The sequence below is a fragment of the Nestor notabilis genome, unplaced genomic scaffold (genome assembly GCF_000696875.1).
Source record: "Nestor notabilis isolate BGI_N333 unplaced genomic scaffold, ASM69687v1 scaffold8381, whole genome shotgun sequence".
In the NCBI taxonomy this organism is placed as follows: domain Eukaryota; kingdom Metazoa; phylum Chordata; class Aves; order Psittaciformes; family Psittacidae; genus Nestor; species Nestor notabilis.
In genome coordinates, this window is record NW_009914174.1 from 1 (window position 1) to 65,249 (window position 65,249).

Here is a 65,249-nt window from a genome sequence, read left to right on the forward strand (position 1 = left end):
AGTTCCCTGGGTCTTCCATTTTCCACTTTTTGAACATGGTGGTTATATTTCCCTTCTTCCAGTCGTTGGGAACTTCCCCTGACTGCCATGATTTTTCAAATACGATGGACAGTGGCTTAGCAACTTCATTTGCCATCTCCTTCAGGTCCTGTGGATGGATTTCATCAGTCCCATGGACTTGTGCATGTTCACGTTCTTAAGATGGTCTCAAACCTGATCCTCTCCTACAGTGGGCCTAAAAGCCCAAGTCAGCAACAGGATACAGGCAACTTCCAATACATTTGATCTCTGGGCATTACATTTAGGTAGTATTCACATTCCTTAGTTTCATGGGAAGTATTTTACAGTGTTTTCCATGCAATTAACATCCAGTGCCTGACCACAAAGAGAGTATGTTACATGGCATTGAGTTGCCCATGCAATGGACAAAAATCTAAAAAATCTAAATCTGGTTCTGTATTTGTGTTGTGCACGTATGAGAACAAAAACTAAATGGATGCACTAAATTTTGGAGTACAAGGTTCTCTCTTTCATGATGTACCTCAGAAAAGCACTGAATAACATCAAAACAATCTAGGCAGATTCAGTTTGTTACTGAGCAAACTGTATAGGTCATGGCAAGATCCAAATCATGCAAATGTGTTTCAGCTTATTCAAAAGGATTTCAGCAGAGCTAAGCTAGGATAGCAGATCGTACTCAGGAATATTGCAATTTTAAGTGGCAAATATATGGAAGAAAGTAACAGGCTAGGATTCAAAAAACAACCCTTAACTACACCTGCTTACCATAAAGCATGTGAATGAGGAATAGAGAAAACCCTCAAATATGATGGAATTTTAATGAGCTCAGCATCTCACAAAAGTTGGATCTTGTACTAAGAGAACCATCTGCCCTCCTGCAGTAATTTACCCTTCTGACTTCTCTATGGGTTTTTTGTTATAAAACTGCTGCTACTACATGTTCAGACTTGCAACATTCAGATTTTAAGCTGTTTCATACATGCCCTATTTATTTTATGACAGCAGTAATAATTTCAGACGCTAGAATACTGTGAAAAGTCCTTCCTTTGTTACTGGCACATTAGATAGTAATTTCCGTACCCTAATCTAACCAAGCCTAAACTTCAGCTTTCACTTTACCAGGACTGAATGATGTCCACAGTGGTTCTACGATTTAGAACACAAGTTACGGTTCATCAGTTATCAATTCCTTCATACCTGTATCACTGAAATCTATAAATTCTTTTGATAAAAGATTAGTAAGAAGCTCCATAATAAGAAGGAGATCCTGGTACTGGTCCTCTTCTGCTGTAACATCTATCCGTTGTCGACCTAGATTATTCTTGGAATATACCTGGAGCAGAGTTAGGCAGGCCTCATACAAGTTCATGGCTTTGGCCTAAAAAACAATGTTAGATAATAAGAAAACTTCCATCTCATAACACTCGATGATATTCAAGATTTTAGTTTCAGTTATATAACCACTTTTTTAACAAGCGCACACAAAATCATCACAGAAACAGACATCTTAAACAGTAAGAATGCCTACAGCCATATACCGATGAGCTGCTGATTGAAACAGCAGAACATCACTTTTATCAATTCCTTAGTCTTAACAAAAAGACAGGAGTGGCTGGGGACAGGCTGACACACCTCACTAATCTCACAAACTAAATTACTAACAAAATCCCCTGGGGACTCATTTCAGCTGTCGAAGTTTGGAGCCACAGTGCACTGTGCATACCCACTTTAGAACAGGCAGGAGCTCTTCCAGATGCAAAAGTAAGATTAGGCGACAGTGCAAAGATGCATGCATACTGCATTGACTCATTTTACCTATTAACTTCTTGGTATCTATTAATGCCTGGTTTAGGACCAAGGGAGTTTCTCTATGGTATGCATTTGTCTCATGAAACAGCACTGCAATTCCTCCAGATCAGCCTTTAGGGAAGGTTGATATGGTTAAAAGATGTACTTAACATGGTCTGCGCTCTTCTGCCACTCATGCATAGAGTTGGCCTAGGGGTGAATCGTGGTTAAGTTTATCACTATAAGAACAGACTAGATGTCCTGCTTTTAGTCTTTGCATGTGTATGACTGCAAAACAAAGGAACGCCTCCAACATGTGATGACACAGCATTTCTTTGTAAAATCTAAAAACCCCTACACTATTTTGTTTAAGGGACAGCAGTGTATACACACATTTGCGCACATGTGCACACACACACACAGACTCTCACTCTTCCTCTCCTGGTTGAATTTACCTCTCCAAGATAGCAAATCTGTTTATGTGCAACTTCAACAAAAACTTCTATTATGAGATTAACAGTCTCTGGTGTGTTTTTGTATACTTCCATTAATCCAATGCAATTATTAAGGAAGTCCATTAGGAAATTGAAGAGAATTGCTACATTATCAATCTGAGTAGCCTCAGCAATGCCACAGAGCGCTTCCAATGTAGCAGTGATTTCCTGTTTCACTTCCTCCTCCTGACAGATCTGCTGGAAGTTTTCTTGGTTTATTACATTCAAGAATCTCTGCTGAAGTGGCTGAAGAACCTGAAATTTTTTAGAAAAGTCATATTAAGATAAGCAAACTATTATGTGAGATGTGAGGTTTAAGTGATTTAGCAAGCTCATGGGTTGCTTTTGGCATGGCAATACAAGAATCAATTACAGTTTTCAAAGGCTCAATTATGTTATTATCTGTCACATTAACGTAAGCTGAAGTGGTAGTGATTAGTAATTCTCATTATCCATCATCACCTGCAGGCTGGTTTCTAACTGAACAACTCCATAAATATTTTATATTATTTTGTAGTGTTTAAACAAACGACAATGTCTTTCTCTGGCTCACAGATTTGATTGTCTTCCAAATTCAGTAATGAGAGAAAAAACCTGCTACAGTTTATAAATTAAAGCATTAAGATTCATGTTCATAATTACCTTTGTCATATTATGATTCTTAAGAGTGCAAATATGCTTTGTGATCAGCTGTGTTTGGATCCAATTTAGAAACTTCTATAAAAATAGTTAAATGTTTTTCCCAATTACTTCCAGTGAATTATATTCTTACTAATTTCATAACTTTGCTAATAAAAGCAAGTGACTCTCATTTCAGTTACCTTCTAACACCAGCCTTTCTAGTGATAAAATATCTTTAATGGAGTGAGGGCACAAAAAGCTGGTCAAGGCTCTTCATTATGTTCTGCATTAACTTCTAACTTACTGTCATTACCTTTAAGTGAATAATTCGTAACACCACCAAATTAAAATATAAGCAAGAAATGACACAGATCCAGTGGAAATTCATAACCTCCTGTAATAGTTTCATTCTAGCATACTGCTATACTGGCTGCTTCATGAACCTCCAGTAATTACTAGCTGTTTCTGTTTAGGTTGTGATGTTTTAGATAAATTTTTTGGCAGCTCATAGGTGCCTTCAGAGAGAATAATTTTAAAAAATTTAATTATGATATGTTCAAAATAAAGAACTTAGAATCATCAAATCATAAACTGGTTTGGATTTGAAAGGACCTTAATAAAATCTAGTTCCAACCCCTGTGCCATGGGCAGGGACATCTCACGCTAAACCATGCCACCCAAGGCTCTGTCCAACCTGGCCTTGAACACTGCCAGGGATGGAGCATTTACCACTTCTCTGGGCAACCTGTTCCAGTGCCTCACCACCCTCACGGTAAAGAACTTCTTCCTTATATCTAACCTGAACTTCCTCTCTTTAAGTTTAAACCCATTACCCCATGTCCTATCCCTACAATCCCTGATGAAGAGCCACTGTCCAGCACCCTTGTAGGACCCCTTCAGATAGTGGAAGGCTGCTATGAGGTCTCCACGCAGCCCTCTCCTATACCTATAGAAGCCTTTCCTGTTATCTCTGACATCCCTGGCCAGACTCAATTCTAACTGGGCCTTAGCTTTCCTGACCTGATCCCTAGCTTCCCAGACAATGTCTCTGTGCTCTTCTCAGGCTGCCTGTCCTTGCTTCCACCTTCTATAAGCTGCTTTTTTCCCCCATAAGTTTTCCCAGCAGCTCCTTATCTATCCACGGAGGCCTCCTGGCCTTCTTGCCCTACTTCCTTCTTGGCAGGACGCAATGCTCCTGAAAAGCTTCTATACAAGTTGATTTTGTATCACCATAAAATTCACAAAACTAACTTGTTTGTAGTACTTGCTAAAACGGAGGTAACAGAAGCACCAAAATAGCTTACCTCTGTCCAGTATTGTTGCTTTGTTTCTGTATCCATATGAGCAAAACCTCCTAAAACTAAAGCTTTCATTAGTGTTCTCTGCACAGAACTGGACAAATAGTGAAGAGGAGGGCTTCGCCTTGCAAATTGTTTAGCTAGATTCCACCAGTTTTCACACTGAATAACTAAGTTTGCCCTAAAAGAGGGAAAAAGAGTTTAATTAAAGAAAAGATTCCACAAAATTATATGAACAGAGCACATCAGGTTGCTTAGCAGTTGTTAGAAGATTTAGGGTTTTTTTAAATTCCTTTATTCTAAGGCTAAATCACTTTTTGATTTTTATCTTATTAATGCCTCACCCTAAGATTTCTGAAGCACATACTCTGAAAATAGCTCAATTCACATGGGAGAAAAGCAGGGAAGTGCTTTAGTTTTATATGCATACACAAAATTAATGCACATATTGCATGGATTAAAAGCTTAGTCTCATTATGTCATGATAAAATAAGGAGTTTATCCCAAAACTAGCCCTGGTAGGTTTTAACTTTTTTTGAAAAACTCCTAAAGCATTTAAATATTCAAACTTCAGATCACTCAGCAGACTGTGAATACATGACTGCATGTACACTTGCATGTCAATTCACAAAAGTAAAACATTCGAGAATTTCTTGCTTCACAGTTTGTTATGCCAAAGAAAACTTCGAAATTTGTCTGAATCCACCAAATCCTGGATTTTTTTTTTTTAAACCTACTAGGTGTACAAAACACATTTTATACTGGCTTAGCCAGTATCTGAATTCTTAACCCAGAAGAACTTGTTCAAAAAAAAACAAACGCAAAAATCCTTGCAAAAAGAGTGGAGACCAGGAGAGTTTTCCTTTCTCATTGTTTAAGAGTGAGGCACAAAGGCAAGGGAAGGAGAGTGCACTTCTAAACAATAATAAAAACTAGGTTATGTTTTGTCAAATATAGGTCTCACTCCTCACTGTGTCAGACAATTTTATTTGTTTTTTCTTTCATTCCTAGTATGTTACTAAAGTAATTTGACTTACAGAGACATGAATATGAAGTGCCCTATACCTGGATTACTTTGGCCAAAAAAATTGAAAGGAAGCAAAAGAAATTTTTTGACTTCCAGAGGTATAGCAACTTACCGCTCTCTCCTTTCCACTAATGTTACTAGTAGTTGTACAGTATCATTTGCAAGGTCCTGCTCTGAACTCCACACTGCCAGGTTACTGATCACTTTTTCTAAAAGGTAACCCACAATCCACTGGGAACCCTCTGTATCAGCACCAAATGCTGTACTAAATGGCAGACTTATCTATAAGAAAAGCATTAAAATGAGTGAGTTTTACAGAAGCCAGAACCCCAAAGTGTATGGTAATCATTGTCAGCAAATTCTTTTCAGGCTGTCACTTCTTCCCTACTTAAAATACACAAATGTTACATAGACAAAGGCAAAGAATACCTATAACAGAAAAATCTTTGCCAAATTTAGCTTGCAATTTTAAGCACAACACCTAAAACAAAGGGAAATTTCATCCTCGTTACAAAATTCAGTTTGAGTATGTCTAGCTTTGAAGGCCAATGAAAATTTAAAAGCTTTAAAAATGAAAAGAAAGATCCTAAAATCACCTCACAAAACTGTTTCCATGAATTTACAACAAAATTCCTCCAGTGATAAAAATTATTAGAAATAAACCTAGCTGTTGATCTAGATCACATCTTGTAAAAGCTTATTTTCACTGCAATTTTTATACATCTGCTTTCTGCAGATTGTTCCTTCAATCTATACAAATTTTGGGAAAGATGTCACATTCTGGTCCTGGCACACTAAAATATGATTCCTTGATGTTGCCTGTTCTCCTGTCTTAAAAAAAAAAATCTCAAGAGTGAAATCCAAGGATTTTGTAACAACTGTGTCGGGTTTCCTGTCAGCACACATTTTAGACTTTAAAACTCATGATATATACATGACTGAGCATAAGGTTTAAATAGAGGTTTCAATCATTTTCACACATCAACATAAACTAAATGTGTGCATTTCCTAGATAGTCTGTTTTGTTTCTTTACATTGTTTGTTATGGATCTCCTTCTCACATGCTTTCAATTCTTCCCCAGCTGGTACTTTCATAAATTCTTGGCTCTGCTGTAAAAACAAGCTGAATAATATAATTCTAAATATTTACAAGCCTATGGTATACATATTTTTGTTAAGGAGGGGCCTCCTGAAGCATTAGTATTCTTAGTTGCTTCAATAGTGGAAATCAAGTGAGGAGGAGGAGGCTCCCTTCTTGAAAGTTAGAGCCAACAGGACCTCCTCAGGATGAGTGGCCTCAATCAGCCAGCTGGATTACAGTTAGTTTAATAAGCAAAATCAGGCTCAAGGTCTAATCATGATTAGTGTTGTCCAAATATGATAAGAAGTTGCTCTTTACAAGAATGCACCATTGAAATAATGATATATACAATGAAAATATATGAGAATGGGGAGAGGAAAGTAATATGACATTAGCTAATGTAATATTACCTTACTACCTTGTGATGATGTTAAGTATCTAATTCAGAATCATGACTAGGTGACTAAATCATCCATCAAGGGCAACCACTGTATTAGCAATGTACTATAATATCTGATGGATAGTGAGAAGTAGCTTACAAAATGGCTGTAGCCAGTGAGTTTTACCCACTATACAGACCAAGAACACACTATGCTATTCTGCTATGGCAATGGCTAGAAAAAAACCAACCAAACAAAAAAACCCCTAACAACAAAAAAATCACATTTGCACCAAAATGTGCAAGAAGGGTCCCCTAACAACTTATATTTCTAATTAAAAAACTGAAGAAAACCTCAAGTTTCAAACAAATTCCAAACTAAACCACAACCCATTTAACATTAAAAATGCTTTACTGGTGCATGTTTAAAATAGCTACGCTAACATCTGCATTCACAGGATGATATTATTGCTAATACTCACCAATTAATTCATAAAATTCATATCCTTACCTGATCATACAGCTTTTCATCTACTAAGAGGTAAGTCTTTGCCCAACGCTTGAGGAACCATACAATATCTTTGCCCATCTGAGGGCTCAGGAGGTGCGTGAGATTTGCCCTTATTGCTCTAGATTCTACTTCTGACACTCTTAAAATAGCAGATAACAACCTGCAGATTTAAAATACAATTGAGGATGCCGAGAGTGTTTTTTGGAGAAGCAAAGCAAACACTTTCATTTTTCATAAAATATCACAGAAGGAACAGGATAACACAAAGTAGTTCAACTCTAATGAAGTAAAAAGCTCCTGAAGTTGTTTGTTTAAATGCAAGGAGAGAAACAGGACAGACTGGCAAACATCATCCAAACAGTCAGAATACACTAAAAGATAAGGTGATTATCTTTGACATCAAAATTACTGCAACAAAGAGTCCTTAGAAGCATTAAGGGAACAAAGACCAGTGGACTACTACTCATTAGTAGATTCAAGCACTCCGAGTGCTTGAAAAGCTCTTTGGAAAAACTGATTCTCCCTCCCTTCCTTGCACCATCAAAGCTTAGTGTCCAAATGGGTCCTCATTGTGCAGCTTTTGCAGTGTGATGCATACTAAAGAACAAATACAGAAATGGCCAGTTGTTTATCTCTCATTACTGCAGAGAAACCGTCAGAAATAGATCACTAAGTCATTGCACAAATACAATCAGCCCATAAAACTACATTAAATACTAACTTTTGTAGTATATAAATTAAATTTGTTAAGAACGCGACAGCGCACAAGGAATTTAGGAGTTGATGGTGGTCTATTTCTTGAAGATGTTTCAGTGCTACTACTGCCAGAGAGCTTGAAATCCCTCCTTATTTAGATCTTATTTTATTCCTATTACCGCTGAGACACTGCATCAAGAAATTCAGTTTGATGGCCACTTCCTGAAGCTTCCAGTAGCATCAGTGAGCTGCATTCAAACTTCTAATCATTAAGCACATAATTGTTAATGAAGATACATTTTTTCCTAGCCTCGACCAGAAGAAGAAATGTTAAATACATAACAGCTGATCTTAGGTTATCTTGCAATCTTCTGAAATGTGAGGATTCAAATTGAGGAATCCTTTGTGGGCATCAGCTTTCTGGCACAAAGAGAATAGAAATACCCTGTCTTGTTCCTTTTATAGGCTAACATGTATGTGACAACAACTCCTCCCTTACTGAGAATCAATTTTGCTGCTACTGCCAAGCTTGGGCAGTAACTCACTGTCAAAGGAGACAAGCTTACTGATGCTCTGGAAAGCATTTGCTTAAGCTGTATACGTATAATTAAGCTGAATGAATTATAGAGTATATTATCTAAAGATTTTGATTTACCAACTTTTCAGTAATTGAAGCAATTTTAAGTATTTTTCTGTAAAAAATAGATCAAAGATGGGGTTTCAGGAGAAATATAAAAATATTTATGTTTATTTCCAAGACTAGCTCATGTTCTCTGTTAAGACTATTAGGTCAATCTAGTAATTTCAGCCTTTACACATCGTGATTCAGTTTCATCTGTTTTGATGCCTTACTCTTATTTTTCTTCTCAATCCTCCCTTGCCTCACCTTGACTTGAATATCAGCTATATTTACCCTTGCCTTTTTTTTACTCCTCCCCCCCAAAACCACACTTCCATCTTTTCTGTCCTTTCTTCATCTCTTTTACAGCATTGCCTTAATAAATGTCTATTATAAAACCATTCTTATGATTTGTCTTTAATACTTGTTAAAAGAGACATTTCTTTTGCAGCGTTCAGTGCTCACATATTGCTTTTTTACTTTTCAAATTCACGAAAGTCCACTTGCAGTCTCATTTTTTTCTCTGAAAAAGCATTTAACATACTTAACAGCATGAGATGTATCCTTACCTAATTACAGAATCAGTTCTGTTGTACCCTGGGATGGAAGAGGCTTTTTCTCCTGGAGATCCCAGAATCTGAAGTGTTGTGTTGATGTCAACCTCAGATGAATGTTTAATGGAATATTCCATTACTTCTGGAGGTATTAGCGGAGTCTCTCCCTGAGTATCATTAGCCAAGAGGTAGCCTTACATTAAAAAAGAAAGAGTGATCGCAACTTTCTACCCTAGGTTAACTGATGGCTTTTTGATTAGAGAATCCATTGGCTTAACTGCAGACATTACACCAGAATCAAATATTTGTACAAACCCTGACTGACACTGTTTAAATATATGTAACTTTAGAATCCTTAAGGCCATTCTGTAGAGAAGACCCTAAAGTGAAAAGAAACCAAGACTGGGAAAGAAACAACTAAACTAAGAAAAAAAAAAAATTAAAAAAGAGAGAAAGGTTTTAGCTCACATAAAAGTACTTCAGCCAATTCAACTATTGAGGGGGGAAAACAAACCAAAACAACCATTTTGTTGTCACTATTTTCTTCTATAATGTGATAAAAAAGCCTTGATTTAGTTAGAGCTTCCCCACTGAGTTCACCTCATTTGGGACTTCCATTCCATTAACATTTCAAATCTGTCGGAGACTCTCAGACAGCAAGTACATGTGCTGTAACAAAGTCTTCTTAGCAAAGCAACTACAGACCAGGTGAATCACGGGATTTTATACAACACTCTGGTGTCCATATCATTAATATTAATTCCAGCTTTAGTCATAGTTTTCAGTGTCTGATCTCATAACCATCTGTGAGCTCCATTCCAGTTATACAAAACTGTAAAACATTCATGTCAACATCTGAGAGCAACTAACACAGATGTTCAAAAAGATCTCATAAAATTTCATGAAGTACACATTTTTACTAACTAAGTACAGCACTATCTTAGTTGTTATTATGTTCTGCAAACAGATGCAAGATAATTCCATCTAAAAGTCAAAACCAAACAGGTTCTAAATTCAAGTTCCGTGAAAGAAAAAAAGTACCAGGACACGGATCATCAGCACTGAGAGATTCTGGAACTTGGTTCTTTGTCACCACTGAGTGGTAACGTTATCTTGATCTCATGTTGATTCCCTTATGAAGTCATGTGCCCCAGACAATACAACTGATATCATGAACTGACTAATTTCTTAAATAGGTTGACACATGTAAAAAAAACAACCAACCAAAAAAAACCAAAAAACAAAACACCAAACAAACCCAAAACAAACAAACAAACAAACAAATCTGTAAGTTAGTTGTGGGAACTTCCAAAGGACATGTCCTCATGTAAAGATTTCATTAATCTTTTAAAGATGATGTTCAGATGACTCAAGGCAGATGAAAGTAAAACAAAGACTTTGTGAGTAGTATATGTAAGATGAAAGCACCCTAAGGGACAAAATCTATAGTCAATTCATAGTTGATACACAGGGATTTTTGTTTTTTCTCCTGAGGTGTTCCAGCTGCAATAAGAATACCAGAATAGGTACTATTTAAAGCTGTTCACTAACCTGTGACTAAAATAAGCCAATGAATATCCTCATACAAGTCATCAAGCACTTTATTGTCAATTGAGCCTGATGCTGGTGAGGCAAGTAACTGCTGCTGATGTCTTTGCAACTGACCATGGAGCCTTGTCACTCGGTCTTCTAATAAACTGTGGATAAATAACAACAACATCACTGGTTTTAAACGGTTTCGGCAAAGTCAGGCTTTTCAGATGTGATGGCTTTATTGGTTTGCATTAATGACTATTTTATTTGTACCTTGTAAGAAGAGGTATACAGTGTTCTGCAGCAATTCTCCCCAGCATGCCTACACTGGCCAACTGATCACAGAACTGGTCTCTGTCATCTTCCTGCAGCTCACTTATTTCTTCTTCTTCCCGAGAGGCCACACCATTGGCAGTCTTTGGTTATTTCAACAAAATTAGAAGCAACCAGTTAGTATCATACTTGTTAAATTTTATCACTGCCACAATATTCTATATTATTTTGGCATTTTCTTTCCATGTTTTCTATCCATGTTTTGCATGGATGAACAGACTCATACTAAATTAGACACAGAATAGTTAAACAGAGGACTAAATGTAGCTTCACACTGTTTTAAAATGAGCTTTTCACAAACTCATTAGCAAAATACCCTACTCAGTTAACTGTATATTTGCTAACATTTCCAATAGGGCTCTCAAGTAAAAAGATTATCTCTGAAAACAGTCAAAGGTAAGAGTAATGAAAATTGATACTTATTAATAGGAAAAGTCCAAGGTGACCAGTAACAAAACCACCTTCTTTACACCACAGTCGTTTATAAATCAGATCTGTGGAGCATCCACTGTTAGAAGTCAAAGATGTTGTCCTCAGTTGTCTGAGATCTTACATAAATAACATAATAGGCAGTATTTTGCATGATGAAATGAAAATAATCGCTTTCATTACAGATTTTCCGTAACCTATTGTTTGAGGGTAGGGGGGAAAGCTTTAAAAAGCAAATGCCATAACTTCAGGGAAACAGAAGACTAACAATAATCATCATCATCTAATTTCTTGCCGATGCAGAAGTTGCACTGTTTGATTTCTCAAAGCTTATCTCATCTACATTATAAAAACCAATTAAATAGTGTTCAGACCTTAATCCTTGAACAGATGAACCATGATATGTAGAAACTAATTATTGATGTTAAAAATGGTTTTAAAAACAGCTCTTAGAGAATCTTAAAGTTTACACAACTAACAAAATAAAATAGATGTGACAGTGAAAGCTATCAGTCTGTTTTGTTTCTATGAAGGCTCTGGAAAACTAAATCCACACACAGCTCTTTTTCCAAAGTGCTTTAAACGCATCTTTTCTTCATGTAACCCAGCAAATCATTCTCTTTTGGCAACTTCAAAGTTGCAGCTGTTTACTGAAGGGTGAGCCTCTGGTCTCAAAGCAGAGACTGAAAGTTCCTGTTACTGCTTTGATATTGAACAAGAAGCATTCTAAAACGCCAGCTGTGGCTTTTAAAAGGTTACCCATGGGATAAATGACTTATCTCACAGAATGACATGAATTAACCTGTGTATACAAGCTATGTCAAGACCGCCTGATATGAGTTCAAAGTTCTCTTGTGAAATATTTCTCCCTGTTTTGGCACTGTTATTACCATCTGTTACATATTGAGAGAGCAGAATTAAGTTTTATATGGTGCTTTCTCTAGAATTTAAGAATTCATTTTATCCAAAAGAACCACATAATATTGCAAGTTTCTTCTAGTCTGAACATGGTCTTTCTACACTTTTTCAGATATTTATGCATGTCAATTATACTTCAAAAGTATATTTTAAAGTATACGTATGCGAGGTAACAACCATATAAAAGGCTTACAATTTCAGATAGGATTTTTTATAGGTCCTTCTCTAGGATCCCAGTCCAGAGAAGGACAGCCAAGAGTTTAGTCATTTTATCTGTGGGTAGAACAGTAAGATGCATGTTCATTTGAGTAACAGGTTTACTTTTTTCTATTTATTTTTTTAAACAATTTCCAACTTCATATTCCTTTATTTCCTCTTCAGAAAGAGAGAGACTAGAAAACAGCCACTAAGGAACCAATTCAGCAAATTTTTCACTTTCAAAGTCACAAATACTAATTCTACACTAGCTCCCTTCAGGTACATAATATAGTATACACCAAAAGACATGGGCTAGTTACTATGTATCATCATCAAAAACTACCAGAATGGGGGCTTACCAAATTCCTTGTACCATCAGGAGCAGCTAGGTGGCACTGAATGTAGGAATTAAAGACCTGAACAGCATGTTGGGTAAAGAAACCTTTATGGAAATGTTTGTCATCTTGTACCAAAGTAAGCCAAGATTCCAGTAACTTATCATATGCTTCCATATATACCATGTCATCTTTGTCAAGCTGTAAAGGATGAAAGAAACAAAAATCTTAGTCCTAAACTACACCAGAGGAATATACTTATATTCATTATTATTTAAGCAATGTTCTTCTAATGCTGAAACAATTTAAAAAAAGCAGTCACAAAACCCATCTAAGGATAGCCAAGAAAATAGAATGAAATGAAGCAACACATCAAAAAGGTCAGTGCAGCTTTCATGCTTGCTAGGCTTTAAAAATACAAAGTGTTTAGCTATTCCTCTTCACGTGACATTCAAAATCAAAACAGTATTAAATTGAGCCATTAATGCATGAATTCTTAAACAGAGAAGCTACCAAGCTTTTACCCCAAAGATGCCAAACAGCTCAGCTCTTACTAGAAACAAATTGAGCCATTTCTTTTTAATTAGACAAATATGAAACATCTGCATTTAGATTCACACATATTCCACTATTTCTGAAATAAAAAGAAAAGATGATAATTCTCTGTTCCTGAGGAAATCATTGCAAGATTGCAAGCATTCAAGAAACCTTACTACACGTAACCAGTTTTGATGATGATACACAACTTTCCATTCTATGGGCAAACAAACAAAAAAGCAGAATTCCACAGAGTAAGCCTGCACCTCAAATTGCTTACTGCAATTTACTTTAATAGCTTATTGCTTCAAGTTTTTAGTTATTCCTACATGTTTCTATGTAGTACACAAATCACAAAAAGAAATAACATCTGAAAAACAAAGTCTCAGGTTACAGGCAAACTAAAGAACCCAAATAGCAAAGAGGCCATTTCTTTTTTAAAAGTATTTTTAATGTACCTGTAACTTTTTGATTTGATGCAAAAATTGAACTTGGAACTATACATCCAACTTCAAATAACCCAAGTGTGACTGTGCAGATATACATGTTGCTAAAGCAGGACATTCCTATCCTCTAAGAAGTCTTCTCAAGTTTTAACAAACAGGATCACTCACAAAAGTTACTCTGAGATAGCAGAGCTCAGTAAAATAATTGCTTGATGAAATATTAAAGCCTTAAGCATGCTCCAGACAGAAGAATTTCTGACTTTCAGTGAAGTTACAAACATGGCTGGATGAACAGGCAAGGAAAAGAAAACACTGGCTGGAAAACTGATATCACGTTGGAAGCATTTAAAGATAGTTTCACAGCATCATTTTATAACTGCAAAGTGGTCATATTTACAGAATGAAAATATAGGATATACTGATACAAGTGTGAAGACAGAAGCTGAAGATGACAAGGAGAGAGCCAAAATTGTATTCAACACTAACATAAGCCACAAATTTAGGATGGACACCATATCTTTCTAAAACCTGCCTAAAAGAGACACGAATTCAAAAACCGTCATTCAATCCTGAAATATTTTGACACGTGTATAATATATTTACATGTATAACTTACATATAACTTTTAATAATGTATAATAATCCAGATAATAAATCAATAGACAGACATGTCTTTTTATAAACAACAAAAGAATTCAAATTATCCAATTCATACAGAAGTTAATGCCACAGAAAAAAAAGTTTTTAACACTTTATGGTATTCTCATAAGGGAGCTAGGATTAATAAGTGCCTCCATAAATACATGCCAAAATAGTAGAAAGAGTTATCCTCATTGAACAAATTTGATCACAAAGGAACTATCAAAAACTCCCAATCCTTTTTTCAGATGAGCTACAGCTGGGCTACCAAAGATGTCATACAGGCAAATTAAATGACATGCTGTAGACCAGGGAGCTAAGTTGTTTTGATGGATCCAACAGAAGCAATTGCAGAGCCCAGTTCAGAACTCAGACCTTCAGGAGAAGCAAGACAAAAAAATCACCCAAGTCAAAGAAAAAATGTTTAATTTCTCTAGTATGGGAAACACAGGCACTTCTTCATTTGCAGTCTGATGACCCTTAAAACTTCTAAAATTTGCCAAGCAGCAACAAGCTGGAAAGAGTTGGAAGCACAGCAGAAAGGACTAAATTCAGAATGATCTCTCCCATCACATGATACTGAAAAAAAAGTATCATGAAACAGGAGCAGTGCATTAAAAAAGCCTTTGATATCATTTTATTTCTATTTGACTTTTCAACCAACAGCCTGTTCATACTCTTCACTAATTCAAATGGAGACTATTTGATTTCTACTTCTGCATAAGCACTGTTAAACAAGGTGTTTAAACCCCCAGCATTGCTGAAGCTTACTGCCCTCCACCAACATAGCTGTTCAGGTGAGTGTTTCAACTTCGTTTAACCAACCTCCCCAACCGCAACAGGCAGGTTGATGTAAAACAGCATTTGACATTATGTTTGGATTGTAGGTTTTTCCGCCTTGGTTGAAAATCAGATCTAGCTGCTTTGAAGTGGTTTGCATATTATGGTTCAGGACCTCCGAAGTTTTCATAGCAGGTCTTCAGCCAAGTAGATTCCTTGTACCTAACAGGGTTTCTGCAATGCTCACATGAGATATTCTGCTTGCAAACAAAGTGGCAGAAATATGGAGAAAACAGCTTTACCAACCAGCAAAGCTTAGGAAGTACACCTGCCTGCATTCTGCTGCACTTCAAACTTCTGAAAAGTTCCGGGAATACTACGTGAGGACTCTAGTGAGCCCAACACATACGGTATTTTATCTACCAAAAGTTCTTAATTACCAGACAGTACATGAGTTCACAGAAGGTCTCCCTACAGGCAGTCTAAACAAGAAGCTCAGCGAACACATTAAGCATGGCTGGGGCATTCCAAAGCCAAAAGATTGTTTTCAGGGATGCAAAGTAGTGTATCTACAGGTACAGCACCCAGTATTATTATGCCTCTGTAGCATGACTTACTGCTGACATATTGCTAAGGCACAAGAATTATTTTTTTGAAGGACCATCACCAACAGAATTCTGTATCATCCTAGAAATCAGAGAAACAGCATGAAGTTGGATGTCACGGGTGGAAGTGTAATGTTTCTCTTCACAAAGAATGACTCAAAGATTCTAGGACAGTGAGAAAACTCTCTCTTAAAACAAACAAAAAATCTTGCATTTGCTCTGATGTTGCTGAATCTGAGAAAATATTTAAGTTTAATACTGAAAAGACTTTCTTCAGCAAAAATTATAGGATTATGCCAGTGTAGGCAGCCACAGTTTACTAGGATAACTAGCCAGTCATTTCCAAAACAAACTTAGTACCACATAGTGGTACAAGCTACCATAAGCTTTTGTCAAGAGATGAAGTGTTTTGAATGGCCTTATGTTAAGCATTCTTTTCATTAAACATGGTTGCATATTCTAGCTCTCAAATAACAACAGAGCAGAGGAAAAAACATTAAAATGATTAAAACATTAATTTAAATGATGAGTGTCTGTGGTTTTGCTAAGTCTTTTCCATAAAGGCTTCCGGATCATTCTTAAATGTACTAGTAAGCACCAAAACATATATTCAGTGTTCTACTAGAAAGTTTCAAAAGCAGAGCAAGTTCTGACCAATAAGGTTTGGAAATCAGCTGTATTATAGTTTCTAAATTTAATTACAATTTTTTGATTAAGACATGAACACATGTGAAAGTTTAAGTGAGTGCTGGGTTACATGTAATACATTTTAACCTCGCAGCAAAGACACAATCTAATGCTCTGCAAGAAATGCTGATTAACACACCTGTGATCTCTGGTAAAGAAACACATCCACCAATTTTATAACTAAGTACTTTTATAATTGTTTTCAAACTCAGGTAATTAAGCCCAGTCAATACAGCAAAAATAGAAAAAATCATACTTCTTAATGATAATGGGGGACATATTGGCTAGTAACGTAATAATCACACTTCAAATTGATAGCTACTGCACATAAAAATAGCTCAAGTGCAAGACTCTTTGCCTTAATTCTTATGGGCTTTCTCCCTTTAACCAGATCTCTATTGAAGTTTTTATCTTCACACGCAATTTTTAGAAGACGACTCAGACTATCCCAACTGCTCTTAAATGTTGTAACTAAAGTTTGAAAGAATTAAACAGAAAAAAATCATCTGAATTTCTGTACTAGATTTGTTCACAGAAATCTCATTTGAACTGCATCAGCAATGAAGGGATGATTCGAACAGCTTAGAAGTATGGGGTTATCAACAGATCCTAACAGCTACATTAACTCAAACCAGAAGTTTCTAACTCAGAACTCTTGACAGCAGTTAAGTTTCAGTCTGTCCGTATGTTTGCTTAGTCATTTTAAGCTTTCAAGACTAACTCATTATCTACAACAGTTTTCAGAAAAGTCCTACAAGAGCAAGTCAGCAATATTTGCAAATGAATCCATTCTTTCTAAGATGAAAAATGTAACAAGTGCTTTAAATCAAAGTCAGAATGATGCACACAGTGTGTTACTATGTTGTTTGAAACAAAAAGAAAATCCTCTCATAAGTGATTTCAGAAATACCTAGAACAAAACCACTGAATTCACAACAGTTACTAATAAAATGGCTAAATTCTCATGTTACTTATGCTTATCACAAATAGAAACAAAAAAAAGACCACCTTCTATGTGAGAGTAGATACTTACCACTTCTTCCAAGGCAGCACTTCTTCCAAAGGAACAGGTGAGGTGTGCGAGGCAGTTAACAAATGAAGAGAAAAGTTCATTTGGAATGGCAGTTAAAATATTGCGAGGAAATACAGTTATCAGGTTGCTGATAATACTGGAAATTCCCACTGCTTCAGAGTCTTCTATTTCAATTCTAAGGATAGAAATAGCAGTTAGTTTTTGCCATTAAGAAAAATTCTAGACGTTAATTGATTTTGTTGGTACATTTTCAATCAATAAATCTATTTCGCATTACTTAAGCACCACCTACTTTAGACTGCCTTCTCTTAGTTTCAGTAATCCAACAGTAAACACAAATTAAATCCAGAAATAAGCAAGCCATACCAGTTCTCCACACAGATTCGCTACACTCCAAACTAAAGATTAAAAGATGCCATCTAAATTTAGAGAGGAGGCATACATACCCATTGATAGTATTCAGTAATCCCTCAATGAAGTGTGCCAGGTAATCAACTTGTGAACCTTCATCGGGAAAGACTGGCCCGTGCAAAGACGCCAGCTGTGCCAGACACTGTAATGAATCTTGGGCCATATCTGTATCTTCTCTGATTTTTCGATGTACCTTTCAGGAAGCGAGACAGTTAATAATACACAAAAATAGGGTGTTCTTACAACAGTCACATGGCTTTCAATCCAAAAGAGCACACGCCAAATAAAGCTTACTAGAACTTCTATTCAGTCTGAAATGCAAGGGTTTCTACAGCTCTCTAAACCACAGTAAACATCAAGATCATGACTCGACTCACAAAATCCTAGCCTCGAATTAACTCACTGAAACTAACATTTAGTTAAGTCTCACCTGCATGTTGAAAATTGAACTGTCTACTGAATGTTATGTCTTAAAGAGAGAAACAGATGCCAGCCAGTCAGACATACTGCTCCTTCTAAAAACAGCAATAATGACAGTCATCTCTATTATGCTAACTATGCCTAGGCTACAGAGTCTTGCTAAAGTTAGTCAACAAGTTCAATCAAGATTATATGGATGCTTCTTTAGCAGAGGTAAACACTGAAGACAGACAAAAAATGAATGCATCACTTCCTTGGCAACAACCTTACATTATACAAGGCCAAGAATAATCTTCCTGCATTTCTGCAAACTGTGATGTCATTACTTCTGCTGGTGAGACTTTCTAGATTCAGATCTTAACATTTCAGTAATCACATTATCACATATTTATTTTAATAGTCAATTATGGATTTAAAGTATTTTCTTAGGCTCATGCCTCCCATTTTTTCACGTAAGATACTAAATAAATATAGGGTAGCTTTTCCACCCAGAAACAAAGTTAGTTAAATAACTTCAGCAATATTACACATAAAAGTACAGTTAAAACACTAACCATTTCTCTGTGGTGTTATAGTTGCAATTTCACCCAACTCATAACTAGTTGGATTAGCGGCATAGTTAATCTCTGAAAGATCAGCTGCAGGAGAAACAAACCCTGCAACAGAAATACCCTTCCTAATATACGTCCCACACCAGGCTGAGATTAGAACTGAAGGCTCTAACATGGCAATCCTGCCAACTTTTGCAAGGTTATTAAAATTTCTCAGATCAGATAAATGCGTATAAATTACCACCATTCACTTACATTATTTCAAGTAGTGAACTAATACTACAAGCCTCAACCATTGCAAATCAGGAATCTAAAACCAAAACTGACAGCACACTGCCCTGGCTAGCATTCATTCAAAAATAATCAAATACAGGCGAGTTTTGGTTACTATCACATCAAATGCAAATGTATTAAAACAATTCTGCATGTTATTCAAAGCATTATTCTTAGCATGCGTAAGTAATTGTAAACCAACTCAAGAAAGAGATACCCAACTCTGACAACTTCATACTATTAAACAAGGAAGGGTTAATATGTAACCCAAAAAGTTATTTGCATGTGGAGGTTCACAGCTGACAGTAGCAACTGTCTGGATAGTCTAGACAGCTGTTCAGATTGAGTGTAGCTGCTAAGAGTTCTGCCAATGATTTTTTCACCTTTTCAAAACTGCTGGAACAGATAAACTTGCAGTCAAACCCCAAAAATATGTAATTTATTGAAAAAAATCCTATAAAGTAAGGATATGTATCCAAACACGTATCAGACAACTCTCAAGTAGTGCTGGAGAGTTACATTGACCTTGCCTAAAAACAACTTCATCCAAGTTTTGAGAACATTATTTCTCTGCTTTGCAAAAATTAAAACAGCCTGAGAATGCTCAATTCGAAGATCCCAAGAGATGTAACAAGAAAAAACATCATAGAAAATTAATTCATAAGCAAATACATGCTGCTGCTGCAGTAACCCCTAGCTGAGCAGCGACTACAAACTTCTTCCAACAGTTGTAGAAAGAACACACTACTGGTTTTATCCAGTTTAATATGTTTTTTTAAGTTACAGAAATTGAGTATTATATTCCCCTTTCCCAACTCTTCCCCTTTTTCCTAACTGAAATTTATCTTAACTTGTTTGGATTTACTTTGTGCTGAGGAAGGAGATGCAGAACTCTGTATGCTGAAAACTGGCTAGAAAATTGCAAATACATTACTTATTTTCAGCTGTTTCACTGAGCAAGTGCTTTAAGATCAGCAAACACATACTGTTCATTTGATCTTTTTGAGAGCCGTTACACCGTATCTGAAAGATACTCTATTACTGCTCATCACGCTCACTTATTTGATGAGTACATATCCAGAAGTATCAAACGTGTAAAAGTTTAGATAACTACACACCTTTTTCTTTTGTTAATGATCATCAGTTTAAGGCAATTTATAGGCAAAATACATTTTCTGTAACCCAAGAAAAATACAACACTTCAGTTTGCTTTCAAGTTAACAGAATCAGTCCTACCTGATGCAAAAGGAAGAGTCCAACAAAACCGTTTTAGAACAGGAAGGAGCTGCTTTCCCTGTGGTCTGGACTATGAAAGTTGAAGAAAGAAACTTACTGTAAAGAAAAGTTCCATAACTCTGCTGTCCAGGAGGGTCTCACGCCAGGATTCTGTTGGCTTTAGCATCACATTTTGTGAGGATTCAAACATAGCTATATAATGTCTGCCCAGTTATCTGGTGTCAAGGTCAACAATAACATTCCTACTTGGCTTTAAAAAAATCCTAGATACAACAGGATCCATTCAGAAAGAATGTAATGGAAACAAACTTTAAGCCTCTTCACATACACAGCATAATTCATGCATGAGGCCAAGGAATAAAAGGTATTAAGTATTGAAAAAAAGAATGCTCCAGGAATGTTAGATAACAGTTTGATCATAATTATGAGACATACCATAGTGATACAATCACTTTGATAACCAGGGTGTCTAATGTGACACAGCGAGAAGGGAAAAAAGCAACCGCAATTAACAGGTGTTAAAATTTATGCAAAATAGGAAATCATTTTCTAAAAAATTTTCCTGGCAGCTTTTAAAAAGGCCTTATGAGAGCTAAAGATAGCTCACTGAAATCTATATCCTATTTTTCTAAATAGCCAAATATGCGTCACAGAATGCAGATATGCTAGCCCTGCATTAATCTACATTTTTTAATCACACTGTGAAGAACAAAAGCATAAGACGCCACAAGGATTGTCATACTAAGCACGTTTGTAAGCGACACGCATGAAAAACTTGCACACCGTGAAGCCACAATTTTCCTGCACTTGTTTCAGTCCTTACCATGTGTTTTGGCATAACTTAATCTACAAAATTCTGCAAATGCAAATGAGCAAAAACATTTAAACAAGTTATATTCATTCTTTCACTCTGATCATGCAAAACAGTGTTTATCTAAGATTTTTGAAAGTGATTGCTTCTGTGACACCCCCGATCTGAGCAGTAGCTTTAACTCTGCAACTTACGTCTGCATTTGTCTTTTTTAAACCCTTCATTATATTCTCTGATCCCTTTCTAACACAACCGTCAGAATAAGCAACAGCATGCTCAGCTGCATGCAATTTACTTACTGGTAATGAACCATGTTAACTTTTGTACTCTAAGTCATAAGGTACTAAAAAAAAAAAAGTGTACCAAGAATTATTTGTCCAGAAGAAAATAAATTTCACAACAGTATCGTTCTAGAAAGTAGACCCTTAAGTTTTGATGGGTTTTGGCTTTTATAGAAAGCAAACATCTAGTTTAATATCAATTGTTGCACAAGGCAGGACACATGATTTTAGTTTATTTACACTTGCCTTCTGAGTTCTGCCCAAATCCAAAATTCCTAGCAACACTATACAAAATCAGAGTCTGAAAGAGTGACTTTATCCATTGCACAGTACCAAGTGGATGTTCACTGGTGGTACATATCCAGAACCATCGCCAGCATGTTTTAATGCATAAGAACAAACAGGGATTTTCCTATTAGTGCAAAACATTTCACCATTTTCTAAGTTATCAGTGTGTGTTGAACTATACCAATCACAGAATTGTCTATTTTACTTCCATCTGAAATATAGATGCAATTTAAGTGATTGAAAATGGTTCGATTCTCCCAGATTAAAAAAAAAAAAGCATGAAATTCTCACATGCAAACATCCTTTTTCATTTGGAACATTTTAGAAAACACAGTATTTTAAAATATTTTATTGACAAGAATGTCCTTTGCTGTAACTCTCCAATAAATGATTGGGTTAGTAATACATCAATATTAGAAGATGATATTAGATAAATTGACAATCTCTAGAAATCAATTTGCTCTTCACTAAGTTAAGTCTGCAGAGACCAGCTATATAACACTTTTCACACGGAATGAAAGAAGGGCTCCTTTGCTGTCACTATTTTAACAAGCCTCAGTATTTAGCAGCCCTATCCTGTTATTTTTAGTACCGTTTCTCATGCTAATGGACTGATGACACATCTGACAATAGCAGATTTGTGGGCAAAATATCTGTTCACTGAATAATACAAATTATGCCTGCAGCTATCATGGAGATCTTACACCCATTTTCCATTATGTACTAGATACATGCAAATGTTAGTAAAGTTAGCTGTGGAGATGCCTGCTCCCACGAAATACGTCAACTTATTCTGTGCTATAGTTCAGCCTTATTAACAGCAGACCAGTTACCCCAAACCTGAAAAAAATCGCACTAAATTATGTAGTACATGGGCATAAACAGGCCAAATTCAGCTTTCAAAAATTAGTTTACCCCTCAGTGCATACAGACAAAAAGCACAGAACTAGTACAACACTTCTTCGTAACCACTCAAGCTATAATACAGACTTAGGATAAGCACAGATCAGTCTCTCCTATGACATCCTGAAGGGTTTTTTGGTTTGTTTTGGGTTTTGTTTTGTTTTGTTTTTTTAAATGAAAAACAATTGTAAACCCCTGGTGGTAACAAATACAAATGTTTGTAATATTCCCAATTCTACTGAAAAATAAGTAACAGTTCACTTTGAGTGACATGAAAATCCAAGCTAGGTAACAAATACTAGAAGCACAGCAACATTTCACCCAGTTTACACGTCTAAGGACACTGATTCTTACAGAGAAGCTTCTGCTTGAATCAGAACAGATTATTCAATAACATGTACCAAGCTCTACTGAAAAGCATAAAAATATAATTAGATGCCTGTGTGGATAAGTGCTGATACGCTCACTAGTTAGTGCCTACAGAAAGACAGGAGAAAACCATAAAGATGGATATTCTTTTCTCTTTGCCCAAACTTATGTATGTAGACATTAGCTCTATGCTTGGCTTGTTTCATGAGTTAGAGGAATAAGAGTAATCTCTTTAAAGTTCTAAATATGTAATTTTGGAAAAAAAAATTAAAAAATAAAAAAAGGAAGTTTTATATGCTTCTTGGAGAAAAATATTTTAAAAAGAAAATTAAAGATAAACAAACATGCAGTTTGCCTCCCACTCTTTGCCTCTGTTCAAGGAGGGGGCTGATAGCTGAAGATGAGTATCAAAATATTTTTTATCCTAAGGCAGCCATGAGGGATTATAACATTTCACTTCAGAACTTCCCACAAATTCCAGTATCTGATAATGGATCCCACAGTCTTTTTTCCTAGAAGCAGCAAGGCTTGTCCTTCCACAAAGCTGTAAATTAGGAGCTCAAAAAATTACAGCTGAGATTTCCTCTGCCAGACTCTTATTCAGAAGTGTCTACAGTGGCAAAGAACTACTCAGAAATAGAGGGAAAGCTCCTGGAGTGCCAAGGCCTGAATATCTTTCTTAATACTCATTTAATCATTTCACCTTTGTTGTTTGGAACATTTTCTGGAAAGCTTTGTGTCAGTCAGACTTACATTTTACAAATCAAACACTGCATTAGAAAGGTAAGTGCCTGGAAATCTGCCATCCAGTGCTACAATGTTAACATACTGATTTTCTTCAGATTTTAAGACCTCCTCTGGCTTGCTAGCCAGTCAGCCAAACACATGGGATGAGTCTGGGAGCAACTGCCTAAACTGATGCAGCAGCTTGCTGCCCCCTATGGAGAAACGAATCTTTATATAGCTTAATGCTCTCAGCAAACATACCCAGCTTCAAGAGAAGGAACGTATGCTTAAATATTTAATTATTAAACACAATTATTCTTAACTGTCATGAGAATGAAACAGCTACTTTGTGTTGGAGACACTGGACTCAGATTGCAGCAACAGGTGTAGGAAGTGTTGGAAGACCCAGCCTAATTTTAAAACTGGGCAATTCCGGAGCTGCTCGCAGTGTAGCCATGCCAGTACCAAGTCTCATGTTGTCCACCCAAGCGGATTCTGCAACTCCTGCTACATTTTACTGCTATGGTTATACAGCTGGCAGTGTGCAGGATAATCACTCTAAGTCCAACTTACACTTAAAGCACAGATGCAAAGTGACTGCCATGCAGACACAGCTCAAGAGTCACACCTTTCCACTATATACTCACTGCCATCTAGGAAACTGATGGCAAGTCACTGCAAAACTGGAAACTTAAAACCACTGGGGCAAGAGAGCAAAAGAGGAAAACACAGGTTAGACAGAAGGAAAAAGTTCTTCACAGTGAGGGTGGTGAGGCACTGGAATGGGTTGCCCAAAGAAGTTGTGAATGCTCCAACCCTGGTGGTGGTCAAGGCCAGGCTGGATGGAGTTTTGGGTGACACGGTTTAGTGTGTGGTGTCCCTACCCATGGCAGGGGGGTTGGAACTAGATGACCTTAAGGTCCTTTCCAACCCAAACCATTCTATGATTCTATATATATAAACAAGTTCCCCTTCATAAAAAGCATCATTAATGGTCTGTTTTCCTCTTCTGATAATGCTTTTAAGATGCTCTTACATTGCCAACTGATTTCAGAATTCATTCAGATAAACCCTCTATAAATACACTGTATAAATACAAACATGTTTAGTGCAATTATGATCAAATTATGGGGATGTGTCTATCCTGGCTTTGCCTAACTTTGTCTTAAAAAGTTGCTAGAAAGGATTGTCAAGAAAACATACAGTACCCTAGAAATAATTTCTAAGCTTCAGGAATTTCAAAGTCAGGTCCTACCACCTAAGAGTGGTAAGTCTGATAAACGCAATTCTCGTTTGCACTTTTCTTAAATACAACTATTTAGTTACATTGAATTTTTCTTTATATTCTAAACAATGGCCATGATATTACCCCAACCCTTCATCTTCCAGATAAGGACAGACTGCTGTAGTAAATTCAGAGTAATACCAGGCTGCTAACAAACACAAGACCTAAGGAAAGCAGCCCTGCTGCTGAGGGAAATCTGTGTTGTAACTCCTTGGTACAGTTTCAATCATTTCTGCAGCCGTGCAACAAATCAAACTGGGCACACCAATCTGCTAAAACAAGTTTTCAGCCAGGTGGTTCCCTGCTCAGTATCATGCTCATGGGAGGTGTTAGGGCAGGATGCTTTTTCAAAGGCAATGCCAACTTGAATCATTCCTCAAAGCAAGCCTCAAGTTTTCTTGAGGCATTCTATGTGTTTTTCATGCATTTCCATTATGCTGAACAGATGCTACCAATCTGGGCTGGACCAAGTTCAAATCTTGAAAGTCTGCAGAACTACATGGTTCGCAGAATCTCCCAGAAAGGTGTCTCATTCTTGAGACATTTTCAAAACAGAGATACGAAGAGCTTTATTCCTTTAACTGTGTGGCCAAAGAACACACATACTTTAAAAAGTGTTCACATCAGACAAAAGTTTCAGTTAGTTTATGCAATTGCCATCGCACCATTAATTTCAATGGAACAGCAATGATGCATGCTAGTAGAGTACATCCCATTGGCTTTATGTAACCTGTATTTTATGTCCAATACCCTATTCTTATATTTGCTTGAAAATTTGCCAGCTTGCCTCCAAGCAAGTAGAGGCACCAAATCCAAAACAAAAAGAAGCTCAAGTTCCTCTTTATTCATGTACTATAATCCATATGTTAATGAAAAAGGGATAAGTAGTTCTATGACAGCTCCTAACGACAGGAGTAGACACCTTTCTCTAGATGAGAGACAGCTGGACAAAAACCTTATGCTCTGTTTAAGAACTTTTTCATTTGAGGATATTTATCCAAAGTCCATTAGGATATGGCTGCCAAGAACAGATAAATCCCAAAGTCAAGGAGAAGTGAGAAACATCTCTGGAGGTAAAAGAATACAAATTCTAATTACATCCCAACTCCACATGACATATACATCCATGCCATTAAAGCATTAAAGCCCAGCAACATTCAGCTCCTTAGCTGGAGACTTCAGACACTTGCAGTGTATGAGAAGCAGGATCCTTGAAAGCACTCTTGTGAAACAGAGGGCTGTACCTCTCAGTAGTGGTCACCTGCACTTCCTTACTTAGTCAAAACATCAATTTAAGAAAAGATGGAGTTAGAAGTAGTTCAGCCCAAGTAAACAACATTTAACAGTGCTGTAACAGCCCTGAAAACAGAAACCCTACAGAAGCCAGCATGCCGCAACAGACTACCGTGTGTTCTTAGTGCAATATAGGAATCCCATGTTATTGTCACTTCCAACAGTACTGCCAAAAACCTCTGAAGCATCTGCAAACACCATCTGAACTAATAGCTTGAAGTAGCAGATAAAAATAATCTGTGTGTTAGAAAAATGAAATGGAAGAAACTGCACATGACTGAAAAGAGGTCTCCTAGTTCATCACACCCTGCCTTTCCCACTGCAGACACTGTAACCCAAGACACTTGAAAAATACTGAGTTCCAACTTGAGAGCAGATAGGTCCCAGCCTCTCTTCTTCCGTTGCTCCAATGAAGTGACTGTTCCAGAATGCATCTTTCATGCCAGCAATAGACAATACAGACTTATTACAACTCTTCTGTTATGACTGGTGGCAGCACTGTTCAAGCCTGTTTAAAAATGCTGTTAACGTTGTAACAGCACAAGAACTCTTGAGAAGTGATATATTTTAACGCAAATCTCAACCAAGTGATTTAAATAACATGCCTCTTGGTGATGGTCACCGTAGAGTTAATGCACATCTATGCTACTTCCTTTTTTTGGTGACACAAGAATCTTGCTAAAATTATATACAAATAGTGCAGGTTATTGTTATGCTGCAGGGAATACTGGGAATGAATATTATCTTGTCAGAGGAAATACCAGCTAAAGGAAGAAAGATATGATCTGTGGATGCAATGGATCATTTTACTTCATGCTTGGGGTACTAAATTTATGCCCATTGCTTCAGCGTATGTACTGTAAAGATTTGGAAAGGATACCAAGAGGATACCAACTGATCAATCAACACAGCAGTTCTTACGGAATGTGCTATCTACTTAGAAAATGTAGCAAAGTTAAGTTTCACTGCCCACAAGCTATCACCACTTACTTTTAAATCAGTCTTCTTAAGGAAGAGAGATTTATGCCACGATACAATCAACATGGTGCTGTAAACCCAGCAGTTCTTGAATCTTCGTCAGCTAAGACCCACATTTCTCAAGGATGATTAAAGCCATTCCAGCTTCCCTGAAAACAGGTTGCTACACAGAGGAGGGAGACCCACGCTAGTGCTGTAATTCTTACAGCAAAATTAAACGTCCTATGGTAGAAAACTATAAGATAGATAGTACCAAGTGGAGCAGAAGTTATTAAAAGATTTGAAATAGAGCCATGTAAGAGCAACTGTGGCTCAGACTAAAGATCCATGCAATCTCCAGAAGTTGCCAGAATTTGTCTAACAGCTGTAGTACCTAAAGTACGCTAAGTAGCAGAAAACACTGTTAATCTTAAGCAGCAGTATGGCTTGCTTAGCTATTTCAATTAACACTTATTTACTAGCATCTATAGACTAGATCACTTCATGTTATAGAGAGGTATAAATGAAAGCTGGAATTCCCAAGGCTCCACATCTTGCTTGTATACATCTAGCTCCACCACTGCAAACCTTAGCCTAGGATAAAGCGCTCATGAAGAACTAGAGCCTTCACTTTCCAGCTGTAACAAGATATGTATTTAGGACTACATCAGAGGTTTGCACAGAGCAAGACAAAAATTCAGAGGGAATCACCACTGTGCAACACAAGAGCATTTCCCTTCTATTTAAGATAACAGCTTAGGGAAACAAAAGGAAATGTTCACACATTATTTGAGTTCTTACAAATCCCAAATTATCTTCCAAAAACTTCTGTAAGATGCAATAATTTGACTCCATTCTCAGCCTTGTGAGCACATGCACTTCAGTGATTGATGGGAGTGGGATATTTACTTTTAATCCATGACACCTTCCATAAAGGTAATAAGAATGGTATCCTGCTTTACAGAAATGAACCAAGGAACATCCACTTTCAAATAAATTTAATTTTTCCTGCCTGCTGTATAATGAATAGAGGCAAATACAACAGTAACACACAGATATCACCATCCAACCAGGAAAGCAAACAAAATCCTTCACCACAGATTGGAAGGCAACATCAAGATTCCTGCAGTATGTATAATTTAGTAGCAATTTCAAAAGGTTTTAAGAAAAAAAAATTATAAACCATCTTAAAAATTTGGCTCTTGCAAAGTTTGCTGAGCATCTTAAAGATGGCCTAGTTATTAAAAGAGGCACTGTAATGTTTTACTGCAAGTCTGTCTTAACCCTCCTGTTACAGAATGTGGTTATTTCTACAGTATTTTTCTAGCCCATTTTTGGGGCTGAACATTTTTGTATCTTTTTTCTTCTCTCCCTCATTAAGACTCTTTCTGATTCCCATTTCATCTCCTACTTTCCATCTCCACCTGTCTCTGGGCTTTAGCAATCAGCACACATCACAAAGGTGTAAAAATGGAAGCAATGGCACCTGTGTAAAAACGAGATGCCATTTCTCCTCTTAGCTAGCAAATACATTTTCCTCAGTCTGAAGAGAACCTACTACATGTTCTACTATATGACCGTTCTCTTTTATGGGGAGTCAGTTGAGCATGCATATTCTTAGATGATGGGGCATTTACCTGCCCCCTCCTCTTCTCTGAGAGAGAAAAGTAAGACAGATCAGATCTCCACATAAAAATTTGAAAGACCATGGACCTCTTCACCTTGTGGTTCTGCACTGAAGTTAGCATATTACACTTTTCCTCTCCCCTGCACTAACCAGATAAGCCATCAACCCATAACTGGTGGCTGCTCTACCAAACTGGTTTTGCCTTTTATATAAAATACTTTACAACTTTAATGAAGAGCAACAGCAGCTTCTGTATGTAAGCATTTGTTAGCAAGGATGAGGGTTACCAAGAGCACTAATGGAAGAAAACATAAATCAAGAACTAAATAAAAGGCTTGTAAGTTTTACATTTTTCTCTCCTCATGAAGACTTTACCTATCAGTCAGTAGAAGTGACTTAAGTCAGCTGTAATAAAGGGCCTGACATTAAAAGGATATAATTTGGAGGAAGGAAGTTCCAGCTTAAGACCTGATTGGCTAGTGCAAGATAGCGCTGAAACACTGAAGACATCTGAGCATTGAGGTTTTCCCGTCTGCTGAATTCCTGAAGTACCTCTACAGTGAGCATGAAGATCTGCCGCAGATCATCCTCCTATAGTCAGGACAAACACAATATATGAATAGAGTCAGTCATTAATTCAAATGTTGATTAACAAGAAATACTTTACTAAAAAGAAAATAATTTTCTGTTTTCACCCTATTTTTCATTAAAAACCAGAAAATATTCTGAAGTTGTAAGTCAGACTCCCCCCATACACATACTTTTGTCAAAATTACTAAATTGTGTTTGTAAAGAATAAGAAATAAAAACCTTCTCATAAATGCTAGTCATTAAAAGAAAAACTTAACAATATGTTTTAACAGCTGGTGGAGGAGAGGGTTGGTCTTTGGCATGAAAAAAAGTTGGTAAGTTGTTCCATAACAGTCAGTTTAAAGCAATGCCTTCACAAAAACATTTCTGCCTGGCCAAACAATACATCTGAGACAACCAGACTACACCATCTGCAATAATATTTTTAAATACATAGCTCTCCTTGGCTTTAAACCAAAGCTATATTTAAGACTGTCATTGTTCCACAGAGTATTCGTTTTGTTTGCAATTGGTAGCCAAGGAATTAAAGAGTCCAACCACATAAAGAATCATAGCTCTATCATCAATAAAATGTGAAAAAAGGGACTGCACCTTTTTGATACAAGTTTTTTAAAAAATATATTATCAACTTTCGTACAGTAGCCAGTAACTGCATTTATAATATATTTGTTATTAAATGCTGTTAGGCACACACTGTACCTGAACGCACCTGGCACAAGAAAATATTTCCACTTCTAGTTCTTTACATTTTAGAAAGACAGGTAGCACATATTATACCGAACTAGTTTACCTGAAATATACGTTTACAGTTACCATGGAACTCCATGCTTAGTCCAATGTTGCTGGTTTTACTTGAACTTGAGAATTCGCTCAATAACGCCGTCAAAATGGAACAGGCCAAAGTTTGCTATAAGAAAAAAGGGGGGGGGAGGGGGATAATATAACTAAAAGATGTCCAATAACATAATACCACCTAAACTGCCCTCAAATTTTTTTATTAGCATTTTTCTACAACTAGTACTTCAGTTTATTTTAACACAAACTAGAATAAGTCAAACTTTCAGGAGTATAGATCCTTGGGTGAACGACCTCTGGAATCATCAAGGATCCATCTTTACAATAGAAATTCAAATATTTGAGCAATACAAAGGCTAGCACCTGTGAGATCATCACTGAAAAAATGGAAACAAACTTACTGCAATCCCTTTCCCAACCTTGCTGTTCACTTTCTCTCCCTGTGCACAGGGCTTTACAGGTTTCAGGGAAGATTCAGTTTCCACTTATTTCTATTTATCTAATACTTCAGGCCACTCTGAAGTGGTTTATCCCTTCTTTGCATTTGCTACACTTACCGTGTTGGTAATTTATAATGATTAAATTTATACCACCAAAAGTGACAAAAGCTAGTCAAAAATAACACCTACAATACATCATTGACTACATCTTTTCTCTCTCCCCCACCAAGAAAAAGGAGAGGAATATGCAGACAGCTCTTATGCATGAAAGTTTCTGGATATCTCCCTCGAAAGCACAACACGTAAAGGTTATTTCTGAGGCTTGTGAAGCTACTCTGTTAGAACAACATCTCTGAAGCAATATAAAAATTGGTGAGAAAAAGGCACGTTAATTTCAGAGAGACAGATCCATAAATACTGAAGATTCAAGGATCTTTTCCGTTCTCAAAATTTATGGTAAGGTAAATCAAATGCTTATCCTAAAATACAGCTTAAAAGCCAACTTTCCATTATGAAACATACTGCTTCAGCCTTTGTTGCTGTTTTCTGAAATTAAAAAAAGCTTTTTTTCCTGATGCAACGTCCAGTAACCATCATCACCAGTTTTAATACATTCTTTTTAACTGATCATGACACACAAAGGAGAGTAAATACTGTAAATGCATTGGGGATGCAAATAGTACTTCTGAAGTGTGCCATACACTACTGTAATAAGCACTACAGAAAGTGTATACTGATGGTAAGAAAATACTTCTTGTTAAAGAGATGTTCTTAACAAAAACCTTCAAAATTACTGGCTATCCTCCCAGACTGTTTGGAGCCAAGGTGCCAGGGATGGACAGAGGGATAGGAATTGTTAAAGGGTCATGCATGCCAGCAAGTGTCCAGGGGTTAAACAGAAATATGCACACTACCTCTGAACACCCGAAAGATTAAAGTGGAGATGATACTATTTATGCAAGCTCATACAACAGCTGAGACCAGTGCCATCCACCCACCAACTGCAACATCTTTGTTCAGAAATGCCTCTGAAGTCAGTACCTTGACCCCCCAGACAACTAGTTATCTTAGCCAGTATACACTAAATTAACATTCTTACTTGCTAAATAAGTCCCAGACAGATCGAACATAGCGGCTGCGTGATAGTATATGGATTTTCTCTTCTACTGTATAATAAAGCTGTGCATTTGACCAGCACATTGCTCCTCAGTTGCTAAATCCATGCTTTCCCGTTTTAAAGAAATAACTGTTGATTTTAAATGACTATTTCTCACCTACAGTCACTACTGTCACAGTGACTGTAGTGTAATTTTGCCAGTGAAAAACAGCATCACACTTTATTCCAGTAAAAAGTGCTATTTTGTCAGTTCTATACTGGACTTAGATTTCTCATTAGCTCTAACATTTCAGTATTTTATTTCCATATTTCTGTGTAAGCTATTTATACAATAAGTACTTTTTACTTAGAGTAGATCCATTTGATCCAGTATAAAAAAATTAGTGTAGGCTAACACTGAGGTTTTAATTCAACATTAAAAGTTCCATATGAAAAGAATTAATCTGGATTAAAAAAATCCCAAACTAAACCTTCTCCCTCTGCCCCTCCACGTCTCCCCAAGTTTGGCTCTAGAACAATGCTTCAGATAAGAATACATGTTTTTGACAGAATAATGCAAAGTTGCCAGAGAACACTGCCCAGTTTCATTATGTGCCAGGAGATGCAGAAATCCCACAAGACTGTCTAAATACTTTTAAACACAGACTTTTATTTGATGCTTCAATTACTGACACACTGATACTTTTCAGCTCAGAGAAGGCATGATTTATGGGCATTATTAGTTGCAATTACAAAACTGTACAGTTTGATGCTCTATGACATACATTACCATATGGTATTAACGACTACAATAGTACAACAGCCTGGCTAAAGCTAAGCTGCTTCTGCTCTATCTTGTGGAGATATTTGCACCAAACCACCATCTAGGACAAGCAGGGCAGTGGCGCAGACCACCCATCACTTACAGTTGGCTGCCAATCATTGGAAAATAAATCATAAGTTCAAGCAACAGGTAAGGAACAATAGGGGAAAAAAAGTTTATTCCCACTGTGATTACAAATAGTTAACGTTAGCTAAAACAATAGATGTTTTTCTCTTTCCAATTTCTCCAGTGGGTTTATGTAGTATGTAATAATTTATCCCTTTCTGTTTGGACAGTAAGGTGCATTCCAGGTTTTGTTTGTGTGCTTTTCTCCTGATTTCAAGGAGAAATTTAAAAGGAAGGTTAAATTTTATGATTGATGGTAAAGAAATCTCTTCAAAGAGGTAAAGAGCAATAGATGCAGCTAGGCTGACTGAATCCAAGGGTCTGATAAAGCAGCTTGAGCAGCGACCTGTCCCCGTGATTTCAGGAGATATTTCATGTAGTTCTAACATCAGTACCTGCTTTGAGCATGAAAGGAGAAGCATAAAGTTACTATACATTTACTCCCTCCAGCAGCCTAGCTCACAGTGAACACCAACCAGGGCACACTGCATCCCTCTGCTGTCCTCTCTCCCACTGAATTCCCAGCATTCCACCACCTCTTTCACCTTGGTATTTCAATACCTGGGGTGCAAATTCTGCCACATTCCCTCACTATCCCAAAGGTGCTGTGTGCACTGCAGGCAGATCCACTTTTGTCACTATCTGCATCTGCGCTTACCCCTTGAATCCCCATGGAATTTTAAATATTCCTGTATATTCAGGTTACCAGAGGAAGAGAAGATCAAAGATTAGTTATTGGCCAGTAACTTAAAATTTACTGCAACAACAGGCTGAGAGGAAATTGCTTGAGATTTGTTTCCTAGAAGGTAGGTGCCAACCCCCAGGAGTTGATCTTACAGACAAGTGCAGAGGAGCAGATCAAGACTTGTAACCTGTCATTGCAATGTCAAGCATTTGAAGAGAGCTGCGTGCAAAACCACCACTGCTTCCTAAAACTGCCATAAGACCTACTGAACTCTTCCGAATACACAGTAATACTTCAGGAACTCTGGGATAAAGCTTAAGTAAACTTAACTAAAAGAAAAATTTTACTTTATGAAAAGTAACTTTACTGAAGTTTAACTACTAAATAAATTCTTTCAATCTACATATTTGTTTGGTATGAAGACACTAAGTACCTCAACACAAATGCAAGCTATTGGAAAGATTTCCGAATCTGAAACACAACATAATTTCAGATAAACCAATACAGTTGTGCTATGTGAAATAAAATTACCTCCTTACGCATAATAAAATTAAATGCACTTAATACATGTAAAGTTCTAGAGTGTAAGGTTTTTTCTTGGCGGGGGGGAGGGGTTGGTTTGGTTTTTTTTAAAGGTTTTTGCCACACCATAGAAGAGATTAAGAACCCAATTTAGTAATACCATAAAGTAATAAGTAGAAAATGCACGTGACTCTGGGCATCATATTAAAAGTCAGATCTGAATGTCTATTGCACAGTAATGCCATTAACTTCATACCAGTAAGAGTACACCTCTGAACCTAGTTTGACTCACTCACTAGCAATTGCGCTAGTTCTGCCACAAGTACATACCCAAACAATAACCCCATCTAACAAAATAAAACACTCTTGTTGAGAGCGGGCTGCCTCTGAGAATAGCTTGGCACTCACCCCAGTTATCTTTATTACCAGGAATAAACTTTATGAAAGATCACTATACATAAAATAGACTCTCAGCTGCTCAAACAGAAGATCAATGGGACTTGTGATAAGAGATTAACTTGGCAATCAGACACCCAGTAGCAACATCGTTTTAGTGGTTTTCTTTTTGAATTACTTTAGTAAAACAGAGACACTACAGAAAGACCATGCACCCTTTTAACAGTAAACAACATTTACATATCATTAATAAAACTCAGATGCAACTAAATGCAGCTTATTCCTCCAAATGGAACGTATCCTATAACAAAAGTTAAAGCCATAATGTTTGAAGGGATTCCACACTTGTGCCTGGACTGCCCATGGAATAAGTGAACAGTTTCATTTGTGGGTAGTTAAGTTACAAAGCATCTGAAAGGAAGAAGAGTTCAAATACAGCTTAGGAAAAAATGGACATGTGGTACACCAGTTCTGAGGCATAAAAGCCAACAGACAAAGCAGAATGAACTACCACACTGAAAATGTTTCCTCTGTTCTGAAAGTCAGAGCAGAGATACAGTCAGGTTTGATTAAACCACTCATTTTACTACAAAGCCTAAATTATCATGCAACACACCACCTTCTGCAAGTGCCTTTTGTATCTACAAAAAAATGAGTAAGTATATTTAAGAGAATAGAAGTCTTACCTGAACAGAGCAAATCATAACATCTACTCTGTTACATTAGAATATACATTTAGAGGACTTTTTTTGTCCATTCATGTAATGTAAACTCTGTAACTGAAACCAAAGAGAAGCCACAAAAAGCATTTAATACTATTCCTAAACAAGCTAATTCTAAGTTGCACAAAAGCAGGAAGAATCAAAGAGTAAAGCTACCAGAGGCAGGCTTTGCTGTGCTGCTCCTAGGTGATGAAATTCTGTAATTAGAATGTATCAAAAGCAATTTTACAAAATAAATTGTTTAAAGCAAGGCTTCCTTTATAAAGGCAGTAACAGACTTCTTCCCTAACTTCCTTGAATAAGCACAGCTGTATTTGCTAACATTTTCAGAGTATCTAAATCCCCAGAATGTAAGCTGCAACTCCAAATGGAAAGGTTAACAGGATGGCCATAGGGCCAAAAGAAATACCATTATGTACAAAGAGAAACCCAGGAGCTGAAGCAGTAGTTCCCAAGCAAAGAAAACCTGAATATATTCTGAAGAAATATAAGCAAGGACTAGGAAGAACCCACTGGTTTTTATCTGTTTGATCCTTCCCAAATGAGCCAACTGGTGGAAAAAAAGCTCTAGAGCAGGGACAGGATGATAGGAATAGGATCCACAGCTGCAGTTTTGTGCTGTCAGCAGTTAAGGGACTGGCTAGACAGCGCACCCCTTTCCTCCCATTCCCCCTTTGCCACAGTGCGAAGACAGATGACCAGCACCAGGTAAACACACCACACCTACAACAGCACAGTGAGTGAGATCCTGCTTCCCTTCCTTGGGAGGAACCAGGCAAACCAAGACTGGGAAACCCCCAAGGTTGAGCTGAGAAAGAAAAAAAATAATCAATTCCTCAGTGACTCACTGGGGTCCACAGGAAGATAATCTTGTGGCATGTGAAGCATGCAGACTTTGGCCAAAGAGAGAAGGGAAGTAGCAGCCTCTACTAAGAATGGAGGAGGTCCAGGCAGAGATAGCTGGAGCACAGGGTGTAAAACATGGTTTTCTTTGTTTCTCTGGGGGCAGGTGAGGTTGTGAAGCAGAAATCAGGGGGGGGTGGGGAGTGAAGGTCTGAAAACCATTTATCTAGGGGTAACATATCCTCCAGGTTCTTGTCTAAATGCACCAGTTGAATCTTCACTCCTACAGCAGTTGCAATCCAAGACTTCTGATTAAATTCAAAATAATTAATAGTAAGACTAGCCATGCAGCTCACCATCAGTATTGCCCATCTTTAAATACACATCATTCTGGTAAATGCTCTTTGGTGGCAGGTGTTCCCTCTCCCCCCACTTTTCCCAGTACTCATTCCTGAACCTTCTTGCCCATCTCTGCCTGCCATATTGTCATACATGCCAAATGAGCCGTGTTACATGGCTATGCTCCACAGCAATCTGCTTAAAGAAGAAGAAAAAAAAAAATTAAAAGAAAAAAAAGGAGGTTAGGAGGGAGAAGGCTGGTTGTTTTAAAGTAGAGTCCGACACATACCCAGTTTATCACTGAACATACACATTCAGAAGGGCAGTACCTCTGCGAGGAAGAGGTACTAAAGACAGAGCAGCTACGGTCAATAACCTTCTTAAAGAGGCTTTTCCCCTCAAGCCTCTTTATTTCTGTGTCACCATGGTAATAAAAGAAAGGTGTAACATATGGAAAAGGCATTATTTCTTCCTTCCCTGTGGGTCTCTCAGGTCTACAGAGGGCCTCAACGTGCACAGCTCACAGAATGGCAGAATTGAAGAAATGAAGGGTCCTGGATGCCACACATAAAACAGGGTCACACATCTTGCCTCTGAATCATGTCTCCTCACTACCCAGCCTGGTCTTTGAAGCTGTGCTGCTCTACTATAAGTGATAATACTAGAAGCTATGAGTTTTGAATATTAAGGTGAAATTTTGCTATACTACATCTCCAGTAAACTAGGCTCTCTTTCAAAAGAAAAATCAGAAAACTTTAAAAGGCATCCTGGTTAATAAAACTACTAAAAAATTACTTCTGTTTTAAAGTTCTCTTACATCTCTATTAGCAAGCTGTAACCTCATACTTGGAGTAGTTTCTAGATCCCAAAAATTCCCAAACCAATCTTTAACACACTAACTTAAGCCTTTATAGAGTACTTGTCAGCATGAAGGAAACAGCTTAATTATCCTGGTTTACCATCTGGTTTTTATACTCAACATGTCTCAAAGGCAGTAAGGTTCATAGGACCAGGTAATAATTTTATTAGACCAGAAGATACAGCTGAGGGTATAGGGGGAAAAATAATGTGTTTTTGTCAAAATGTGAAAGTCACAATAGCTTTTCCAAATCCTACCCTACAATATGAGACAGCAACAGCTAGACAGGGATACAGAAGTAAAATTCCTCTTAAAGAATAAAAACAAGAACTATAAGTGCTAAATAACCCTAAGTAGTTATCTATGCAGTCATTATTACTGACATTTCAATGAAGATTAATGCCTAGAGTTTTGGTTATTAACATTTCCTACTGTTAAGACTAAAATCCATCCACAGCACATTCCTCAGCAGTTTTAAGTAACCTGATGCATCTGAATCTCCACTCTAGCCCAACCATGAACACTGGGAAATAGAACAACAGAGTTACAGATTTTAAGAGAGAAGGAACTTTAAGGATCTCAGAGCAACTCCAGTAATTCCTGTAAATGCAAGTCTTCTTGCATTTACAGAAAAATTAAGGCTTCAGGTATGGAGCTTTATACTAGAATACATTCTACTATATGCATTGCAGATCTCAGAAAACACAGCTTCTGTTGCTTCCCAGTCCTGTGTCAGGTCTACAACAGTTGGACCCCTCTGTATCCACCTACCCATATTTTAGAAGAGAGAGAGGTACGACCCATATCCTAGCCCAGTTTTAAACAAAGAACATCTGATGGTTGTTCCAGTTCCTCCTCAGGAAATCAGTCACTTTAGAGGCCAGAATTCCTGTCCTTCTGGCATGGGCGAGAGGCAAATGAAATCAGCTATGAAAATGCAAAATATTCTAACAAAAAAGAAAATACCAAGAAATTAAACACATTTATAGTTGAGAAGAATTTGGCCTACACAATTCTCCAAAATTTTCAAATTGGTGATAGAAAACATGTATTTACCGCTTTAAGACTGGCCCGTGAATCTGTGTCTGCTGCCAGAAGCTCTGTCCCCCAGAGATGGAGATTTTTTTTTAAAGAGATCCTAAAATTGCTATTGGAGAGAGATCAGACTCTCCTTCATGAGCAGCAAGATGGCTTATATTGATGTTACAGGAGGAGCCAGGAAAAACAAAACCAGGAACTACAAAGCTAATCCTTGTCCTCCCAGAGGATTACCACCTAAACTCATTTATGAATGAACAGGCAGCCAAACTCTAGTCTAGAGATTGCTTTCCCTTCTCAGACTAGGGTTTCCTCCATGAGATCCATAAAGATCCATATGGCAGAGAAGCAGCAACAGGATCCAACACTCCAGGTTCAAACCCTGGCTCTAACCACGCATCCTTCTCATCCCTGTAGTATTACCTCTCCTTAGTGCCCTGTTATTTCCTTAATGTGTACACTGTGTTCCACTATTAAGAGGCTGCTTGATACTAAAGCCATCTTTTTCATCTCCTGCCCACTTTCTTCTCATCACTATTCCTCTCCTCCTCTTCCTTCCAATCTCCTTTTTGGTGTTGTGGGGTTTTTTTTGTTGTTGTTGTTTGGTTTGTTTTGGGTGGGGGTTTGTTTTCTTTTTTTCTTTTTTCCTCATTCTCAACAGTTCATCCACCAGTCTTGCTCCCATGTCAGTTTGCCACAGCATTACTCAACATACCTTCAAGTTCCATCCTCAAAGTACATCCACTTCTAAAGATATTCTAAACTAACACTCGAGAAGTTAAGGTATTAAGCACATCAAATCCTGCAAAAGACACATGTGAAAGACAGTACCACCTACATTCTCTGTTGTCCTTATTACACCACCCTTTCTGACTTGACCATGACAAGATGTTACTGAAAACTCCTGAAGATTTCATGAAGCAGAAGTGCCTAACACACACAAAACTAGTACAGATGTCTGACAAGAACTGGATGGAGGGTTGCAGGGAATGGAAAAGATTAAGTACCTATTCTATTCTTATAAGATAAAGAAGGGCCAGAAAGCTTCAGAGCCAGCAGAGAGCAGAAAGCAAGTGGGAAGCAGGTGAGAGACTACTTCGCTATTTAAAAAAGGACTTTCTCTCAATTATGAACTGCTGTAGAAAGTCATTATCAACAGCTAAGAGCCACACTTGAGAGCTTTAAATATTTTTAAATAAAAAGTGACCTGCTGCTGACTCCATCTGTTACTTTTCAGCTGCTGAGTGAACCTCAGGTACGAGGACACAAATGGGTAGGCAGTAGGGAACATGGAGCAGTAGCCTGGGAAGGATACAGAAAGCAGCTAAGAGACTTGACAGAGAATTAGAAGTCACAAAGGTATGACAGACTTCTGAAACTTGACTGTACAAGGCTGGAGGGAAGAGTGCACATCACATCACAGGGAAGACATGTTAAGAAACTCGAAGGAGTCAGGAAGGCACAGAGGGCTGGAAAACGTCTGCTGATCTCTCCCAACACCCATACCCTAGCCTCCTCCCTGACTTGGATGGAGGCCTGTTTTTATAAATAACTAATGCAAACATGCCTCCAGAGAAGTGTAGAAACACCTGTGACAGTACATGGCACTGTCCTGATGATGCATCTTGGATCTTGAAAGCAGTACCACTCCCTTAGCTTCACACCATACCTTGAAGCACCCTTAGTTGAGACTTCTCACAGCAGCAAGGCAGCCACAACACCACAGGTTCCATGTAACCTGATGGGCACAGCTGAACACTACAGGGACACGAATACAAAACACCCACCCATATTTGGAAAGGTAAGTGGATATTTTATTGTACTCATTATTCTATACAACCTTTCAAAGTTGTTATATATTTATATGAAAGGCATGCCCTGAACCCGTCAGCGCTCAGCTGTGGCAGACACTGCTAACACACAATTTTATTACTACTTATTGCATATGCCGAGTCTTGTGTCACATGAAGCTGTGCAAGTACCAGTTTCCCTTGCAGTAAAGTCTCAGAAGATTACAAGAACATTTTTATTAATAAGAACTATTTTATAATTTAAAACCTCATACATGGAGCATGTGTTAATAATCAGCTTGCCAAAGACTAACAAATGTATTTTGTGCCTTACAGAAACGATGTTCCAGCAGCATTGCATGTGACTTTTTTCTACATATTCATATTAGCATACCAGCGTAGAAAACATCCTTATATACTCAAGACATTTTCAATACCATTTTTCAAGCTTGAGCACAAACACTTTGAAAAAACTATGGGGAAACTAATACTTGTGAAGAAAGGTGGATAAAGGGAAACTAAAAACTGAGTCTAACTTGGTATCTGTATGGTGGCAGTGAGTGGAATTTGGAGAGTGAAATATTACCCCTTCCCCCAGCCAGAGCTCCTCTGCAATGTGCTCCGTTCTGCAGTAAGCCTGGGATGATATACTTAGAGCAGGCAGTCTTAGCTTGCTGTGTGCTGTTCAGTGTAGTGTGTCTGTGCACTAGTGCATGTACAGAATACAACTGTTGAAGTTGAGCTATGCAAGAGCTAGTTCAAAGAGGACTTCTCCATCAACATCCAGGTTTTTACCTACTCCATTTTTGTATGTTTATGGAACGATCATATATACGGGCATGTGTAAAAATTTAAAACCTCAGCTGTAACTCCATTTTAATAACAAGGCTATATTTCCTGAAAAAAAAAAAACCAAAAAAGAACAAAAAACCATGAACTCAGCATTGTTCTAAACAGATACCCATTTTTATCCGAGTTACACACAACCAAAAAGCTAAAATGTTCACCTTAAGCTAAATAACTGAAACTAAAGTTTATAAGTGTAACTGAAATTTCCATACCGTAGAGGGGTATCACTTGTGCTGAGAGGTGACACACTATTTTTAGGACCATGACATGAGCTGCATTACTGCTGGTACACTTTGATGGAATTTTCAGAGTTAAACATTTGCCACTCACATCTTGCACAACTGCTGCTCTAAACGCTCAGCAGTGTTATGAGCTGGTTCCCTTTTTTGTTTGAGAAAAGCTTCAGTTAAAGTTTCAGCATGGAATCTACACACATTTGGATTTTCATTTGGTAGGAGAAAAATCACCTCTCTTAAATCTCTAGTTACATGCCTCTATTATGACCTATTCTAAACTTATCTCCTGGCATAGCAAACGGAATTTCACTAAATGCATAGATAGATATTGGACACCTTGTTTCCACTTTGAGCTCAGTATGGAAGGTAACACTTAGCCCTAGAAGTCTGACATGAAATCATGAGTAAGTTTTGTATTTCCATTCCACATTTTAGTTCCTCATGCCCCTTTCCCTCCACCTATCCGTCACCCAGAGAACAGCAGAGGCCTATGCCTCTTGCTCATAACCTATTCCAACAGCTGAGCTACAGGAGGGTACAGTACTGCACAGATGGAAGGGGAACAGAGTGTGTGAAAAACTGTCAGCTAATGGAAAATCCATTCTAGATCACGTTGTCTGATTTATTAAAGAAACCCACAGAAACCACAAAAATCCAGTGGCACTTAAAGCAGCTATTCAAAGAAACCTATTACTTAAAAAAATATGGTGTAATTGTGGACCAAAAAGCTACACATGCTACTCCTAGTCCCAAAACATTCTTATTCAAAAATCTCCAACTTGGTAAATGATTGCTTGAATAGCTATTAACTTAATTACTAATTTTAATTTTTAGGTAAGAGACATATATAAGACTTCTTTGTTGCTAAGTATGTAACTTATGCTGCTGATACAGATTGTTTAAATTTTGAAGAAAAAAACCCCAAAATACTCACCACAGTGGGGTTCCCACTGCTGATCAACTGGCTGACTTCATGAAAAATGCTTTTGCAGTCGATTGATTTGTCTAATGATCCCCGTTTCACTATCACCGCTACTGCTAATAGAATCTGCTCCCGAACATACTTTTGAAGGCTGTAAACAACATTACAAAAATATATTTGCAAATAATTCTGAATATAAGTGCTCAATAAAATTTTCAACACAGTTCTTTTTCAAACCATTTTGTGTGAACTCATAAGGCAAAAGCTGACATCCCTACAGAAATCAACTAAATGTTAAGAATGGAAGATAAATTACTGTTGAAATGGTCTTCCAGCACTACCCTGGGAAACCAAAGGCTACCTTGGGAAAACCCAGACCTTATGCAAATTCTTACATGTTCAGAGGTATATTTTCTATACTTACTTAGGCCTTTGTAAGACATAGGTTAGAAGGAATGTTCGCAGTGACTCAATGCTAGTTTTTTCCAAGAGAATCCATTCTCTTACAACTGCTTCCATTATCGCTGTAGCTGCTTGAAAAAGGACATAGTCCACTTTACTAGTTTCTGTGGAGACAAACAAAGGCAACTTGGGTATCAGAAGACATACATGTATTTAGCTGGTATGTATTTCCAGAAAAAAAATAATGGCATTTACTGTTCTTTATTATCAAATGGACTTTTGTTGCTAAGAAAACAAATAATATACATCTCAAAAGGGGAGAAAAATAATCAACCCAATTATCAAATGGTCCAACATTATGAATCAGTGACTCGGGAAGAAAAGTTGGCTGCACAGGGAGACTGGGCCAAAGATCAGGAATAAGAATGCTAAACCAACTGTGGAACAAAATAAAAATTATGACGGATTTAGTCCAGATACATTAAAATTGGATTAATTTGACAGGTGTGCCAGAACTGTAGATGCCTCTATCATTTGCATGCTTGCCTTTGCACCAGCAGTGCATAAAATCATGTGTATTTTACAGGTGATAATAGAAGCACCTACTCCCAAAGAAAATATTTGTGTTTTATGATCACAGCAAAAGTTTTACAGACTGGTGAATTTAAGGTTTACTACATAATGTTCAAGCTCCCTTATTTATCTCGAGGTAATCAAAATGTAACTCCCAACCACAGTGTAGGAATTATTAGCCCTTATATTATCTGAATATCTGATTTATTTGTACATACATGCGCTAAAGGAAGTAGAAAAAAAGTGTTATGTAAGAAAGTAACACTCTGTAGAAAACATAGAAAGAACATTCAGAAATGGTGCAGCCACCATGTGTCAAAAGCATAAAATATGAAATAGTGAAATAAAATTCCTTAACAAGAAGTGGAGTTTGAGCTATGGTGGGCTATGTGCCAGGGCTAAAACTGGGTTTGTTTGATAAAAACCTCAGTTATGAGATGGGTTTTAAATTACTACAAAAGCAACTTTCTTCTCTTGATTATATACACACAGGTTTGTAATATACATTTCCTTTATAAAGAAGTTCTATACCCAAAATAACAGCCAAATTGCCAAAATGTTCAAGTAACTTGACCAGGCTCCAAATCTAAACCCTACACAGGTAAACATGCTTAAATCAAAATAAACCACCTTTAAATCTACTCAGCTTAATTTGGAAAACTAAGTAACCACTTAATTAAGATTAATGTGTATGTCAAACACACACAAACTGAGCCAAATTATTCCTGCATAGGAATTTTAATTCTGGCATTTGCTAACTTTTGTGTTTTCAAACTAGACAAAGTTGATGCAAAAAGAGAATGCTATTAAAAAAGAAAAGGATGGAATTTCTCCTTTGTGTCAAGTACCACAGGTGCACAACTTGCAATCATTAAGAGCACAGACCTCCAGCACCCAGTATAAGCTTATAATTAGTCAGTATCATTATCCTCTACATGAAGTTACTAAAGAAAGGCAGGACAAGTTTTGCCAGTACATTTAACAGCTATAAACTTAAAACAGAAGAACGCAGAGCCTCATGCTTCCTGGGTTCAACTCCAGGTTTTTAAAGAAACTGCATGGTTGTGGCTCTTCTTTTCTTTATGCTCATCATCACCATCACTCTCTCTGTATTACTCGTACACTCTTCTCTCCACAAACACCATCAACATATCCTTATTACGTCCCTCTACCTACATTCCAGTTCCTGTCCTGACTTTTTTTTCCTTGTGTTTCTTTATAAAGCCATCTGGTTCTTGCTCATCCTTATCTGCACACAGCCCATCAGTACACTTCAACTCTTTTATTCTTCAGCATAAGCAGCTTGTTTCCCTTCCCTGGTTCCTGATTTCATAATCCTTGTCTCTCCCTTCAACTCCCAAGTCTTAAATAGCTGTTCTTTCTGTCCAGACTGTATAAACACTTAAGAAGCACAGAGTTTTGGGAACAGTGTCTCAGTTCCAGTTCTCAGTATCACAACTGCCTACATTGCCAGGAAAATCTTGTCCCATGCAGGAGCATGCTGTTTTCTCAATGGTGGTAGTGCATGAACAGTTCAAGGATGTAATATTTCTAGACATGCAAAAGGTGTTATAAACAGGATTCCTCCAACCAGCCACGTTTCAGAATTAAAAAAAGGAAACTGTCTGCAATGTAGCATTCATTATTAATGCTACATTGAATTCCCTATTTTGAGAAGATGATGAGGTGATTTCATGATTTTTCATTATTTCTGATTAGTGACATATCACTTACGAGAGATGGGCTGCAAAGTTATTCAGTATGTTCTTCTGCCCACTTAAAAATCTCTAAAAACTAATGTGGAAACAAAAAGCACTGATTTTGCTGACCCATAAAGTAAGAAGTTGATTCCAGGCTTCAAGACCAGATGAAGTTCTATAATATACTAAAACCAGAAGAAACTAATTTGTAGAAAAAAATTTGGTGAGTGGGTGTAGGAAAGGAATCACACTCTGCTCTACGTATCACAGTATAATTTAACAACACAGTAGTAGGCCTGCAATACTGACATCCTAATATTCATGAATTGTAAGTCTCTAACCCAGTAAATTTATAACTAACTGTTAAAAAAATAGTGGAGTGAATTAAGCATGAAAATAATCATATTTTAAATGTAATTCTAATATTTCTGTGTTCATTCTGGAGAACTTTTTGAAAGACAAGTTGCATTTTCTCTTCTTGGTTTGTTTTCTTTTCCAAAAATTTCCAGGTTTTTCTTGCCAGCTTTCACTGAAACTTCTCCTTCACTTTCCCCTCAACACTCACATATAGTGGTACTGATCAGGAATCTTAGCTGCTTACTGCTCCTGCGATTTCCAGATTATTTAGCTGCCAAACTCTAATAAGTCTCTATAGCACCTACAAAAACATTTATTTTAAGCCTTGTAACACAATCACATTTACAGCATTTCCATTAAACCCCAAGAAATTTCTGGTAAAAGATGATAGCTACCTATCTTTCTCCCTTCTCCAGAGGTATAATTCCACAGAACTTCAAATCAATACTCTATTGCTTCTACCAGGTGACAAACTTTTCTCTAACTTTTTTTTCTTTTTTTTTTTTTTTTTTTTTAATACAGCAGCTGGCTGTTAACAGCAACTTACTAAAACGTTCACCCTGAAATAAATTGTCACCATGGAAAATTTCAGCACCAGTGCAAAATCTGGCAAAAAAGTATGTAAAATTGCATCATTGGTTGATTTAACAGGAAGCTTCCAGCCAAGCAACCACACTACAGGCAACCCTATAAATTCCACAGTTTGGACAGTATTACAATAATCAAGTCACAGAGAAAACCTGAATCTGTCAAAAAGTACCCCTCATCAAAATCAAAACTGATGTTCACATTCCTAGATGCAGAACAGCAGCACAATTCTGGTCATAAAACAGGTACATGCTCAACCTCATTCATGAAAACTTACCCAAAATGTGTTTGCAAACAGCAAATGGCGATTTTGATTTTCTAAATGATAAGAATATGTGCTCAGCATGTTGGCGTTGTTCATTATTGACCATGGAAGGTGGTGCCTGGAAGAAAAAAAGGGGGAAAAAAAAAAAGTTATTTAAGCACTAAAACCCAATCCCAATTGTAAATGTATGCGCAGTGTCATGAACTTAAAAATATTGCCTTGTTAAACATCAAAACCTAGCATCTCTTAGTAAAATCACCTGCTCTTTCTCAGACATGGCCTCTTATTACCACTGTGTACTTATATCATGCACGTAAGTGTCAATATTGAGCCATTAGGCAGAGAGTGAATAATTCCAAGTATTTTGTTCCTAATGACGCTCTGGAGACAGATATAAGATCTAAATTCAACCCAATTCTTTTTCTACTTAAACTAAAAATCTCATTGCACACCGCTAAAAGCAGCTACACACTCTCACAGTCACAGAAATAAAGCACTATTTTTTCTTTTGTTCTACATTTGTTTTAAAATATTGAATTACAGAATAAATTCAAGGGATTAAAAAAAATTACTATGCATATGTTCTAAAATAAAGTATTGGCAGTAACATGCTACCCTCTAGTGTTTAACATTAAAGTTGACATCCTAAAGACAGAGGGGAATCTGGCTGAACACTGGTCAGCCCATTTGGGGATGGCTACAGTGGTTCCCCAGGTGCTCATGCCCATCCTTTTATATACCTATCCCCTTGCATCATGAGCACCTTGGCTGCTCAGGTTAACACCTGCTGCTCCACTACTGCTGAAAGTCAGCTCCATAGTGGTTTCTACCGAAAATCAACCACAGGTAAAGCATGAAACTACGCAGCAACGTGGATCATCGTGAGTCGGGATATCACCTACAGAGCACAAATGAGAGCTAACTACCTGCACTACAGCCTCACTTCACTGGGCAACCCCAAGATTCCCTCTGTTGCCCAAGGTAAAAACCCTGCAGAAAACATCAGCTGCTCACAACACCACATTGCTCTCCACTTTTGCTGTTAACATCCTGTGATTCCTGCTACTTGGGATTCATCTGAGCAAGCACACAGCACAAAATACTCTTACAAGGGATTGATGCCACAAGGCAGCATAAACTGAACTGGCGTGCCTCTGAGAAAGGAATATGCAAGCTGCAGAGCCTGGTCAAGGTGAAAGTATAAGTCACTGAACTTCAGCTGAACTCCAAACTGACAGTTGCAGTCCTGTCCTTAGCAATCTGAGAAGAACATGTGTACTCTGCATCTTTTGGGTTTGATTTATACCCACTGCTTTGGGAATAAAAGTACAAAGACCTCAGCAAAAAGATCAAGGGTTTTGTAAATAAAACATATCAAATCTGATTTCTCTCATCCATGATAAAACACAAGATGACAGAAGATTTAAATATAAGCACATAACACCACAGATTAAAAGTCAATAATCTGAGTAAATGAAGCAAGGGAAAGCAGGCTGCTGATTCTTGGATCAAGAGGGTTCTAATGAACAGCTGTGCTCCTCCTTGCACAGCAGACTTCTGACTCTCAGAATGTTTCCTGTGTAGATATGATGAATGCCTGTGAGGGGAGCAAATTAAGTAGCAGAGGAAAGTGGCTGCAAACGGACCCAGAATAAATGCTCTGTACTTTCACAAACCTGCTCTGCTCTACAGTCAGTCTGGGGGCAGGACTCCCCAGGACAGCTCTTACCAGCTCTGTGGGCAACATCACAGTGTTTGCCCGTACACCCCTGTGGGCAGGCAGCAGCTTGCGTCACGTTGTGCAACACACAGAGAGCAGCGTGCCTTCAGCTCACGCCTGTCTTTGTGTGCTGGGAGCAGCGTCTCAAGAGCTAAGTCAGCAGGTTGCAGGCAGATGCAGGCACAGAAAAGCTTTCAGATATTTGGTACATTACACACTGCTGAACAACTGAGACGAAGTAAGCTTCATGGCAGTACCTGAGTCCTTTCAGTGAACTCCAACCCAGTGCAGAAACACAAACTTTAATAACTTTTTAAGCAAATGTAAACCTGTGAAGAAGCAGCCTCACCAAATCTGGGCATGTGACACTTCTGAGATAAAGCCTCAGCTCTTCTGCATGCAGCCAGCCATCAATAGGAGCTGTTGCAAACCTCCCCTTGCTTTTTGCAGTCTGAAAGACAGTACTTCTGTGCAGACTCTAGCTACATTCACTGCAACAGAGCTAGCAGCTGTACTGAATGCCAGGAGAGTATTCAGAGCAGGTTATCAAAAACGCAGGAATGACCTACACAGCAATAGCTTCACAAGCACTTCAGTCAGTGCTACCACAAATAAACCAAACAAAAAAGCAGTCCCCACCTTTCCCCCCACTGTATGGGCAAGCATTTGTGCAAATGCACAGAGAACAAGACTGCGGAAGTGATCACCAAAAAGTATCCCACCAAAAGCAGGTTATTTTCATCTGGATCAGTTCCCCAGCCTGGCTCACCAGAAGACAGCACAGAAAGCTGTGCCAGCACTGCATAGGACATAACGGCTGGTGATATGCTGATTTTCTCAGCACCAACTACCACTTAAAGTGTATTTAATCTACAGTCTCTGTGTTTCTGTGCAATGCAGGGGAATACTATGAAGTCTCTACAAACACACAGCTTTGGTCAATGAAGTTCCATGAGAACCAAGAAGCAAATTTCTTGAGTTATTTTAGTATCTCTGCTACCAAAAGGATAGATCCCACTCCTTTCCTGCTCTCACCTGCATGGTCCTGTCACCTCCTTGCATTATCCCATCTATCAAATGGCCACAAATAAAAAGGGGGGGGGGGAACAGATGACAAGGGGAATGAACGCTCTTTTGTTACTTTCATCTTCAAGAAGTCAGACAAGTGCCAGAGCCAGTGCAACGACAGTGAGAAAAGAAGTGTAGTGACGCTGCCCTTTCAGCAGTATTGACCTTGCAGATCACAGCTCTGCAGTCTCATGAAGCCTCACTAATTACAGCCATATTAGAAGGAATCCTTTGGGTGTGACAAAGCAAAACATTTTGGAAGTCTGGGGTCATTTACAGTCACACTTTTACAGCAAGAGCAGCAAATCATGGCTACCTCATCTTGAACTAATTCTGCATTAACAAAGAATATTTCAGTTTCTCATATAGAGATCGTATCTATTTTCAGTGTTCTGTAATACTTAAGGGTAATTGCAGGGACATCAACAGCAAATCGTGGCACTATCAAAAAAAAGAAAGAATTAAAAATTCATAGGAAATATCCCCTTATGCTTACAATAACTAGAAAAGCGACCTCTAACTTTATTTAACTTTTATACTACTCTGAAGTCTGATTACAGGAGACCTTTAGCACCCTGGAAACGCATGACACATATTCCTGTACTAATTTTAAAAATTACAATAATCTAGTAACACATTATGCACATAGATCCTCAAAACTGTCCAGAACAGACAACTGCAGCAGGTAAGCTTTAAACTATACAGCCACCAGAGGGAGCTTAAAGCTTACGGTCTGCTGCCTTCACCGCATTCCAGCAGTGGTTATCTGGTACACTGGAATTAAAGTACTGCTAAGCCCAGCATAGAATCATAGAATGGTTTGGGTTGGAAAGGACCTTAAAGATCATCTAGTTCCCCTGCCATGCATATACATGTTCTGTGTACACTTTTTCCACTAAAAAAAACCCCAACAAATAAATCAGCCCACTCTCAGCAGATAACCTGTCTCAGCTTACATGGGTGTAACAGCAATGTGAATTATTTTGGAAGGACAGGAGCTGTTGTGTAAAACTAATTCTAAGTCAGGTTTTGCCTTCCTTGACTATTAGACCAGATACTTTACAAAAACCCTCCACATAACTTCCATGCAGTTACCTCTTCTTTCCAGTATGGAACATGATAAAAAGAAAAAATGGATTCAGCTTTCCATCAAAAATAAGCCTCTCCCTGTGAGTTTGAGGTCAGCACACTCTGTTTAAAACCTCCTTCTCCCCTTTCTCACCACTGTGAGAATGTTACAAGAAACCATATCACAGATGAAGCTCCATCTCCCCCCTCCCTACTAACAAAACAGGAGGTGCACCAACGTTGTAGCAATTGTTTACCTCTGGCAATCTTAGTATTAAGTGCAATCCACTGATCTGAAAAATGCAGAATCCTTTTGTGCCTGCAACCATCCTTTTGTACTATGGGAAGATAAAGAAAAGCACCTGAAACAGCAGCACCTTTTAATTCCATAAGTTTATATATTGCCACTTCTACAAATGGTGATATTTCCTCTCCAAAATAAACCACCTTTGTTTCTTCCTTAAATAACACATTTTCCTCATTTCTAACTTTGTCTTTTTCTCTGCTCCTGCCTTGATGGTACACCATCACTTATTCACTGATGCTACAAGAAAGGATAGCACAACTGGGAATAGTTAAAAAGGCTAAAAATTTGGCATGTTGCCCAAGCAGAAACTGATTAACACAAACAGATATTATGAATAAATTAAAATATGAATTCATAGTGACACTTGGAACAGGAAAGAAGTAGATAAGAGAAAGGGTTAGACCAACTGTCATTTGAAAAACACATACAGAGCTAGGAGACACCTGGTGAATGTACATATGGAAAAATAAAGGGTAAAAATAAGAGGCTTGAGGGTTCGGTTTTCTCTTAAATAGAAGTAGTAGTTAGATGCATTTAGAGAATCTGAAGTTACACACACATATTCAGAACAACATGCTTAGTACAAGCATTTCTTGCCTTAGTAACGTACCTTTAAAAAACATATATGTAATTATGACTTGTCATGATGGAGAGTGCCAAGCAATGAAGGCAATAGAGCCATGAGAAAGGTAGCAAATGGGTTGCAAATAATCAGATGCTCTTCTCATAAGACTGAAGGTGAAGTCACCATGTATATACCAATAACAGGCTAAAGAACTAACACCACATCCACATTTGAAGTGATGCCTGTTTTGTTCGCTTCTTCCGACTTACAAAAAAACTTTTTGCTTTAAAAAATAATCAGAAGCATCAAATCCCTCCCCCAAGTAATTCTGTTCAGGCAGTTTCATGTTGATGATCACAGGCATATAAAATATAACTTTTTTTTATTATATACTAGAAGTGACAATATTTTCTTAATGGTTTTAGATGCCAGAAAATAATACTTATTGGTCACTTGTTGACAGTGACGGTATCTTAAAATTAACAACTTCTAACATTTATGTGACATTATTATTTAATAATAATAATATAATAATGGATTAGGGTTTTTTATTTAAGTATGATTTAGTCAACCAGTTTACACTGTTATCTCTGCACCATACTTTCATTAAGAAAAATCCTGCCCATGATGGTGTATAAACATAATGAAGGAAGGGATAAACAGTGTTCCCATTTGCTTGCAGACAGAGAAGTTTGATAGAGACAGATTCTGATTTTTCACAGACTTTTGCTATGGCAAGACAGCACTGAACACAACGGAATTCAGCATCTTTCTACAATTACACTGAGGAAAATCTGCCTATTAGCAAGTCACAAAGAATAGTTAGGCACTCCTCCAGACTTTGCTGCTTAACAGAACACAGGGAGATTGCACCGGAGTGTTTTCAGCTGACACCCACACTATTCCCACCTACAAAAAAGGTCCCCCCTGAACAGTACAGTCTAAACACCAGTAGGATTATGGAAAGGCAAACATGCCTACTAAGAGAATTTTCTTGGGTTTAAAAAAAAAGATCGAATTGCTTGTACCTGCTACTACTAAAGCCAAGAAGGAACTTTCTTGCCAAAGGCAATGTTTATGTCTACAAGTAAAGTACATTACAAACTTGACAAGGGTAGAAACAAAAATCTGAGATTTCTACTGAAGTGTGACTCAAAATTCACCACAAACTCTGCAAACCAAGCCTCACCAAATACGTAGGGAAGTCTTGCCTTCCCTGCAGTCAAGAGGTAAAATAAAACTGTTCCAGAACTCTGGTCATGGGCTGTTACTGGCTCATGAAAAATGAATTCAACATATCAGTTGTTCTTCAGAATGGTGTCTAGACTGATACAGAGAGCCTGGAAGCTTAACGGAGACAAGAAACAAATCTCTATGAATACACAAGGATGAGCACAAGCCACCACAGATGGCAATGGCACCACTGGGCCTGGACCTTGCTGACAGCCACCATCAGGCAAACATGCTCAGAGAAGCAAGGAATAAAGGAAGCCCAGATGGTTTGCCAACATGCCCCAGCAGGCAGGGAAGCCAAGCAACAGTGAGGCATATGCAAAGGAGAAAGACAGTGAGTGAACTTGAGATGCATGTGCAGGGGAACACCATGTGATGGTGACAATGTAGCTGAGGAGTATGGGAAAAAAATAGGAGAAAGAGGGGGGAAAAAAAAGGTAATCAAACACAAGGGCGAGAAATAACTTTTAACTAGTGCACATACTACATTTAGGACAGCTAAATATATTACTCCATCCACATAAGCAATTGTTACAGCTGCAACACACTTGAATAATCAAAAGTTACGAAATTTTAACTCTTAGTAGAAGTGCTCTTCTACTAAGATGTTCAAGCCCTGAAAACAGATTTCTGTATCTTAAGTAACAAAAAATACCTTAAGAGAATTACTCCACAGCAAATTCTACTATATAGGTGAGTTATACAAAAGAATCGGATTCTCAGAATAAGGAGGTTCCAAATTTAACTCTACCAAAGTCACGTCAAGCAATATGCCCCAAGAGCACATTTCCCTGACTTCTGCAGAAGTCATTGGTTTCAACTGCAGTTTTACCAGTAGCACTTTTCAAGTGTTTTCAGTAAGTTTTTCTTCCTACAGTATATCACAGCACATTCAACGACTGCCACTTGCCTTATTAAAATAGCTAATCAAAGAGACCAAATACAGAGGTCAGACACAGACAACTGAGCGATTAGCCACGCTTCTGTTCTCTGCTATTCACTCTACTTCTCTAGCAGATGCTGATACCTAACAATGCAAGGATTCACTCACGAAGCAGATGCCACCAGCCAACAATTCAGGCTACCCAAAGATGCTCAGCTCTGCAGCATTCAGCAACTGCTTCACAAGTGGATCAGACATTCCTGCCTTGGGCACCAGGCCAGAAGGCAATTTATACAACTGTTACTGATAGAAGGTTCTGCGATCCAGTTCAGATCTGTCATTACATGACTGCCAGAGCCTTGAGTAATAGCTCACTTACTACAGAAAACCTAGCTAGCGTAATAAACTTTAACTATGTGCCCATTACTTCCTTTGCACTTGCGTTTCAAATAATCATTTAAGTTAGAGCAGTAACTCATCTTCCAACTTAAAAGATACTCAAAGAGCATTTTTGAAGATCTGTAAGAAAGATAAAGCAGACGGCATCCAACCAGACCTGCAGTAGAGACAACATGGTGGAGATTTAAGTCTTCCTGAACAAAAACTTACCTTAAAAAAAAATTATTTCACAAAAGTAACTATGATCTGAATTATTTAAACCCCAGTGCCCAGTATTTTTCAGTATATATTTGGAGCAAACGCGTGACTACTGGAGGAATTGCCTCCTACACATCTACTCACGTCTTGCTTTCATGCAGACTTAACAATCGGGGGAAAAAAAGACTTTTTTTCTTCTTATTATCAGATTTTGCTTTGTATTTTGGAGCTGACGTACTTCATTTAGTCTTTTGCAAGTAAACCAAGAGATAAATTGTGGTCTGTGGTAAGATCTATTCTCAGTTCTGAAATGGTCTTATATGAGATACTATATATATATACACATGTGTATATATATATCTATCTATATATCTACACACACATTAATTGACTAGGGAGCCAGAGTAAATCATTACCATCAACACATTTTCTGGGGTAAGACTTCCAAGATAAACAGCAAAAACTATCGAGATTTTATTTCTCCACTAACAATTTGACCCTCAAATATAGACTGGTACAGCTTCTCCACTGACATTGCCACTCATTTATATGTACAATACACTTTGTGTTCACTGTACACATGCAGACTTTAGAAAATAGTTTGTGTGCTTCATACCCATTTGTTACTGTTTCCTCCGTAACTGCAGTTAGGACATCAGTTTAAGCACACTGACAACAGATAAATCTGAGAATTGTCCTATAATTTAGCTTATGGTAGTCTTCTGGCTGTGGACAGCCAGAGGATGAATGCTGACACAAGGTTACAGTTCAGACCCTTAAATTACACGTTACTTATTTCCTAATCTCCACATTCACTGTTCTAATGTTTCAAAGCACAAGCAAGGTCTGACCTACAGTTCTATTCAGCAAAGTAATTTCTGTGAAATGCCTGGCTGGTGGCAGTGGGCAAATCCATGCAGAGTCTCTTGAAGTCAGTAAGATCCTACAAAGCAACAGAAAGTCAACTCATGTTGACCAGAGAAAGCCCAGTCAAGACAGAACAAGTGAACTCAATATGGAAGAGAAGGATAAAAATAAGAGAAACATCATAACTACACAGAACAGTTGCAGAAAACCTCACTGTTCCAAATCTTTTAAACCATTTAATGTTAACAAATAAAATCAGCATAACAAATAAAATCATCAGTTTTGACTTCAATATCACTACTTCAGTTGCATAGGAACCCTAAAAGGATTTGCATCCTGTTACTAAAGGATACAAAAAGCCAAGAAGTGCCCTTATTGCAACTGCACTCACAGTAGCCTCAAGTCCTGCCCTCCTCCTTCCTTCCTCTGACTGTCTTCTGGGGCTGAACTTGAGCTCCTCATCCTGCAGCAAGGAGAAGGGTTGGTGGAAATGAACCAAACTGTTCCCTCAGCTCCCATCAACTACAGGTGCTTCTCTTTTTCCTCTGTAAGTTGGCATTCAAAATGTATGGGTCCTAAGTTCAGCCCGGAGTCTGTAGAGTCTCAGCATCAACACACACCACAGCCTCCACTGCAGAGTGGATCAGACCCCATGACAGGTCCTGGTTCTCCAGCAAAAGACAGAACTCTAGCCCATCCACAGGCCTTGAAATCCTAATTGTAACTTGATCATAAGATTCAGGTAGTTCATCTCTGTAGCTGTAAGACATGGCCTAACAAAAATCACCAGGATGGTGACAGTGAATTTCAAGACAAAGTTTAAAGTAAAGAACCATTGTGACCCCTCTTCTACTAAACAGCAGATCATAATAATCCTGGTAATGGCAATACTCATTTTCCAAAGTTCACAAGTTTGGATGGACATGATATATAACCTATTTTCAGGCTCACTGTACATCAAATATGGTCAGCAATTGCTCTCCTCCAACAAGGGAAACTTTAATATTATCTGTTTGTGAAGAAGTGTCTTACAGGATCTATTTTTTCTTGATGTCCAATTTAAAATTATACATGCTGAAAGAGCAGCTATAACCACCCATTGTTGCAAGGGTGGAATTATTTTTACTCACATGTAGCCTTCTACAGTAAGCATGTCACAGAGATAACAGGACATCACATGGGCAACCCCCAATGTGCCTCACACACATGCCCAACACAGAAGTCATCACTCCATGACAGATTTAAACTGACGCATTTCGTCTTCTGAAAGTTTAGGCTTTGCCTGTTATCACAAAAGTGTTTCCTCTCACCAAACTAGGAAAGGCAGGCACACAGGGCAGCCAGCTCCTCTGCCAGCATTCAGGTTTCAGCACCTTCTCCTCCATCAACCTTGCTAAAATTTCAGAACTGTTTTGTCCCATCATAGTTATTTAGGAGGAGTTGATTAAAAGCAAGATAAGGGAGACTTTAGAGTTTTCGAAGTTTATCTAACTTTGATATGGAAAACTTCTTTGGCTTAGTGTACTTTCAAAATGGCATGGCCTAAACCACATTTATTAATGGCTTTTAACTGTTGGGGCATTAATGAAAACTTACAGGAAGACACAAGTAAAATACATGCAAAACAATACATGAATCATGTAAGAAACAGTAATGTAGCTCCGGAGACATGAAATCAAAGTTTAGTAAAAACAAAGCAACAGATTAGAGGCCAGTGGAGAAAGCTCATCATCTAAGCCAGCCTGGAGGATAAGGAAGCCAAGAGAAATTGTGAAACTGACAATTATTTTGTGAAGTGAATAACTTCTTTCACTCAAAACCAGGAAAGATTTTGGCCTTTCCTGAATACACCTGGAAAAAGCTCTTTTCCCTAACATTTTACCCATCACTGGGAAATGGCAAAAATGTATTGAGAATTGTACATACTTGAGATGGTAGGATGTCATTTACTTTCACCTTGTTTCACTATTTTGTTCTGTTCTTACAGATACAGCCAGAACCAGGTTACCAAAGAAGTCACATATGTCTGTGTTCATCAGGGGAGCAGACACACGATATGTATTTCGAGAAATCCTCTTCCAAGAAGCATTTTTTTTAATGAAGACTTTTTTTAATTCCATATACACACATTTGAGGGTTGTATTTTGAAGTGGTAATTCTGAGACTCCCTTAAAGTTAAGTGCCTGAGTTCAGTCTAAGAAACCTGCATAAATTAGCTAAGTCTTAAGTTCTGAACAGTCACAGGGCCCCACATACTTACTGAAAAATGACTGTGAAGAAATGCGGTCACAATTATGTATTTTATTCTCAGCACTGTTAGAGGGAATGTTATTGTAACATGAACAGGAGAACAGGTCCAGAAACAATACTGCCATGTCTCTTGATTTTAGAACTTAATATTTATATATTCCCCACTAAACAATACATTATCCTGAAGCTACCCAACATCTGTCCTTAATACCACTTTAAACAACCTCACAAAATAAAGGCTTTGCAGCTAAGCCTCCCTAATTCTCTCAGGGAAAAGCATGTTTGGTTTTTGGGTTGGGCTTTTGCTGTTGTTGTTGTTGACAGGTAAGGAGAGCACTATTCATGTTTCCTTCACCAGGGAGGAGTGTACGTGTTTTGTAAACCTATTTGCACATTTCCTCAATAACAATGCAAGAGGTACCCATCAGAGAAGCTATCAAAAAATCACGGTTTAAAGAAAAGTCAAATAGCAGCATTATTAGCAGAGTAAAGAGTAGAAATCAGTGACTGAAGAGGTGATAAAGCTAAACTAAATGTGAACAGTTAAGACCTTAATAAAAAAAACAAAACTGAAAAAACAGAACTATGATCAGTGCAGGAAACACCCAAAGCTCTGTTTGCACATAGGATCAGTGACGTTTAAAGTAATGCTTTTCAGCCACTGCTTAAACAACACACAAATTCAGCTTTAAGGCACCCGATATCAAACCAGCACCTATAGCTGCAAAGGGGAACATACATTTCCCCCTATCTCCCTGCCAGGGCTGTAGTCCTGTTGCAACTGAGATACAAATCCAGTCTCCCATTTGGGCATCTCCAGTTTCTATATACACATCTATACAGAGAGATGCTGCGGAGAAGTCCTCATGAAATCTACCAGCGACAAACATGCAAAATGTAGCTTTAAGATGAGGGGTGTAACTTAAGAGGAAACTTAACAGAGTTGTAAGGCGAAACCCACCTTACAACCTGCCTGCAGGCAGGCAGGGTCTGCCAGTGCCAACAATGCCTGGGTAAAGTCACGGCAAGACAACTGAGGAACTGAATTATGGGCCCATGTGATGCCAAGACCACTAGCACAAGCTCAAACTGTGGTAGATCAAGTTTTGGGAAGTTCACTCCAAAACCTTGAGGACCACCTATTTGCAGAGCCAGCTAAAATCAGCAAAAAGAGAAGAGCCTTCACTGCGTGCCCAAGGCAGAGAAATTACACACGTAGATCCTGGTGCAGAGAGGATGATGCTTGCCCCCACATCACCAGAACGGGAACCTTCCTCCTGTCCCCAGCCAAGTGGTATGGAGGTATGACTTCTCTTGTGCTGCCATGTGACAGAAAAGTGGCAGTTCTGCAGTAATCCATCAACAAACACTTTATTGAGCCAGTGTGGTTTGTGTTTGTACAATTGTTTCTGCTGTTTGTTAGCTTTGATACTGTTTGTACATCATCACTAATGCCACAATTAACAATAGTTGGAATATTGTTTTATAATACTAAAGAATGGTATAACTCAATGATGGTTGTCATCCAATTGCACCACTGATCTCTGTACAAACCGATGCCTACATCCAGAGCCACAGATGCCCTGTGGCACAGGCCAATGCACCAGCCTCTGCAGTACACCCACTACTGGATTTTCAGACTTTCGTGTTAATGAAGCTGTAACCTGGGTTTCAAATTCTACAAACTACATCTGCCCTCCTTCACTGCAATACAGCCCTAACATCATTCTACAGCAACACCCTCAAAACACCAGCACTCTAAGCATTACTGTCCTCTCTTACCAGGAAAACAGAATACTTCACTGAAGTACACAAAAAGACAACTATCATGTTAACTTTTCTGCAGGTCTTCCTATGAACAGATTTCAAAACACATTTACGAAGGATGCTGGCATTCTCTTCCTTTGTTACAACAGGACCCTAAGTCTAAGTTGAGATAGATCCTATCACTAAGTTGATATTAGTGACCAGGGGCTGCCTCTCCAGAGCTACAGGGCTGTGGCTCTTGGAGAGGCAATGCAGTGATGGACAGTTTTTTCCTCTCCTTCCAACCATGTTAATTTCTCTCCACTCCTAGACACACGTTATTACCTCATGCTAGCTTTGGCAACAGGCAGGTCCTTCCATTAGCTAGTCCAGCTCACTAAACTAGCAGATAATCAATTCAGTAAAAATACAAGTAATGTTTATCCTCAGCCACTCACTATTAGGCTGGCTTAGGCTTCTGTGAAAACATAGCATATATCCATGTCACACTTGCAAGACTGGGAATCCAGATGTGCTTCACTCTGGCCAAGTCTTTTGAAATTCCATAGACACCTGTCATAAACAGTAAAATTCCATGGCAAAAAACCTTTCAGCACTTTTATTTCACAGCCACATATTACTTCAAGAAAGCCCTCATGAGACAATAGCATAAGGTGTATTTTCAACACTACTACAGCTGTGCCTCCACCATTGCCACAGCTTGCACATAACACAGCTCTACTACATGATAGTAAATACTGACATTCATAATTTCAGCATTAACCATGATATATCTTTAGCCTTTCTTCACATTCACTTCTATAGTTCCGTAAATTCTCAATCTGGTAGGTATCACTAAATAAGCTTATCTGCCTTCTAGAGCTACAAAAGCAATAAAATGTTCATTCACTTGCTCCTGTATTAATCCAAATTACTTTAAGTGTATTTTCCATTAAAAATCCAAAGAAACAAACAAAACAACAGCAGTTTTGATCTGAGGACAAAGAGACTTCTATCTGCTACTTCCTACATTGTTTAACAGCATAATTTGACTGAAGTTTCATTTAGGAACATAGCAAGCCTTTTCATCTCAGTCAAAGTAGCAAAATTGTTTATAATGTAACACAGTGAAAACTACCCAGATTAAAAAACCTTTTTTCCCCACATCCACTTCCCAATCCAGTTCACTATGCAGATACTCACGTTGGCAGAGCCAAACGCAGCACTGTACAGCTGCCACTCATCATTAAATCTCAGAACTAGGAAAATTTTTGGGAGGCAGGGAGGGAGAAGAAGAGGGACCATTTAAAATGTATACTCCTGCCAGTTTTCCTCTATTTCTTAAAATCCTTATTTGAACAACTGCTCCTTATTCAACAAGATGTTTAAGCAGACTTTAAACAGATGAAGAACTGAAGATTTGTATCAATGTCTCCTACAGCTCAGATCTGGCACCCTCCCTTCTATGACACCTCTCCCAGCATGTAGGTGGGTTCATGCCATCCATACACCCCACTACACATCAGTATTGCTCTAAATGTTACTGCATTCCATCTACCAGGTCATTGCCCCAACACTGGCATCAGTTCCACTTTGGTTTGTCCTGAAGCTGAGGAAAGCAGGAAAGAAGATAGGTATGAAGAATACAATTTTCCCCTGGAAAAACAGAAAAGGACATGGTCATCAAAATCCAGAATTCCACCCCTGCATCAAACCAGGACACCAAAGTGGAGATCTTACATATACCTAATCCAAACAAACTTTTTATTACCAAACAATGCCAGAAATTGATGAAAAGGAGCATTTTACTTAGCTGCTTGTGACAGCATCAGCTCAACTTAATAATCAGGAGGATTTATTCTACCCTCCATAGGGAAAGCTGTTAATTAACTAATGAACACAGATTAGCATAACAACGATAAGACTCTTAGGAAGCAGGTTAAAGGGAAGACAGCAGTAGGTAGTGCCAGAAGAATTATCCAGATGGAGTTACAGACTAATGAAGCTTCCCAGCAGACAAATCTAGCAGCAGATACACAGTATTTTCATTGACGACTCGGAACAAAATATAGAAATATGCCAATGAAACAGTGATATGTTAAGTGAGTGTGAAACATTATCCTGATTAAAAAAGATGAATATTCCCTCTATGAAACAGCCAGGGGAAACAAGCCCTAAGTATGAAGACAGGCTGTGAAAGTTGGGGCTGTTCAGCCTGGAGAAGAGGAGATTGCGTGGAGACCTCAGAGCAGCCTTCCAGTATCTCAATGGGGCCTAGAAGGATGCTGGGGAGGGACTCTTCATTAGGGACTGTAGTGGTAGGACAAGGGGTAACAGGTTTAAACTTAAACAGGGGAAGTTTAGATCAGATATAAGGAAGAAGTTCTTTACAGTGAGGGTGGTGAGGCACTGGAATAGGTTGCCCAGGGAAGTTGTGAATGCTCCAACCCTGGCGGTGTTGAGGGCCAGGCTGGACAGAGCCTTGGGTGACATGGTTTAGTGTGAGGTGTCCCTGCTCATGGCAGGGGGGTTGGAACTAGATGATCTTAAGGTCCTTTCCAACCCTGACTATTCTATGATTAGGAAAAGAATACAGAATACCACCAAAAAATTTACAACTATCTAAAATCCTCAAGTACCCACATCACAAAAGAATGCAGTTCTGGTCAGGCCACCTCAAAAATGGTATCATGAAAAGCTACAGAGGAATACAGGGATTATTAGAAATACGGGGAATCTTCCACACAAAAAACTGACAAGAGCCTTCAGTTTAACTAAGAGATGACTGAAGGATGCAGTATTATAGCAGAAAAATCAGAACAATGATCAGGCATTTCTTATAATTCAATATGGAATTAAATTATCCAACAGCAGGCTTCTCTCAAAGAACATAATGTGTTTTTTTCCAAAATCATGTGTGAAACTCAGTACTATCAGACAAATACAATATAAAAACTAAGAAAATAAAAAAATATAAATGCATTCCAGGAACAACTGGACACATTCATAGAAGAAAAGTCAATCGACAATTATTAAACACAATGATACTACTTTGAGCTCTTGAAATCACTAATTCGAGTAAGATAAAGTGTACACTAGTGAAAGGATTATTTTTCAGGCCCTTTCTCTAAATCATCAGTTAGAGGCCATCACTGGAAACAGAACTCAGCTGGGCAGACATTTCGCCTAATCCAAAGCCATAATATAGCACACAGCTTGTTTTGCTGGGTAGTCACTTGGAGGGCTTCAATAAACCTTCTCAGCATTGTAATGATTCACTTGTCTGATTTCTTCCAACAGGTAACCTGCCATAACAAACCAGAGCTAGTCCACCTCTCTCTTTCACCCTTACTATTAGTCATGCTTCACAGGCTGACAAACTGTCCCACAAGACAGGTGGCAATGAGAAACCGAACTTCCTCATGGAAGGAGAATTGTGATGGCACTGAAGTCCAAGAAAGACAGGTCAAAAAAGCCAACCATACAAATTGTTGGGGTATATGATGTAAACAATTTGGTCTTGGAAGTTAGGGATACTAACGTGCTCCCTTATGCTCTTATTCTATAAGCTTATTTCAACATCTGAAAGGTTTGCACGACCACCATCAGACTACCCTGAAACCTCCCCCAGAAGAGCAGGATAAGCCACAAACTAAGCAGTACCCAGAGAAGAACCCACCACCACTCCCAAAACAGACCACAGTTTACAAACTTAAAAAAAAAAAAAAAAAAAAAGGAATTTGCTCAAATGTTCTTGAACCTGTTAATGCTACCCAGACCCATACCACATAGTTCAGGATGACAGGGCCCCCTGGACCTTGCTATTTACATTTAAGTGTCACAGAACATCATCTGCTATAAAATTTCAACCTGCTTTAATATACTCTAAGCAATAACTGAACAGTCTTACTCATGCTTCCTACTTCATCCTTTCACCTATGGGATGACATTTACATTTCTTTCCTTAATAATGAAACCTATGTCTTTTCTGATGCATGAAGACAGCTATTAAGACAGTGCTTAACTGATACTAATTATATTCAGCATTAATTAGCACCTGAGCTACACAGAACATAATACATAGAAACCCTATACATTTGGTTGGGGGGTGCCATGCCAGTTGGAAATGAGGGAGCAGTAAATTCACCTGACTCATACAGATGCTGGCGTATGGTCTTCACCAAGCCAAAGTCACAGAGACCGAAGGTGTACATCAGCCTGTGGCACCAAAATGCCACACACCATTTTATGATTTAAGTTATATTATAACTTAATACCATGGGGACCCTACTTCAAGTAAACACCATTTAGCTTTGTTGGAGAGGAATCAAGTACCCACAATGCACATACTTCTTTCATATACAAAATGCTCTTACACACACCAGAGAAAACTGTCACAGGACCAGCATTCAAAGTCGTATGTGGCAGCTAATGACAACTCAAGTTTCACCTTTTATAACAATTCAACTTACAGCAAATTTCAATCATTTCCCAAAATAAGCTTTTTGAATGTGGCCTACATAAAACCTGTTTAAAGGTGTTATTGGTAACAAAGGAAAAGCACTTGCATACAGCTGCACAGAAGCTTGATGAGAGAACAGATTGACTCTTCCAGTTTTCATACACTGCACACCGTGGTTTGTAAAGTCCATAAAGATCAGCAATTTATGAGATCGGAGTTAGCGTATCTCTTATCTGACATATAAAAAGCAGTTTTTCAAAGGAAAAATTTAACTAACCCAAAGCAACAGCAGAAGAAAAAAGAATAAAACTTTATCAAAGATATAGAGACCTCACAGTAATCCATACTTACCCTAAAAGAACACATTCAGGATATTTATTAGCACATCTGAATTCCTCTAGTCCATTACTCTCCCCAAGGCTCAGTATGTCAGTTTGAAATCAAGACAAGTGTCATGTAAACCACCACCACTCCCTGCTCCATCCTCAGATACACCGCACCACCTTTGATGCCTCCCCAGCCATCTGTGTTTTGCAAGAATTGCTACTGTCTCAGGTGCCACAGATCTGCCACAAGAAAACCTCCCCGAATCCCTCCACAACTCCCTGCCCAGCTGAAACCTGCTGCCACCTATTGTCAGACCACTCACAGCTCTGCCCTCAGCCATCACTTCAGGTGCCAGGCTCTACCCAGGACCCCCATTACTAGGACAACCCTCCCCCAAGCCTTCGGATTTTTACATAAATACCTTTCCAAGTGATCCCACCAGCTCACTTCATCAGTTCACACCTCCAAACTGCCACGCACAGTTACTTCTTGCCTTCAGCCCCAAGGATACCTTTTACCAGATTTTACCAAACAGTGTAAATTAAATTAAGATCATCACTGTTCAGGTTCTTCCATAGTTGCTAGTGAGAAAAAACAGGAGCAGTGCACATAACCCGTTCAGTCTCTGTGTCTCACATCCGCCTTTGTAAAGCATCCAGTGAGCTGCACTCCTCCTCTCCTCCATCACTCCAAAGACTTGATGATTTTTGAGAAGGCACACAGACCAATAACCCTAAACAGTTCTCACAGCTCTTCTACAGCCAGCTCAGCTCAAAGCCCGATTCTGGGTCATTAGCCTCAGGGATAGCTTTACTAAACATCTGTTTCTTCTGCAAAAGCCATCTAACACATTCTTGTTAGCTCAGTGTTGTCTATGAAATTTCCAGAGCAGCTATGGAAAAGAGAAAAGAAGAACAAGAAAATGCTAATGATTGCAGCAAGTCAGTTTTCATCCTGTTAGAAACTAGAGGGAGAGAGGAAGCTAGGAATTCAACAAGGATCCCAATGACCACATGCCTGCAGACCCAAGACATGTATTCTCAGCAAGTTTAGCACCTAGTCTTCAACAGAAGCACAAATGTTATCATAAGAGGCTTGCATCTTTTCATTGTATTAACATTTTTATTTAACTCCACATTAAGTTGCTTTTACTTGTCTATGCTAGCAAGGATACGCTAGGGAGATGATGCCAACACAAGCAGCACAGCTACAAAACTCTGGAGATGCCACCTCACGTGCTATCAGTTTGATAGCAAAAACTACCTAACCACCAGCTTCCTTCCACACACGTGTTGTGTCTCATAATAATACTCATTACATGTTTCCCCTATGCAGTCAAACACCACTGGTAATTTCAGCAACTGCGTTATTTTTAAAACTGAAATACACTGACATTATGAGAAGGTGCAATAATAACGCAGTTACGTTTTACTAAGGCATGCATGAACCAAAGGCAGCTCAAAGTTTAAAACACATCACTTCACATACTTTGAGAAGCTTTTTTCTATGGGGGTTAGTGCTTGTTGCTAAGCTATCCAACTTTACTTTCCTATTTGGAAACACAGTCAGCGGTTTTCAGGCTTTGATTTCACAGGGAGCAACACGCATGTGTTTTCATGAGAACGCTCCTGAGCAGAGCTAATCGCCTGTCCCTTCGGTCAGGCTGCTTCTGCCAGACATCAGATACAATCATCCAGGCTCTTGCCATTGATCAATTACCGATACCAGGCAAACTTTCTTCTGAAATCCCTTTGACATCAACAACTTATAAACTTTTATTTCTGTTGGAATCACAATTGGTAAGATAAATTTCGTGGGAAGGCTTTCAGCTAAACGTTTTTAGAAGATCTAAATGTCTTACAAGTAATACCTGTAAACGACATAGCCCAATATATAGCTTTTCATGCAAACAACTTTTACAAGGATGTGTTACTAGGATGTTTTAACACCAATGGTCACTACAGGCATTCAGCTCCATCCCACTTCTGCTCTTTGCCGCATTGACTTTCTTTTCCACGCAGTCATGGAAAGCGGCACAGAACACATTTCCAGTGGCACGGACACTTAACAGCTAATAAACAGACCAGGACGCGAAGTGCCACTATTCGCTTCGAGGCGGCAGCACCGTGAGCTCCGACGGCCCCGCTGAAAGGAAAACTCTGGAAGCGAGCGGCGCCGGGCCCGCGCTGGGCGGCACGGCTGAGGT

General features: G+C 38.2%; 1 protein-coding gene across 1 annotated transcript; it reads right to left on the reverse strand.

Annotated features, from left to right (window-relative positions):
* Positions 1 to 1,190: 1,190 nt before the first annotated feature.
* XPO4 (exportin 4) lies at positions 1,191 to 46,063 on the reverse strand (the record flags this gene model as incomplete). Its single annotated transcript, XM_010023519.1, has 17 exons — positions 45,963 to 46,063; positions 42,490 to 42,631; positions 42,078 to 42,216; positions 30,375 to 30,491; positions 29,431 to 29,584; positions 20,551 to 20,663; positions 18,009 to 18,166; positions 17,563 to 17,737; positions 12,860 to 13,036; positions 10,896 to 11,038; positions 10,641 to 10,786; positions 9,105 to 9,282; positions 7,221 to 7,380; positions 5,362 to 5,531; positions 4,229 to 4,403; positions 2,265 to 2,558; positions 1,191 to 1,399 (listed from the first exon to the last, which is right to left on the reverse strand). Coding segments are annotated over exons 1-17 (2,744 nt in total), but the record flags the coding sequence as incomplete, so codon positions are not given.
* Between the last annotated feature and the right edge of the window lie 19,186 nt (positions 46,064 to 65,249).